Source organism: Leucoraja erinacea, chromosome 14 (genome assembly GCF_028641065.1).
Source record: "Leucoraja erinacea ecotype New England chromosome 14, Leri_hhj_1, whole genome shotgun sequence".
Lineage (NCBI taxonomy): Eukaryota > Metazoa > Chordata > Chondrichthyes > Rajiformes > Rajidae > Leucoraja > Leucoraja erinaceus.
The window spans coordinates 13,406,968-13,467,915 of NC_073390.1; the positions used below are offsets into that span (position 1 = coordinate 13,406,968).

At 43.1% G+C, this 60,948-nt stretch overlaps 2 protein-coding genes across 5 annotated transcripts in view; both read left to right on the forward strand.

The window, feature by feature from the left end:
• LOC129703282 (collagen alpha-3(IV) chain-like) overlaps nt 1-18,468 on the forward strand; it is a 20,631-nt gene extending 2,163 nt beyond the window's left edge. Inside the window, exons 2-11 of the mRNA XM_055645627.1 lie at nt 1,832-1,965; nt 3,385-3,454; nt 4,709-4,780; nt 9,526-9,639; nt 10,646-10,744; nt 11,017-11,223; nt 12,289-12,466; nt 13,246-13,360; nt 15,943-16,115; nt 17,249-18,468. Of these exons, the coding sequence (XP_055501602.1) occupies nt 1,832-1,965; nt 3,385-3,454; nt 4,709-4,780; nt 9,526-9,639; nt 10,646-10,744; nt 11,017-11,223; nt 12,289-12,466; nt 13,246-13,360; nt 15,943-16,115; nt 17,249-17,324 (1,238 nt within the window). The 3' untranslated portion in view covers nt 17,325-18,468. The remainder of the gene's footprint in view (nt 1-1,831; nt 1,966-3,384; nt 3,455-4,708; nt 4,781-9,525; nt 9,640-10,645; nt 10,745-11,016; nt 11,224-12,288; nt 12,467-13,245; nt 13,361-15,942; nt 16,116-17,248) is intronic.
• Nucleotides 18,469-32,953: 14,485 nt separating this feature from the next.
• mffa (mitochondrial fission factor a) lies at nt 32,954-59,384 on the forward strand. Of its 4 annotated transcripts, XM_055645630.1 has the most exons (8): nt 32,954-33,207; nt 35,403-35,620; nt 40,462-40,625; nt 41,807-41,895; nt 45,818-45,985; nt 51,211-51,273; nt 56,258-56,342; nt 58,170-59,384. In XM_055645630.1, exons 2-8 carry the CDS (start codon nt 35,407-35,409, stop codon nt 58,299-58,301), a joined length of 915 nt encoding a protein of 304 aa, XP_055501605.1. In that variant the 5' UTR covers nt 32,954-33,207; nt 35,403-35,406; the 3' UTR covers nt 58,302-59,384. The 4 variants fall into 4 exon arrangements, with proteins under 4 accessions (XP_055501605.1, XP_055501606.1, XP_055501607.1 ...); XM_055645631.1 differs by lacking the exon at nt 51,211-51,273; XM_055645632.1 differs by lacking the exon at nt 45,818-45,985 and having other exon boundaries at nt 32,956-33,207.
• Nucleotides 59,385-60,948: the final 1,564 nt, after the last annotated feature.

Below are 60,948 nucleotides of genomic sequence, written 5' to 3' on the forward strand. Positions count from 1 at the left end.
TCTGCTGTTCCTCCCTATATTAACCAAATTAACCATTGCAGCCCGGCCACCATGTTAAATAAATATTATATCAGATGACTCCTCAGCTAAGTGAATAAAACCATGGGCACTTCAGCACAAAGGTAAGCTATCCACATAGGGCCAGCTTTTGTATTCATATATTTGTGGATTCTTCTTCTATTGCCTTATTTGTGGCTAGCGATGACTGGTCCATGTTCACCGCTGACCTATAGAAAGTCTGCACTTGTATTGCATCCTCCTCCTCCTTATTACTTGTGCTCCCAAGCTAGTCTTAACCTCCATGGCAAGTCTACAGACATTGTGCACATCTGAAGAAGGATCCAAACCCAAAACGTCACCTAACCATGTTCTCCACGGATACTGCCTGACCTGCTAGGTTACCCCAACACTGTGTGCCTTTTTTTCAGCACATCAATGCTGCTTTGAGTGTCGGGGAGGGGAGGGGGGGGGGGTTAAGGAGGTAGTGGTGGCTAGAATAAGTCCCGCCAACAAGTTGTTAAAAACTTTGAATGCTTCTGAATGTGAAACAATCAGAAAATATTCTACAACTACCAAATTTAATATGTAGAAAGATTAAAAAATTAAAACCTTAATGTAAACCAAATGTAAATGAACTATAACTTACCTTTGGAATTTCCACAATATCTTTTCCACTATGTATTATCTAATGTTGGCGTGCTTTCTTGAAAGATTTTAAGACAACTAAACTGACAGCTGTTTCAGGTCTTTGTATTGAAATCCCAAGTTGATGTTCTTCTTGCGTATGGCGTGCACAACCTAAAGTTGTAGGACAACTTGTTCTATTTGGTCTTATTTGATTGTGCATGCCAGGTTGATTGCATTCGTCGAAACAGGGCGGGCCACGTGAAGGTTGCAATCTCCCACCCCAAGTTGCTGTCCCAAGTTACACAAATATTTGCGAGTTCCAATACTAGTTTCCTGCAAAGCTCAGGCTAATACTGCCTTCGTAGGATTTTAAAGGGCTTCAACAACTTTCTCGACTATCTTTACCTCAGTTTTACACTTGCATGCACACTTTGAAAATGGTGCCAAAACATGGCGCCTCTTGCATGCGGGCTCAGTGGACTATTTCTGTACACTTGCTAAGCGATTATCTGGGATATGGCAATATTCTACTGGACTTTATATGAGAAAGAATGTCACCATATTAGCACTTCGCAAATGTGACAATTGGTTTACAAAAAAGAACCACAAAGTAAAGGGCCTGTCCCACTTGGCCGCCATTAGCGCGTCACGCAGATGGTGCGCGAAGATTTTGTACATCACAAAATCTTGCGACGTCACTGCCTATGTCATCACGCACCATGCGCGCGTCGTGCGTCGTGACACGTAAATGATGTCGCGCAAATGACGGCCACATGGGACAGGCCCTTAACTCAGAAGGTCAGGCAGCATCTCTGGAGAACATGTGGTGGCATTTAGGGCCAGGACACTTCTTCAGACGGGGTTATCTAAAATTAGTCTGAAGAAGGGTCCCAACCCAAAACATCACCTTTCCATGTTCTTCAGATATGCTACCAGACCCACTGAGTTACTCCAGCATCCTGTGTCATTTTATTCAAGATATTATATTTCAACCCGATTGCTTTTAGAATGTAATAAAATAAAATTGCAGATGCTGGTTTATACCAAAGGTAGACACAAAGTGCTGGTGTAACATAGCGGGTCAGGCAGCATCCCTGGAGAAAATGGATAGGTGACCTTTTGAGTTGGAACCCTTCTAGAAATTGGTTTTAGAACCTGATTTCTAATGAGTGAATATGACCATGGTTCTTCCTTCTATCTTCAGGTAACCGTGGGCCGAAAGGATTGCGCGGTGAATCAGGACGGGGCAATCTAAAAGGAGATAGGGGCACATGTGGTGTCCCAGGAATTCCTGGCAATCCAGGTGACAGAGGTGACACGGGTCCTCCAGGACAACCGGTGAGAAGTTTGCAATATCATCTGTGTTCTTGACACTCTCTTTTTGTCATGAAAGAAAGATAGAGAGTGAGAAGGGAAAGTTTTAAGCTGAGAGGGGAAACGTTTAATGTGAGAGGGGAAAGATTTAATAGGGACCCGAGGGGTAACGTTGGTGGGTATATGGAACAAGCTACAAAAAGGAGGTAGTTGTGGCAGGTACGGTGACAACATTTAAAAGACAGTTGTAGAAACAAGGAACTGCAAATGCTGATTTACAAAAAAAGACCGAAAGCCTCTCAGCGGGAGTAATTCAGCGGGTCAGGCAGCATCCCTGGAGAACATGGTTAGGTGACGTTTTGGGTCGGGACCCTTCTTCTGCCAGGTCACAGTTGAAAGGCATTTGAACAGGTCCAAGGATAGGAACGATTTAGAGGGATATGGGTAAAACGCAGGCAGGTGGCTAAAGGGCCTAAGACTATATGACTTCATAAGCAGTTAGGCCAAAGGGCCTGTCTCCATGCTGTATGACTTTGGTATGACATGCTGTAAGGCAGAGATAATTATTTCAGCCTGTTGTAAGTAAGGATGCAGGGGAGGGAATGGCTTTGACTTTTGGAATACATCCACCTCTCAAAGCAATGTTGACATTACGATGAGGCACGATTGTAATCATGCCTAGGGTAGTCGGACATTGAATCTAATTGTGGAAGGTAACACGTGTGATATGCCTACTTGTCTGATATGTGCTGGAGGTGTTTGAGACTCATAGAACATAGAAGGGAACAGCACAGGAACATGCGGGTTTAATTTAGTTTAGTTTAGAGATGCAGCACGGAAACAAGCCTTTCATAAACCTTTAAACTTTGACCTTCTCACCTTTAAGCAGCATCCCAGCATTTACACTCTCAGCTGTTTTTACCACATTCTATTGAGGTTGAATGTTTAAGGCTAGTATGTGTGATGAATGTGGAATAATCTAAAGAAGGTGTAGTCTATAGCCCACGTACATTTGAAAGTGCAGATTAACAAAGTCCTGTTGTAGACACAAGAAACTGCAGATGCTGGAATCTGGAGCACCAAGGAGTCTGCTGGATGAACTCAGCGGGTCAAGCAGTATCTGTGGGGAGGGGGTAAGGAAATGTCAAAGATTCAGGTTGAAATCCTACATCAGGAGAGAAGATAGCCAGAGAAAAGTGAAGGGGGTAATGGTGAGACGGGGGATTAGATCAACTCCCCCCCTCTCCACTCACCACAGTGAGTCCCGTTGCAGGGTCGCGGCCCGAAACGTCAACCATTCCCTTCCCCCACAGATGCTGCCGACCTGCTGAGCTCCTCCTGAGAATTTCCTCGTGTACACCATGGGCGTGCAACTGATCTGCCCACCACCGGTAGCAACAGTTTATTCACTATTTTGATTAATCTCTCCTGTCAATTCTACAGGGAACCCCTGGTGCCTCAGTTCCAGGTCCGAAAGGTCACCGTGGTGACACTGGTACTCCCGGGTTCCCAGGTAATGTGACAAGAATATTTATCTTTCCTGATCTAAGAAATATTATTGTAATGTTTTATGAATGTGGCAAACGCAGACAAAATTTGCGAAATCAGATTTTGAAACATTGGCAAAGAATGCAAGAATGTGAATAAATCTGACCACTCCATGGGAAATTTATTTTCACCTTAGGATGACAAGAGCAGAATGTTTGCCACTTGTAGAGACTATTGATGTTAACTTGCTGGGATTGCTTTTATTCATTCACGAGACGCTGGCAGCACTGGCAAGGCCAGCTTGTATTATCCATCCTAGTCCCATTGCCATTTGAACTGGGTGGCATGCCAGGCCATTTCACATGCTACATTCTTGGCTAAGATCAACTTGGTGAACAAGCTGAGCATTTCCTGAGTCCATTTGCTAAAATTTAATATTATTTCCAGTGTATTATTTAATTGATGCCAGTTCATTATTTAACACCCCACCCTCTATCTCTCCTTTTCACTCTCTTTCTCTTTTTCTCACTCTCTCTCTCTCTCTCTCTCTCTCTCTCTCCTCCCCACTCTCTGTCTCTCCCTCTCCCCCTTCTCTCTCTCTCCCTCCCCCCCCCTCCCCCTCCCTCTCTCTCTCTCTCTCTCTCTCTCTCTCTCTCTCTTCTCTCTCTCTCTCGTTCTCTTTCTCTCGTTCTCTTTCTCTCGTTCTCTTTCTCTCGTTCTCTCGTTCTCTTTCTCTCGTTCTCTCGTTCTCTTTCTCTCGTTCTCTCGTTCTCTCGTTCTCTTTCTCTCGTTCTCTCGTTCTCTCTCTCTCTTTCTCTCTCTCTCTTTCTCTCTCTTTCTCTCTCTCTCCAGAAGCTTGTGCTGGACATCATTGTCACAGTGCAGGAGGTCACAGACTGATAGTTCAGAGTGGGATAGGGATAACCATCCTCTCACCAACTGCAGAGTGGTCCTGACCCATCTACCTCAATGGAGACCTTCAAACTATCTTTAATTGGATGTTACTGGACTGTATCTTGCACTAAACGTTATACCCTTTATCCTGTATCTGTACACCGTGGATGGATTGATTGTAATCATGTATAGTCTTTTCACTGACAGGATAGCACGGGATTGAATAGATGTTCACGGTACCTAAACACAGGACAATAATAATAAACTACACTAAACTAAATGGCTAGCAACAGGTGTCTCTTCTGGTGGAATAGTTGGACCAAACAGCCTATTTCTTTGTTGTATTTTCTTTGTAATTCTAAGTTCAATAATCTTTCTGCTGCAGGTACACAAGGTGACAAAGGATCCCAGGGGCAGGTGGGAAATGCTGGTCCACCAGGACAGGTTGGAGAGCCAGGTAACTTTATAGATCAATGAATTTGAAGAGTTGGGGGAGATAATTAAAGTGACTGAGTCTTCAACTGAAATAGCTTGCAAGATAGTTTTGGGGCTGAATTGTATGGTGCTGGAATTAGGCAGGGGAGCTACGATGCAGCCTAACCCATGGCAGTCCTTCAATACGGGCACTGGGTCAGCTTTGTTCATTGCCTGCTCATTTATGTGCATGCTGTTGATTGACTTACTGTCTCAGCATGGAGTGGTCAGGTCAGGGCAGGTGCAGGTGCAGCAAGCTCCAGTTGAAGCTAGTCCATGCTTCTCAAAGGAAGGGGCCTTGGGGCTGGGCGGGTGTTGGCTGGAATTCTGCACATTATTCTCACCCGGGACAAACAGGCTAATACTGCAACCTCAGACAGAGCAAGCTCCAAGATTTTCCATACTGTCCCAGAGACCCTGGTGAAGAAATTCTTCTTCTTCTTCTTGCGTATGGCATGCACAGCTTAAAGTTGTAGGACAACTTATTCCATTTGATCTTATTTGATTGTGCACGCCAGGTTGATTGCATTAGTTGCAACAGGGCGGACCACATGCAGGTTGCAATCTCCCACCCCGTGAAGAAATTCTGAATAGGAGACATGTCCTCTATCTGGAGGGATTTGCGATTCCATATTCTTTATTACTTTACAACATGGAAAGTGGCCATTTGGCCCATCAAGTCTATGATGGCACACAAAGCAATCCTATCCCCACTAATTCCCCCTTATTTCCCTGACTCTCAATCTGAAGAAGGGTTTCGACCCATAACATCGCCTTTTCCTTTGCTCCAGAGATGCTGCCTGACCCCCTGAGTTACTCCAGCATTTTCTGTCTATCGCTGATCCCACATGTCTTCTGATTTACAAGCTGCTGGTGATGTAAACTGGCTCCTCTCTTTTTCCTCTGCACAACTCTGTCCTGGTGCGTTTTGTCCTTTCAGATAGCTTTGATGTGCATTCTGAATAGGCACAAGAAAAGACCATAAAGGTGAAGGCATAATGTTACAACTTAACTCTCCTGGCTACCAACTCCAATACTGCCCTGGCATTCTGGTCAAACCTTTTAGATGACTTTCCAGAGATTACTGGCTGATGAGAGAATAACACAGGGCGTTTTCCTGAAGGAAACATTCTGCTGGAAAAGAAGGCTGATGGGTCTGGTGGCTTATGAGACCTGGTGCTTTGATGGGCACTACATGGACGAGACAAGTACCAACTTTGCATAAGACTTTGTGCCGAACTTTTCAGTGTGGAAACTGAGGGAAACTTTATGTAAACTTGTGGTCTCAAAGACAGACACTCAGTATTGCAGTACTAGCAGAAAATTGTGCAGGTTTTATTTGGTGCCTCGGTTGAGAATGCAGTCAGTTCTTTTTGAATAAAGAGACCCAGGGACCGCTCGTAGCAAACAGTAAGCGCCTCTAGTTCCAGCCTGAACGATCGCAGTGCATGAAAGTCTATGACCGAGCCTGAAGAAGGGTCTCGACCCAAAATGTCATCCATTTTCCATCATGCATTCGGGTGGGCGGCGCGACTCTTGTCAGCAGCGGCCTCTGCAGCCCGTCCGCGTTTTATTATTTTCTGTCTATGTTTTTATGTAGTTTTTGTTATTTTTTGTTGGGGTGTGTGTGTGGGGGGGGGTGGGGGTGGGGTGGGAGGGAGGGGGAAACTTTTAAATCTCTCCCTGCACGGGAGACCCGACCTTTTCTCGTCGGGTCTCCGTTATCGTTGGGGCTGCAAGGAGGAGCGGCCTCCAACAGGAAGAGACCGGGGACTCTGGTGCCGACGACTCACCGTCGCCGTCGCGGGGCTGGCCAAGTCCGGAGCGGGTGGAGCGGTGGAGGAGCGCTGCTGCTGCTGCTGCTGCGGCCCGACCGGAGAGTCGGAGGCTTCAACTGCAGGTCTGCGGACGGCGGCACCGGGAGCCCGCGGGTCCCTGGAGGGAGACCGCTTTTCAGGGCTCTCGCAACGGCGACTTCTCCCGCCCGAGTTGCGGGGTCGAAGAGCTCCTGGAGCGGGGCCTAACATCACCGCCCCGCGTGGCTTGGAATGGCCGCGGGACTCTGCGAGCGCACGCCGGGGGCTCTAACACCAAGACCCGGTGTGCGACCTCGCACCACCCGGCGTGGCTTTAATGGCCGCGGGACAATTGCCATCGCCAGCCGGGGGCTTTGACTTTGACTCTGACATCGGGGGGGTGGGAGAGTGCAGTGGAGAGATAAGTTTATTTGGCCTTCCATCACAGCGATGTGATGGATGTTTATGTAAATTATGTTGTGTCTTGGGTCTATTTGTTTGTAATGTATGGCTGCAGAAACGTCATTTCGTTTGGACCTCAAGGGGTCCAAATGACAATTAAATGTATCTTGTATCTTGAAAAAAAAAAAAAAAATTCCTTCTCTCCGGAGATGCTGCCTGTCCTGCTGAGTCACTCCAGCATTTTGTATCTACCCCATATTCAACTTCATATGTTCATAAGCGTTAGGAGCAGAATGAGACCATTCGGCCCATCAAGTCTACACCACCATTCAATCGTGACTATCTGTCTCTCTCTCTCTCAACCCCATTCTAATGCCTTCTCATAACCCCGGACAGCCATACTAATCAAGAATCTATCAATCTCCACCTTAAAAATATCCATTGACTTGGCCTCCACAGCTGTCCCCATAATCCCTGACACCCATACTAGAGTCATGGTCATAGAGTGATACATTGTGGAAACAGGCCCCTCGGCCCAACATGCCCGCACCGGCCAACAATGTCCCAGCTACACTAGCCCCACTTGCCTGTGCTTGGTCCATATCCCTCCAACTCAGTCCTATCCATGTACCTGTCTACCTCTTGCAACTTGTTCCCTGCACCCTTTGTGTGAAAAAGCTACCCCTCGGATTCCTATTAAATCTTTTTCAATTTACTCCTTAGTTCCCGAAACACCTCCAGGGATCCACATGATCCCAGATGCCCACACCTGTCTCATGCATTCTTCTTGTTTTTGACCAACGCCTCAATTTCCCACATCAGTCAAGCTTCCTTACATTTGCCTGCTTTGCCTTCCACTCTAACGGTGACGTACATATCCTTTCCCCTCAAATAACCTGCTCCAGTCAACTTGAGCGAGGCCTTCTCTCATGCACTCAAAGTTGGCCTTACCCCAGTTGAGCATTTGAACGCGTGGACCCTCTCGTCCCAATTCCTTTTGAGGAATTGCACCCCATGTAAACCCTTCACACTATGAATTTCCTAGTCTATATTGGGAAAGTTAAAATCCTCTACTACAACAACCTTCTTTGACCAGCAGCTGTCTGCAATCTCCTGGCATATTTGTTCTTCAAATTCCCATTGACTATTCGGGGGTCTGTAGTACACCCCCAACAAGGTGACCATCCCTTTCTTGTTCCTCAGCTCCACCCATATAGTCTCACCAGACGAACCGTCCGTAATGTCACCTCGGATCACTGCCGTGACATCCTCCTTGACCATCAATGCAACCCTCCTCTTTTTCCCTCACCCCCGTCTCTCGTGAAGCTCCTGTACCCGGAACATTAAGCTGCCAGTCCTGCCCCTCCCATAACCAGGTTTCAGTCATGGCTACAAAGTCCCAGTCGCTCGTACCTATGCATGCCCTAAGCCGATCTGCCTTAGCCGTCATGCCCCTTGCATTAAAATACGTGCAGTTGAAATCAACCCTCCTTCCTTGCTCTCCGCCTTTCACCTGCCTGTTCTGCCCACTAACCTTTCCCACACCACCCTCCATACCCAATTCTAGCCTCTCACGTGCCTCAGTCTTGTAGGAGATCCCACCCCCCCGGCCATTCTAGTTTAAACCCTGCCCGCTAGGATGTTTGTCCCCCTCCAGTTAAGGTGCAACCCGTCAATTTTGTACTGGTCGCCCCAGCCCCAGAAGAGATCCCAGTGATCCAGAAATCAAAACCCCTGCCCCCTGCACCAACTCCTCAGCCACGCATTCATTTCCCCTATCTTCCTGTTCTTACCCTCACTAGCACGAGGTACTGGAAGCTATCCTGAGATCACTACCCTGGAGGTCTGGCTTTTCAGTCTTTTACCCAATTCCGTAAACTCGTGATGCAGAACCTCCTTCCTCTTCCTACCTATGTGGTTTGTGCCAACTTGCACAACAACCTCCGACTGCTCCCCTCCCTCGCGAGGATGCCGCCTCACTCATCCAAAATGACAGCACCAAATGTAACAAGCACAGACAGCTATCTCCACGGGAGCGAGGTGATCTACCTTGCCCTGCTCACCGTTCTTGTGCCCACCTCAGGTAACTGCACACATTAACATCCACCTGGCTCCTGATCACAACTGACCCAGTGCCCACACAACAGGGGCATTTACAGGCTTCTGTCAGTGACCAGCAATAAGGCAATGACCGTAGACTCTTTTGAGCTTTTCAATTGTTGAAATTCTTTCTAACATGTTAAGTAAAAGTATATATTTGTTTCAGTAAACTGCATTTTTTCAGTGATCAACGTCTACTCCATCTCAATTGATTAAGGCTACATTCTGGTTCATTGGCAATGAAAACAATATTTAGAATTTATGCTTGAGTGTCTTCCAAGGAGATTCAGGTCTATGTATTCCTCCAAATGGTGTCTGAGTACAGTAATATATGGGCATCTCCTTGAACAAAGCTATAATTATAACAATGTACTTGTGTCTCTTTCAAATTGTTTCTGCTTTTCCTTTAAACGCCTTTGTTATCTCTTAGGTCCACCAGGGCCACCTACCGTCACCATAAAGGGTGACCAAGGATTGCCAGGTTTGCCAGGGCCTGACGGAGGATGTGGGAGTCCAGGATCTCCTGGCTCACCTGGACACATTGGTACGTTCGAAACGCAAAGAAATGTCGTTAAATTCCACTGCAGTGTCTTTCATGTTTAATTTTTTCACCACAAGCGACATAGTAGTAACATGGTTTGCAAATGTACAATGTGGTGGAAATCACATATTCTACCATTTAGAACATAGAACATAAGGCCCTTCAGCCCACCATGTGCCAAACGTGTGCTGTCCAATGCCCCAGCATCTCTCCTGTGATTGGGCAACCGGAACTGCAGGGAATACTCCAAATGCAGCTTAACCAAAGTTCTATAATGTTGCAACATGACTCCCTCACTCGTAAACTCAATCCCCAACCATTGACAGCAAGCATACTATTTACCACTTTATCTACTTGTGTTGCCACTATCACGGACCTCTATGTCGATGCTCTTAAGGGTCCTGCTAATAACAGTCCACTTTAGCCTTATATTGGACTTCACAAAGTTCAATCTCACATTTGCCTGGATTAAACTCCATCTGTCCATATCTGTATCCAGGATCTATATCCCGCTGTATCCTATGACAGCTGCACTGTCCGCAACTCCAACAATTTTGGTGTCGCCTGCAAACTTACTAACCAACCCATCTGCATTTTCATCTAAGTCACTTATATATAATCACAAACAGAACACCACTGTGGAACATCACTGGCCACTGACATCCAGACAGCATGACAGCTGGGGAGGGGGTGGTTTGGGTGGGCCAAGGAATTGCTGAGGATGCAGTCTCTGCAAATGACAGAAAGGGGAGGGGATGGGTAGATGTTGGGATTACATCTGCCCACAATATTTAATATGTAAAGAATATGTGATTCTGTTTGGTTGTTTGTCTTTTTGCCGTGAGCATTGCCACTTTTCATTTCACGGCACACCTCGTATGTGTATGTGAGGAATAAACTTGACTTGACTTGACATTGGACGTGGCTCCATAATTTTGTGCCTATCTTTGTAAAACAACGCCTGCAGTTCCTTGTTTCTAAACCTTTTCCTGTGTTGGTTCATGTATAGGAAAACCAGGCCCATCTGGACCATTTGGTCTCAATGGGCTTCCTGGAGCTATAGGTCACCCAGGACCACGTGGATCCCCTGGATTTGATGGACCGACAGGTAAATAAGGCAACCACTTCAAATAGTTCTTGATAAACCCTCACAGATTGTTTCTATTACTGTGGAAGGGGTTGGTAAATGCAGTGACATGTCCTTTCATCTTATCTTTATTACATTGCATTCATTTTATGTGATGATATCTTTTAAAGCATATGCCATAACATGTTTGTTAACACTCATAAGTAGATCAATAGGCTGAAATCAAAGCTACAAATGCAGTTTTGGTTGAGACAACATCAAATGGAAAAAATTGTATTTTTGCTTAACATTAGGATCAAAGGGGTCTCCAGGTGCAAAAGGAAAGCAAGGAGTTAAAGGATCTTCAGGACCATCGACATCAGTTATCCAAGGTTTCGTCTATACAAGACACAGTCAATCGAGAGACATACCTCTGTGCCCAGGTGGCACCAAACAGCTACATATTGGCTACTCTCTCCTCTTTGTGCAAGGCAACAGACGTGCATATGGGCAAGATTTAGGTATGCAAACCCATTCTAGAAGCCGTTTCTGAAAAATGTAATTGATTTAAACATGATTGTTGCAGATGAGTTTCATAGTATTTGAGGTTCAGTATAGGGCGGCACGGTGGCGCAGCCAGAGCACCAGAGATCCGGGTTTGATCCTTACTACAGGTGCTGTCTGCATGGAGTTTGTACGTTCTCCCTGTGACCACGTTGGTTTTCTCCAGGTGCTCCGGTTTCTTCCCACACTCCAAAGACTTACAGGTTTGTAGGTCAAATTGTCTCTAGTGTGTAGGATAGTGCTAGTATACGGGGTGATCACGAGTCGGCACAAACTCAGTGGGCTGAAGGGCCTGTTCCATGCTGTATCACTAAAGTCTAAATTTAGAGGAAGCAAAAGTATTGTACTGCATCCGTATTATCATACCATTAGTATGGGACAAAAGGTATCATTTGCTCATTTGAGTCTGTGCTGATTCTTTCAATGTAATAGTCCAATTCCTGGCCTCTCTGTAATGTGTGTGTGTTTGACCTTTGGGGTGGAACTTGAACCCATAACCATTTATCGCAGCATTAAAAGTGAAAATGATTGAGCCACACAACAGGACACTGGTGCTGCTGTGTGATAAATGAAGTTCCCAGTTTATGTGCATTCATGAATAATGCTCATGTTTTAATATCCGTCAGCATTCCATGTGACATGTTAGTTCAGGTTTATCATTGCCGCATGTACCAAATGCAGTGAAAAGCGTTTTTTGCATGCTATCCAATCAATCCAGATACTATACAGAAATACAATCCGGCCAAACGTAAGTACCTTAGGTAGAGTGAAGGGAAAGATGCAGAGTGGAGAATATATTTCTCAGCATTCTAGCCGATCAGTTGCAGGGACAACAACAACACATGCATTTCATTCACTCCCAGCAAGAATTTCATAACCTCATTTGATCTCAAAGAAAACCACAATTCTCCATGGCATTTGGGAGGAGTACTTAAATATAATACACGGTGCACATATGCTAGAAATCCAGTCTAATTGATGCGCACTTCATCTTTGTGCTTCTTTATTTCTGTGGTTTGCAGGAACCGCTGGGAGTTGCTTGCCCAGGTTCAGCGTGATGCCTTTTTTGTTCTGTGATATAAATGATGTCTGCAATTATGCGTCACGAAATGATTATTCCTATTGGTTGTCAACTTCAAAACGAATGCCAATGGATATGGCTCCGATCAAAGGGCAAGAGCTGCAACCATTTATAAGCAGGTATTGCCTTCGAAAATGCATCTGTAATCCTCTGAAGGAATTTATGGATACCATCTGGAATTGCATGATTTAAAAATATGGCCCAGGGCCAGTGAGTTAACCGGTGAATTGGTTGAGCCCTTTAATCTGGGGAGTTCCAGATTCAATCCCGACAGGTGTAGAAAGCGAGCTGATTAGGGTAGCATTGTGGGGGTGGTTCTACAATTGGGCATCATGGATTTGATTAAGGGAGGGAAAACTTAGGGTGGCACGGTGACGTTGCGTAGAGTTGCTGCCTAACAGCGCCAGAGACCAGGCTTGATCCTGAAACCGGAGCACCTGGAGAAAATCAACGTGGTCACAGGGAGAAGGTACAAACTCCATGCAGACAGCACCTGTATAGAGTTTGCACACTCTCCCTGTAATCGCATGGGTTTTCTTCAGATGCTCCGGTTTCCTCCCACATCACAAAGACATGCAGGTTTGTAGGTTAATTCTGTAAGTTGTCCCTAGGGTGTGGGATAGAACTAGTGTACGAGTAATCGCTGGTCGACATGGACTTGGTGGGACAAAGGGTTTGTTTCACACTCTCAAAACTAAATTAGAATTCAGCTAATTTTCACAAACAAAATTTGAATTTGTTATTGATGTAAACCAAAGTAAAGAAATTGTACTAAATAATTGAACTAATACTACAATTTAAGTTGGGTGTTTCTGCTTTAAGGATAGCAGCATAAGGCCTTTTGGTGTTAAAGAGTGTCTAAAGATTTTTCTAACTCTTGTTGTGTCTCATTGTACAGATGTGTTGTTTGCGAAAGTCCAGCAATGGTCATAGCTGTGCACAGTCAAACTATTCAGATCCCACCCTGTCCAAGAGGCTGGAAATCAATGTGGATTGGCTACTCATTTGTAATGGTATGTACATAAATGAATACCGTGGCAACCATGGAGTCCATGCTTGGGAAGAGACTAAGACAAACGTTGGTTTCAACTCGTGCTTGTGATTTACAATTAGGGTTTGAGTGCGGCACAGTGGTGCAGCTGGTAGAGCTGCTGCCTCACAGAGCCAGAGACCAGGGTTCAATCTTGACCTTGACTGCTGTCTGTGTGGAGTTTGCACTTTCCCTTTGCGATCGCGTGGGTTTCTCCCGAGTGCTCCCCACATCCCAAAGTCGTGCAGGTTTGTAAGTTAATTGGTATCTGTAAATTTTCCCCAGTGTGTGGGGAGTGGATGTGAAAGTGGAATAACATTGAACTAGTATGAATGGCTGATCGATGGTTGGCGCTGATTCGGTGGGCTGAACGGGTTGTTTCCAGGTTGCATCTCGAAACTAAAAATCTAATTTATACTTTGCTAAGCTCAAATCAAGTCAAATTATTGTCTTATGCACCAGTACAGGGAAGTGCAGATACAATGAAAATTATACTTGCAGCATCATCACAAAGACTCAGACAAACAGACAAAAACAACTTATATATAATTAATATATACAATTTCTATAAGAAAGAAGACTGTAGGGAAAAAATAACAACTCATTGGTTCAATACACAAGAACAAGTCCATGGTCGTGCAAGGGGTGAACTGTTGTGTTCCAATGGCAAGGTAGGATTAGGGTTATATAGAGTCATACAATGTGGAAACAGGCCCTTCGGCCCAACTTTCCCACACCAGCCAACATTTCCCATCTACACTCGTCCCACCTGCCTGCATTTAGCGCATATCCCTCCAAACCAATCCGATCCATGTACCTGTCCTAATGTTTCTTAAATGTTGCAATAGTACCTGGTTCAACTACCTCCTCCAGCAGCTCGTTCCATACACCTACAATTATTTTTGTGAAAAAGTTACCCCTCAGGTACTTATTAAATCTTCCCTGAAACATCGCCCATTCCTTCTCTCCAGCGATGCTGCCTGTCCCGCTGCAGCTTTTTGTGTATATCTTCGGTTTAAACTAGCATCTGCAGTTCCTTCTTACACACTTCTCTGCACCCTTTCCAGCTTGACAACATCTTTCCTATAACATGGTGCCCAAAACTGAACACAATACTCTAAATACAGCCTTACCAACGTCTTATACAACTGCAACATGCCCTTCCATGTAGTTGTAGGAAAGTAGCTGTTCATGACCCTGTTGGTGTGGGACCTCAGGCCTCCATATCTCCAGCCCGATAGCAGTGAGATGGTACACCCTGCCTGATGGTACCATCCTAGTGGACTCATGGTAGATGATGGAAATCCTTAATAATAGATGCGGCCTTCTTCCGGTAGCACTTAGAAACATAGAAAATTAGAAATTAGGTGCAGCAGTAGGCCATTCAGCCCTTCGAGCCTGCACCGCCATTCAATATGATCATGGCTGATCATCCACTTCATGTAGATGCTTTTGATGGTGGGGAGAGCTGACACACTGGCTGAATCCACCACTCTACAGCCGATTGCATTGTTCAACATGATGTAGACAAATGCAGTAAAGGGCCTGTCCCACTTGGCGATTTGTTCGGTGACTGCCAGCATCATTGACGTATCAGGTCACCAAAAACATTTGCGGCTTGAAGACGTATATTTTCAAGTGTCGCAACATTTTTTTGTCACCGCTGGATTTTGAAATGTTCAAAATCTTTTGGCGACACTGATATGATGCTGGTATTCGCCGAAAAAATTGCCAAGTGGAACAGGCCCTTATATCTGCTGCAATTTTAAGCTGGGCACCAATTTTCTCGTTGACCCGTATGGATCAGGCTCTCAAGTTTCTCCTTGGTTCTCTCTTTGTGCAATCCAAGCACCTTCAGTAGATCTTTCACCCTGCTGATAGCCTTGGCCTTATAGCATAGTGGTGGGTGCCCACTATGTCACCGAACCCTACACAACAATATGAAAGTTGCTAAGTTTGACAACTTTCCTTATCGCTTAACTTTTTTCTGAAGTATGAAAGGTTTCAATTTTTCATCGGAGCTTTATCTCCCCCATGGTTAACAGTCTGCAAAATAAAGTAGAAAGTTATGCCCCTGTCCCACGTAGGAAACCTCAACTCAAAAGACTTTGCACCTCACCCAAGGTTTCCGGCGATTATTAAAAAAAAATTCAAAACCGGCCGCGACTAAAAATAGGTTGCCGTTTTAAAAATCGGTTATTTTTTAGTGAAAGCCGGTTGCGATGTTAGTTGAAGGTGGTTGCCGGAGGTTGCAGGTAGTGGCAGGTAAGACCTTCCACTACCTGCAACCTCCGGCAACCACCTTCAACTAGGCAACCACCTTCAACTAGCATGTTGAAGGTGGTTGCCTAGTCGCCTGTAATCGCCAAAAAAAATTCCTATGGGGGCCAGGCCCTTTAACCTTCTTCCCTGCTGAAGAAATGCAAGGCAACAAATACACAATGTCTCCCTCATCTATGTTCCTGTTTCCTGATTAGCTGCACCTCAATTCTGAAACTAATTCCCTAAACTGCTAATCTGTTGAATGTTTTAATGGAAATATGTTTCTCTCACTTCCTCCTCCAGCACAGAGGCTCAGGTGCTGAGGGGTCGGGTCAAGCTTTGGCTTCACCTGGATCGTGTTTGGAAGAATTTCGTGTGGCACCTTTTATTGAATGTCACGGGAGGGGGACGTGCAACTATTATGCAAACGCCTACAGTTTTTGGCTGGCAACGCTGGATCCCACACAAATGTTCAGGTATAAACACTGACCTTCGGAAAGATGCAGCGTGATTGCTAGATTTGAATGGAGTTTATTACCTGCTCTTTCCATGCCTATAATTGCATTCTGACCATCTGTTAATATATCTAGTTCATAAATTTTTGAGAATCTGATATTAATTCGGGCAGCACAGTGGTACAACGGGAGAGTTGCAGCCTTACAGCACCAGGGACCCGGGTTCAATTCTGACTGCAGGTGCTGTCTGTACGGAGTTTGAACATTGTCCCTGTGACCGTGTGGGTGTTCTCCGGGAGCACTGGTTTCCGCCCACACTCCAAAGACGTACAGCTTTGTAGGTTAATTAGCCTCGGATAGTTGTAAAATTGTTCCTAGTGTGTGTTAGGTTACTGATGTCCATTTGTTTGATGCCACAGTTTGCCTGTTCTGCAATTTGCCAGCCGACTACCTCTGCATAGGCACCAACTGCTTCACTGGTATGCAAGGGTATTCACCAATGTTGCCTATCTGAAGAGAGTGGGGAACAATGGACAAGTGTTCTGGAGTGTTGATCTGGGGAGACTTGTGCCTGGTCAATACAAAGAACATAGAACAGTACAGCACAGGAATGGGCCCTTCGGCCCACAATGTTTGTGCCGAGCATGATGCCAAGTTAAACTGATCTCAGTACTAGGAAGCCCACGGGTGTATTCCAACTGCTTGTGAAAATACGTAATCTGGAACTGAATTCAACAAAACATATTAATCATATTGCAGATGCTTAAAAAATAAGAGACTCTGTCTTTGTCAGTGCACAATTGACTCATGGATGTCGATTCAACCTTGCATAGACAGTCAAATGAAGCCAATTCAGTCAATCCATCGAATGTGTGCGCACACCATTCTGAAGTTCCACATGTACTCATAGCAGCAAAGGAACTTATATTCATTTAAATTATTGCAACCTCTTTACTGACAGAGAACAAAAGAGTAAAATAGAGAATGAAATGGGCTGGGAGAGAATTAATGTAAAAATGGGTACTTGCTGATTGGCGCAAACTTGATTATCTATATGGTCTCTTTCTCTGCGGTTTCTCTTTATGACACTATCAATAATAATTATAGGACCAACTTAGCTAAGCATATAGAAAATCTTTATGTTTATGTTACAGGAAACCCAGGCCACAAACATTAAAAGCAGGAGAATTACGATCAATAATAAGCCGGTGTCAAGTCTGTACAAAGTGAACGTGGACGTTAACGGATATAATGGTGCTCTTCCTGATATGTTTTGAATTGTGTATAAACAACTATGAAGATAATTGAATATGATTAATCCATGGTGCTGACTGGACTGTAACAAATATAACCAATAACTTGATGTTGGTAACACTTACAAAAAACATTCGCATCAGCCATGCGACCACCCAAAGGAAGGACACAGTTACTAAATTCTACAAAACCGCTGCCAGATTTTTGATTGTAGTAATAAATATTTTAACCGTATAATGGTGCTGGTGAAGACATCATAGATTTCTATGTCATAGATTAAAAATGTTGTGTTGGATATAGGTGGAACTATATCATGTGCTAATCCTTGTTGGTCAACTGAGAAATACAACAAATCATTGATTCTGTAAGCGTTTATTTAAAATTGTGTACCATATATATACATCTGACTCAAACCATAAAGAATGAAATGGGAGCAGTGAAACTATTGAACAGAGAGCATTTTATATTAGTGTTACACCTTGACAAGATATCATCTTCTATCTTTTAGTGCTGTGCATATTGAAGATGCATCCTGAAAAATGTTTACTATGAATCTGATGATTTTAGGGGTAGTTTTAACTTTGTTTTGCTAGATAGTTATAGTCATAGTCATACAGCCTGGAAACAGGCCCTTTGGCTCAACTTGCTCCCATGGGCCAACATGTCCCATCGACGCTAGTCCCACCTGCCTTGGTTTGGCCCATATCCCTCTGAACCTGTCCTACCCATGTACCTGTCGAAACATTTCTTAAACGTTGCGATAGTACCTGCCTCAACTGCCTCCTCCGGCAGCTCGTTCCATACACCCACTGTGTGAGAAAGTTACCCCTCAGGTTCCTGTGAAATCTTTCCCCCTTAACCTTAAACCTATGTCCCCAGGTTCATGATTCCCCTACTCTGGGCAAAAGACTCTGTGCATCTACCCAATCTATTCCTCTCATGATTTTTTACACCTCTGTGACAAGTAAGCGATTGTGAAGTGGCTGAAGTGTTTAAATTGTATGAGTTGCAACAATTCAATATACCAATCTTGTTTTGGTCTGGCAAAAAATTAATGGTTTAAATCATGCATGTACTTATGTTATCTACAATGAAAAAAATTGCTTTTAAAATTTAAAGATGTTCCTTATCATACTGCCAACATTCTAATTGTACGTGATTGAAGGGCACAAACAATCATGAGCCCATCAAGTCCTGGTAGTTCAATGCAATTCAAGTTTAATGAGGATTTTTACCCGATAAATGAATGATGAATGAAGGAGGAGGAAGAGAGGGGGGGGGAGAGGGAGTTGGAGAGGGAGGGAGAGGGGGGGTTGGAGAGAGGGGGGGGGGGGGGGAGAGAGGAGAGATGCCAGGGGAGGGGAGAGGAGGGCAGGGGAGGGGCAGAGAGTAGGGGGGGGAGAGGAAGAGAGGGGGGGAAGAGGAGGGTGGGGAGAGGGACCCGACCAGAGACAAACCCAAGAGCTCTAGCACAGGGCCCGACTTACTCGTTCTACACTCACAGCGTGTGGAACACAGGCCGCCGCAGTCTACAACTATGATCTTTGGTCTTCAGTCGATGGCCCGACTTTTGAATAACGGGGGGGGGGGGGGGGGGGGGGGGGGGGGGTGACATCACTCGCAGTGCGAGCAAGAAAGATCAGTCCAAAGATCTTATAGCTCTAAGATCTTTGGATCAGTCAGTCCTCCTCCTATGTTCATCTGTGGTCGGAGTCATAAACCCTCCTTGGTCACCGCTATGGATGGCCAGATGTACAGCCCCTCTCGTCGTGATGATCAAACCTCCGACGTCGGAACGGTCAAACACACTGACGAATCGGCACTTTCCTACCAGAGACCGTGGCTTCAGGATGCTAGCCCTTGAGGATTATTCTAAAAATATGCACCCTCTGCTAACTTTTGCATGATTCCTCCCAAATTTGAAGACCTATGTTGTAAGGTGTAGGCAATCTCAAAGATCTCCAATCTAATTCAGCACATTTTACTGTTTGGATTTTGGATTCAGTGCAGATAATATCCAATCAAGCTTATGTAAGGTTAGTATTTATTGCCTTCAATTACAACTGTGTTAGTGATGTGGATGCACGTTTTTGAATCACAACCATTCAATTGGCAAGAGTAAGCCCACAGTGTTGTTAGACAGCAAGTTCAGGGACATACACACCTAAATTCCAGAGACGAGATTACTATTTTTTATTCAAGAGTATTGCTTATTAATTGCATTGGAAAAGCAGACAATGGCAGCCATCCTGCCTGCAGTTGGATTTTTTAAATAGAGGAATTACCAAATACCATACACCAATTCTTTGAAATGCTTGAAATTCTGTGATAACCTCAAAACTAAGTACAGGTATACACATTTAGTGGTCTTGGGTCAAGACCCTTCTTCAGAAGAAGGGTCTCGACCCAAAACGTCCCCTATTCCTTTTCTCCAGAGATGCTATCTGACCTGTGTTACTGCAGCTTTTTGTGCCTATCTTCGGTTAAAGCCAACATTATTTCTACACATGTAGTTATGCACTTGATAGTGAGAGAATTTGAGCAGACACATTTTAGTGGTATGGTACCGCAAACAGGATTTTTCATGGTGAATTAGATTGTACACCAGATGTACTAACTGCTGCAAACATCTGAGCTGTCATCTGAATGACTCAAAGTGCAGATAATTTAATGGTTACTTGACCAAGTAGGACTTGTTGGGTCCCTGTCACACGGGAGGCCTGGTTCCCCAATGCAACCTGTTCCCCAACGCAATAGTCCACCACTCACCCATTTCCCCAACGCAACCCGTTCCCCCAACGCAATATTCCACCACTCACCCATAGTCCCCAACTGCACAGGGGCGGCTCATTTTCCCTTATCCCCCAGCAACTCGATCCCCCTCCTCTTCAGCCTCCCAATTGCATGCTGCCGGGACTTTAAAAAATAATCCAATTGCACTTCCCCTACCTCCCCCAGCACTCCCCGCTCCTCCTATTCAACCTCCCTGTTTTTAAACTTAAAAAACCTGCTGGCAGGACTCAGTGTTCTGTAATTGCAACATTGTTGCGGGCAGGGCCAGCATGGATTTGGATCCCATTGCGACATCATAGCTGTAACTGCCAGTGCAGATGGATGACATTTTTCTCAAAGTGGGATTTTGTCAAGTCAAAAATGTGAATAACTTGTAAAATATAACATCAATCTGAACAAAACATGATACACCTCACCACAGGGCAATTGTGAGTAAGGTGGTCCAAAACTTTGTAGCACTATCTTGCACTGTTTTGGCATAGATTCTCCATATTTGATATTTCTATCCTTACCATGCAATAAAAGTATGCAATTGTGTGTTTGTTTTAATGGGAGCCACACCATGATACTTTGTCGAAAGAATTTAACTGTCTGCAAGTGCAACTTTGTTATAATTGGACACAAGCCAACGTTCATTTTCTGGTAATTGTTGGTACCTTATGTACAAGTTCTTCCAATTTCGCAACGTAACCTCTGCAGACAATTAGTGGAAAGTTCAAAGAAAGTCTTTTACACATATTCCATTGCACTGATGGTTTTGAATTAAAGCTATATAAGTAGTGCAATGGGTCACAAATGTTATTTTTGGCTTCTAGCAGATGAAACTAAAATAGGTGGCATCATAGGAAGTGAAGATGGTTATCAAGAATTACAGCTGGATCTTGATCAACTGGACGTGGGACAAGGATGGCTAACAGAGTAACATTCAGATATGTGCGATCTGTTGCATTTTGGAAAGTCAAAACAGGGTGGAACGTTCACAATGAGCCGTCGGGGAGTGCTGTAGAGCAGAAGTTTCAAGGAGTACCAGTGCTTATTTTCCTGAAATTGGTGACACAGGTAGATGATGAAAAAGAAGGCTTTTGGTACATTGTCCTACATAAGCCAGGAATACCAGAAACTATTGGGGAACGAGAAATTGAGTTAAAGAAGCTATTCCTTGTCTTGTGTAGTTTTGTTTTACTCACATCACATGAAACCAATGCAACAAATTTTCTCAGAAGTTCTACCAATTGTCAGTTATAACTTTGATTGAAGATCTTTGCATTGACATTTCATTGTGTGGATTACTATGAAAATCTCCGTAGAGGTAGAAGCACCATGGACCCCCATGGGTTACAGGACGTTGGACTGCGAGTTGGACGTCATGACCTGGATTTTCAAGCATCAGAAAGGCAGTGAGACACACAGTTTTAATGAGCTCTGAAGTGTGAACACTAATCTTCTTTGACAGTGATTGCTGCCAGGCATCAGTTCAGGAAAATCCCTGACATCCAGAACAATGACCTCAACAAACTGTGGAATTCTCTCCGACAGAAAACTAGTAAGAAACAAACATTAAGTGTAGGGAAGAACTGCAGATGCTGGTTAACACTGAAGATAGACATAAAATCCCGGATTAACTCGTCAGGACAGGCAGCATCTCTAGAGAGAAGGAATGCGTGACGTTTATAACGTCGAGACTTCTTCAGAAATGCTGCCCATCCCACATTTTTAAGTAATGCTTTAAGCCCCTGTCCCACTTGGGCAATTTTTTCGGTGACTACAGGCGGTTAGGCTGTCACCATATGGTCGCCGGGGTGTCACCTGTATGGTCATGAGTGGTCCCCTTAAGTCGCCTAAAGAGTCGTAACGTTTTTCTGATCACCACTGGATTTTGAAATGTTCAAAACTTTTCAGCGACTGTGGGCTTGACGCAGCTTGTCTTCTCCTGTTGTAGGTGCTGGCTCCAGTTGTCGCCAGGATGAGGCAGGTTGTCGCCAGGTGTTGTTGGTTGTCGCCAGGTGCTGGCTTTGGTGAATTCCATTGGCGACTACCTACGTCAACCAGCGACAGGTACCGGCGACTGAATTGTCTTCAATTGTCGCCGACAGGGTCGTTGCTTGTCGTAGCTTGTCGCGGGTGGACATGGATTGACTTTGGTTGTCACCTGGGTGGTTGTAGGTTGTCATAGATGTGGTCGTAGGTGGACGTCCTAACGGGTCGCCGGTTGTCGGCAGCTTAAAGTTGCTATAGAAGATAGAGAAGGTGGACCAGTGAGCAAATGGTCAAAGGAAATAACAATTTGAAAGTACTGACCCTACAAGTCCTCACTGACAATCAACCTCTATGGCGCAGCGGTCAAGCTGCTGCCTCACAGCGCCAGAGACCCAGGCATGATCCTGACTATAGGTGCTGTCATTATGGAGTTTGTACATTCTCCCTGTGACCATGTGGGTTTTCTCTGGGTGTTCTGGTTTCCTCCCACACACTAAAGACACACAGGTTTATAGGTTTGTACTAACTTCATGTATCTACAACCCAGTGGTGTGAATATTGATTTCACTAACTTCTACAGCATCTCATATTTTGCTTGGGCAGCTTACAAACCTGTGATATGAATATTGATTTTTCTAACTTCAAGTAACCCTTGCATTCTCTCTCCATCCCTCCCCCACACAAGTCGTACTAGCTTTTGTTCTCATCTAGCAAACAGCTAACATTGGCCTGTTCTTTTATCATCATTACTTTTTGCATTTCTTTCATTCATTTGTTCTATATCTCTCTACATCACTGTCTATACCTCTCATTTCCTTTTCCCCCCGATTCTCAGTCTAAAGAAGGGTCTCAACCAGAAACGTCACCCATTCCTTCTCTCCAGAGATGCTGCCTGCCTCGCTGAGTTACTCCAGCATTTTGTGTCTATCTTAGGTTTGTAGGTTATTAATTGGCTTTGATAAAAATTGTAAATTTTCCCCACTGAGTAGGATGGTGTTAGTGCACAAGGTGATCTCTGGTCGATGAGGACTCGGTGGGCCGAAGGGCCTGTTTCCGCACTGAATCTAAATTCTAATATAAATAATTAAAGCAAGGCTTCCCTCTCCTTCCCAGGCAGACATGAAGCTTCCATGGAGAAGAAGAGAGTTATCCCTGCTGTTCAGACTAACATTGGTCCCTCAAATGGGCACAATTCAGATTGATTGTCTGATCATTTTTGTGTGTGGACCTTGCTATGTCCACATTGCTTGTTGTCTTTGCCACTTTATAGGAATGACACATTTCAAAAGTAGTTAATTGGCCGTGAAGCATTTTGTAGCACACCGAGGTTGCTTAAGTGCTTGTATCTACTACACAAGAACTTTATTCTTTACAGGATTAGGCGTTGGAAGCTGTTGAAAACAACCCCAGTGTAGTCAGTGGTCAGGGAACATGTACTTGCTAAGGACAAATTGTGCCTGGGGTTATTTCATTGTTGTTTATGTTATAATTCAGGGTTAGTTCAGATATCAAATAGCAATGTGGTATGCTGTGTTTCATGACTCAAGCTCAAGGAACTGTTAAATCCAGCCCTAATGCAAATGTCTGGAAGGGGATAGATTTGGATTAAACAGAAGAGACATAAGGCAAATAGATGTTCTAAAGGTTTGCTCAATTTCATGTGGGAATTATTGTATATGTATTCAGTGCCTAATTCTATACTGTCTACAACAGTGTGGGTATGTGAACTAGTGGGAGGCCACACACAAACTAGACAAACACCACCTTATAACTTACTACCCAATGGTATGAACATTAAATTCTACAATATTAAGTAACCTCTATCAACCTATTCCCTGCCCCCTTTCCCCCACATCCCCTTTCTTCCCCTCTACATCCCTGTGCCTCACTTGGACACACACATATTTCTCCCATCCATCCACATTCCATCCTCTGGCTTCACAATTCACAACTCTTCAACCCTTTTGTCTCACTCCTTTTTTAATTCATTGCTGGCCTTTGCCCAACCATGTGCCTTTCAAAAAGCTCCCTTGCCTGCACTCACCAATTACCTGCCATGCTTTGTCCTGCCTTTCATCTCTTCTAGCTTTCTCACCCCACCCCACCCCCACCCCCACAATCAGCCTGAAGAAGGGTCCTGACCCAAAACACCACATATCCATGTTCTCCAGGGATGCTTCCTGGCCCGCTGAGTTACTCCAACACTTTATGTCCTTTTTCATGAATTTACCTTGTCATTAACACTGATCTCTGTCAAGTTCTATTTCCTACCTTTTTCCATCCGTAGTATATATACCCTTAATCCATGATCTCCATTTCATAACCAGCTTGCTCTCCATACTAAAACCTGTCTCATTATATCCCATATCATTTGTTCACCACAGTGCCTCATCAAAGGTCCATTGAAAATCCAAATATGCCTATTGCTTTGTCTACTTATTGAAAAAGTTCAAAGGATTCAGTAATGCTGGCAATGCATGATTCTCTTTCTAAAATTTGTACTGACTACCCTTTAGTCTATTCTTGCTTAAAGGCTGTTTTTGCATGTTATTTTTATTATGTTAAATCACCATTGTCTTTTTTTAAATTTAACAGGCAACATGCTGCTTGTTTCATACGGCTGATTAAGAAGGAGGAGCAGGAGAATATAAGGGTACATTTATACAAATCACTAATAATCAAAGTCACAAATAAATCAATTTATTTCTAACAAAATAGACCTGATAAGTGGAAACTTTATGTATCAAGCCTAGGTTATACCACAAGTAGAAGAATTGTGTGTATCCTGAAGTCTGTTATATAGGTATCCTGAAGCCTGTATACCAGGTTGGTACTGGAACCCAAGAAAGGGAGTTTGTAGAGTGCCTTTGTGATGGATTCTTAGAGCAGCTTGTACTGGGGCCTACCAGGGAGAAGGCAATTCTGGATGTTGTGTTGTGTAATGAACCTGATTTTATAAGGGAACTTGAGGTATAGGAGCCATTAGGAGGTAGTGATCATAATATGATGTTTTAATCTACAATTTGAGAGGGAGAAGGTAAAATCGGAAGTGTCAGTATTGCAGTTGAACAAAGGGGACTATGGAAGCATGAGGAAATGTTGACTGGAAAGGGACCCTAGCAGGGATGTCAGTGGAACAGCAACAGAGGTATTTCTGGGAATAATACAGAAGGTAGTATCAGTTCATTCCAAAGAGGAAGAAAGATTCCAAGGGGAGTAAGGGGCGACCGCTGCTGACAAGGGAAGTCAGGGACAGTATAAAAATAAAAGAGAAGAAGTATAACATAGCAAAGATGAGTGGGAAGCCAGGGGATTGGGAAACTTTTAAAGAGCAACAGAAGATAACTAAAAAGGCAATACGGGGAGAAAAGATGAAGTACGAAGGGAAGCTAGCCAAAAATATAAAGAATAGTAAAAGTTAGGTATGTGAAGAGGAAAAAATAGTTGTCAAATGTGAATCCCTTGAAGGCAGAAACAGGTGAATTTATTATGGGGAACAAGGAAATGGCAGACGAGTTGAACAGGTACTTTGGTTGTGTCTTCCTTTGTGAAGACAGAACCAATCTCCCAGATGTACTTGGGGACAGAGGATCTGGGGTGATGGAGAAACAGAAGGAAATCCACATTAGGCAGGAGATGGTGTTGGGTAGACTGATGGGACTGAAGGCTGATATATCCCCAGGGCCTGATGGTCTGCATCCCAGGGTACTCAAGGAGGTGGCTATAGAAATCGTGGACGTATTGATGATAATTTTCCAATGTTATAGATTCTAGATTAGTTCCTGTGGATTGGAGGGTAGCCAATGTTATCCAACTTTTTAAGAAAGGAGGGAGAGGGAAAGCAGGGAATTATAGACCAGTTAGCCTGACATTAGTGGTGGGAAAGATGCTGGAGTCGATTATTAAAGATGTAATAGTGGCGCATTTGGATAGCAGTAACAGGATTGGTCCGAGTCAGAATAGATCGGGACATCATGCTTGACAAATCTTCTGGAATGTTTTGAGGATATAACAAGTAAAATGGACGAGGGAGAGCCAGTGGATGTAGTGTACCTGGACTTTCAGAAAGCATTTGATAAGGTCTCGCACAGGAGATTAGTGGGCAAAATTAGAGCACATGGTATTGGGGGTAGGGTTTTGACATGGATGGAAAATTTGTTGGCAGCCAGGAAACAAAGAGTAGGGATTAACGGGTCCCTACAGAATGGCAGGCAGTGACTAGTGGGGTACCGCAAGGCTCGGTGCTGGGTCCACAGCTATTTGCAATATACATTCATGATTTAGATAAAGGAATTAAAAGTAACATTAGCAAATTTGCAGATGACACAAAGCTGGATGGCAGTGTCAGGGCTGCCAACTCTCACGCTTTGAGCGTGACACTCACGCTTTTCAGCCAATTCTCACACCCTCACACTGTAGACAGAATTCTCACGCTGAATTCAGTCCCTGCACAGCAAAGATCCTGTAGCGGAGCTGTAGGATCTTTGCTGCACAGTTTGTCTCTTTGCGCCACATGACAGCGATCTGCACGGATTGGGGAAGCGCGTCGGTCCCGGGCAGCGGGTGTCAGCGCTTTTGTGCGCCTTCTGCGAGTGCTGCGCTTCCGGCTACCGCGGCAACCTCGCTCCCTCCCTCCCTCCCTCCTGCCCTTCAACTCACACGTCAGCGCCACCAATCCACGCTGCACCGTGCCCGCCGGACTCCCCATTGGGTGGCCGGGATAAGAGAGGGAGGGGAGAGAAAGAGAGAGAGAAAGAAAAAAAGGGAGGGATGGAGGCAAAGAGACGCGGGAGGGAATGTAGAAAGGGGATGAAGGAAGGGAAGGAGAAAGAGAAAGCGTGAGGAAAAAGAGGGAGGGTGAGGAAAGAGAGGGATGGGGGAGGAAGGGGAGGAATGAGGGAGGGAGGGGAGGATGGAGGGGGGAAGGAAAGGTGTGTGTGTGTCTGTTTCCCTGTGTGTGTCTCCCTGTGTGTGTGTGCATGTCTCTGTGTGTCTCCCTGTGTGTGTGTCTGTGTCTCCCTGTGTGTGCGCATGTGTGTGTGTCTCCGTGTGTGTGTGTATCCCTGTGTGTCTCCCTGTGTGTGTGTGTGTCTCCCTGTGTGTGTGTGTGTCTGTCTCCCTGTGTGTGTGTATATGTCTGTCTCCCTGTCTCCGTGTGTGTGTGTGTGTGTGTGTGTGTGTGTGTGTGTGTGTGTGTGTGTGTGTGTGTGTGTGTGTGTGTCTGTCTCCCTGTGTGTGTGTGTGTGTGTGTCTTCCCTTGTGTATGTGTCTGCCTGTGCGTCTGTTGTCACATCCTGGCCTTAGACAGGGCTGCCAACTCTCACGCTTTGAGCGTGAGAGTCACGCATTTCAGCCAATTCTCTCGCTGATGACAGAATTCTCACGCTGTCTTCAGTCCCTGCCCAATTTGTCTCTTTGCGCCACATCACAACGATCTGTGCAGTCTGGGGAAACGCGTTAGTTGGCGACTGTGAGTGATGTTGCTTCTCTTCTTTCTTGGTTGGATGTGCAGCCGCCGACAACATGAAGCAGCCGGAGATAGAACTAACCAGGTGAATCAGTTTTAAAACATGGGGGGACCACAATGAGGCCAAACATCTAGGACAGGGTTCGGCAACCTACGGCACACGGGCTGAATCCGGCCCATAACCCGAAAAAAACACGTTTTTTTTTTCAATTTGTTTTCGCAGGGTCGGGGAAGGCGAGCCGACCTGAGAACTGCAGTCAGTCCCTGGGACGCGAGCTGATCTGGGAATGGCAGCCAGTCCCTGGTCACGCTGGATGCCAACTTGATCATTATGGACAAATTGGGCCAGCCATGTACATGTTGTATAACTCTGACACTATGCAGATCTGAATGGGCTTAGAATGACCATTTAAGCAAAATTGCCCTCACTTTCCCCATTTTGATACTTGAGATTAATATCCCTTTGCTCTGTTAACAGCGTTAAAGTACTTATGAGGTCGAGTCAGGAAAGGGAACATGTTATTTCTTTTTAGTTTGCTTTAACTTGTTAGTTGATTGTTTGTCATTTCTGAAATGGTCTTAAAGTAACAACTGTTATAAAGCAGTAATAAGTGATTTTTGACCAAACAATTGGAACTTGTTTGTATTATTAAAATGTTTGCATTATTAGCAGGACTGCCAACTCTCACGCATTGAGCGTGAGACTCACGCATTTCACAAAATTCTCATGCTCTCACGCTGATCACAAAATTTCTCACGCTCAAATATCTGCCGGTGCTGAAAGTTCAAAATAAAGCAAAAATTGTTTTAGAGGAGAGTAAAAACCATGAGGGGAATATCAGGTGAATGCATAGTCCTTTTCCCAGGATATGTGATTCAAGCACTAGAGGAGATTGGTTTAAAGCAGGGCTATCAAACTACCGGCCTGCGGGATGACTTTGGGGGGAAAAAAAGTAGTTTTGTTTCTCCCATGCAGATGGTGTGATAGGTGAGACACGACGGCGGTGGTCCCAGCACCAACCCCCGTCCCCCTTCCCCCCTGAGACATGGCACACACCTCCCACCCTCACCTCCGGTGGCTCTATGTCCATCGACCGCTCTGTCCACACCCCATGGAGTTTTAACCCTGGCCCGGAGCCAGGAGCGTTGGTGCCACCTCCGGAGCCTACTATGGGAGGGGGAACACCCCCTCCCACAACCTCACCCCCCTCGGTCGCAACGCTCCCTAGCAATTTCTCACTCTCAACTCTCACCCAATGTTGGCAGCCCTGCAGTGTGAACTGTGAAGAGGATGCTATGAGGATGCAGGGTGACTTGGACAGGTTGGGTGAGTGGGCAGATGCAGTATAATATGGATAAATGTGAGGTTATCCACTTTGGTGGCAAGAACAGGAAGGCAGATTATTATCTGAATGGTGTCAGGTTAGGAAAAGGAGACTGTCTGAAGAAGGGTTTCGGCCCGAAACGTTGCCTATTTCCTTCGCTCCATAGATGCTGCTGCACCCGCTGAGTTTCTCCAGCTTTTCTGTGTAACCTAGGAAAAGGAGAACCTGGGTGTCCTAGTACATCAGTCACTGAAAGTAAGCATGCAGGTACAGCAGACAGTGAAGAAAGGCATGCAGGTACAGCAGAGCTGAAGTAAAGGTTCAATGGTACTTTATTGTCACCTGTGCACTGCTCAGGGAAATTATTTGTGCATAGATCACACATGCAAGAGTCACAATATTTTGGCGTCATTTACAAAAACTCCAGCATCCGGTCCACATACCTGATGGACTGAAGTGGCCCCAGTCCAGGTCAGGGGAAGTTGATGATAACATAGAAGAATGACAAAAATGGGGATTTTATGTAGGATTAACATAAATGGGTGGTTGGTGGTCAGTGCAGACTTTGCGGGATGAAGGCCTGTTTTTGTTTTGCATCTTTCTCTCTCTACGACTTTACAACTCAAAAACTCATTCATTTTATTTACGAAACGATACAATAGAGCTTTATTTATCCTAGTGGGGAAATTGATCTGCCAACACGCAGATAAAACGCAAGATACATGAACATGAAATTAAAGTGACGAGTGGAATGGATTGGGGATGTGTAAAGATTGGGGAGGGAGGGAGGGTGGGGGTGTGGGAGGGGAGCCAGTCTACCCCACGACAGGGGAGGAGCTGCACAGTTTGATAGTCACAGGGAAAAAGGATCTCCTGTGGCGTTCTGTACTGCATCTTGGTGGAACAAATCTGTTGCTGAAGGTGCTCATCAGGTTAACCAGTGTGTCATGGGGAGGGTGAGCTGTAGTGTCCGCAGTTTGAAGAGTATCCTTTCCTCCAATACCATCTCACATGAATCCAACTCCGCCCCCAGGACGGCCTTCCTGAAGAGTTTGTTAATCCTGTTGGCATCCGCGACGACCACCCTGCTGCCCCAGCACATGACGGCGAAGAAGATGGCACTGGTTACCATCAATTGGTAGAACATCTGCAGCATCTTACTGCAGACGTTGAAGGAGCGGAGCCTTCTCAAAACGTACAGCCGGCCATGTCCATTCTTGTACAGGGCCTCAGCATTCCTGGTCCAGTCCAGTTTACTGTCCAGGTACACTCCAATATATTTGTACTCCTTGGTAAACTGCACATCCAGACCATTGATGGAGACAGGGAACAGGGGTGTTCCTCTCTTCCTAACATCCACCACTATCTCCTTAATCTTGCCGGTGTTGAGCTGCAGATGATTTAGCCCACACCACTGAACAAAGTCGTGAACTACACCTCTGTACTGAGCTTCCGTCCCCTCACCGATGCAGCCCACAATTGCAGAATCATCCGAGAACTTCTGCAAGTTATATCTGAAGTCCGACATGTAGATGGTGACCAGGGAGAGGGGACCGTCCTCTGTGGGGCCCATGTGTTGCTCACTACCATGTCTGAGACACAATTCTGTAGCTTGACATACTATGGTCAAGCAGTCAGGTAGTTGGTGATGCAGGCCACCAATGGAGCATCCACCTGCATCTTCGTCAGTTTGCTCCCCAGCAGTGCAGGCTGGATGATGCTCCCGGCTTATCCAAGTGAGCATAGGAGCAGGTAGTTTATGGCATCCACAACACCCATCTTTGCTTGGTAATTTTGTTTGCTGTTAACCTCCATTAGATACAATTTAATCTTCACTTGATATCCAATGAACAATTACTAGAATTATTTACTGTTGAGCATTAGCGTTCATTATGCAAAATACTTAGAGTCATGAGTCCTGAATCTTTAGGGGATAATGGTATTATAAGGGGAATTTTTGGATCAGGGCAAACATGAAAAAATGTATTGATGGTGAACAAAAATGCTGGAGAAACTCAGCGGCTGAGGCACCATCTATGGAGCGAAGGAATGGGTGACATTTCGGGTCGAGACTCTTCAGACTGTTGAGGGAATGGGTGGGATGGGGGGGGGGGGTGAGAAGAAGAAAAGAAGCGGCAGAGACAGTGGGCTGTGGGAGAGCTGGGAAGGGGAGGGGAAAGAGGGAGAAAGCAAGGACTACCTGAAATTGGAGACGTCAATGTTCATACCGCTGGGGTGTAAACTACCCAAGCAAAATATGAGGTGCTGCTCTTACAATTTACGGTGGGACTCACTCTGGCCATAGGGGAAGCCCAGGACAGAAAGGTCTGATTCGGAATGGGAGGGGGTGTTGAAGTGCTGAGCCACTGGGAGATCAGGCTGGTTATTGCAAACTGAGCAGAGGTGTTGGGCGAAGCGATCGCCAAGCCTACGCTTGGTCTCCCCGATGTAGAGCAGCTGACACCTAGAGCAGCGGATGCAATAGATGAGGTTGGAGGAGGTGCAGGTGAACCTCTGCCACACCTGGAAAGACTGCTTGGGTGCTTGGATGGAGACAAGGGGGAGGTAAAGCGACAAGTGTAGCATTTCCTGTGGTTGCAAGGGTAAGTACCAGGGGAGGGGTGGTTGGGTGGGAAGGGAAGGATTGACCAGGGAGTTACGGAAGGAGCGGTCTCTGCGGAAAGCCGACAGGGAAGGAGATGGGAAGATGTGGCCAGTGGTGGGATCCTGTTGGAGGTGGCGAAAATGTCGGAGGATTATCTGTTGTATGTGATGGCTGGTAGGTGGAAGGTGAGGACAAAGGGGATTGTTACGGGGTGGAAGATTGCAACTTTCACGCGGTCCACCCTGTTTCGACTAATGCAATCAACTCGACTCATGCGCAGCTTCCAGTACGGAAGCCTGTCCGCGCCAGACCAGCGCGACCGGTGGCTTCGCCTCTCCGGTCATTTTGCCGTCAATGGAAGATCAAATAGAACAAGTGTCCTACAACTTTAGGATGTGCACACCACACGAAAGAAGAAGAGGGTTGTTGCGAGTGGGGAGTGAGAGCAGAGTTAAGGGGTATAGAAGAGACCCTAGTGAGACCCTCATCTATAGTCGAAGAGGGGAACGCGAAGAATGAGGACATCTCGACTCCGATGCCCTGGTTTGGAACACCTCATCCTGGGTGCAGATGCGGCGTAGACAGAAGAATTGGGAGTAGGGGATAGAGTCCTTACAGGAGGAAGAGTGGGAAGAAGTGTAGTGCAGATAGCCATGGGAGTCAGTGAGTTTATAGTAGATGTCGGTCAGAAGTGTGTTGCCTGTGATGGAGATAGTGAGGTCTAGAAACGGCAGGGAGATGTCGGAAATGGTCCAGGTGAATCGAGTGCTGGATGGAAGTCCGTGGTGAAAAGGATGAAGTTAGTGAGTTCTGCATGGGTGCGGGAGGTAGCACCAATGCAGTCGTCGATGTAGCGGAGGTAGAGTTCGGGGATAGGGCCACTGTACGCCTCGAACAAGGATTGTTCGATGTACCCTACAAAGAGGCAGGCAGAGCTGGGGCACATGCACGTGCCCATAGCTACGCCTTGGATTTGGAAAATATATTGAATATATGTTCAGCTTAAAATAGAATTGACAGATTGGGGGGGTTAAAAAAAACCCAATGGAGGAACTCAGCAGGTCAGGCAGCATGTGTAGAGAAATAGACAGTAGATGGTTACACAAAAAAGCTGGAGAAACTCAGCGGGTGCAGCAGCATCTATGGAGCGAAGGAAATAGGCAACGTTTCGGGCCGAAACCAAGGGTTTCGGGCCGAAACGTTGCCTATTTCCTTCGCTCCATAGATGCTGCTGCACCTGCTGAGTTTCTCCAGCTTTTTTGTGTAACCTTCGATTCTCCAGCATCTCCAGTTCCCTCTTAAACAATAGACAGTAGATGTTTCTTCCACCAACTCTGGTCATTGACAACTGAACAGCACGCATGCGCACAGGAGGGGGGGGGGCGGTTATTCGGCGCATGCGCGGTTGTCAACAGAGCAGCGATCGAGGGGCGGTTGGTGAGCATGCGCAGCTTCCAGTACGGAAGCCCGTCCGCGCCAGACCAGCGCGACCGGTAGCTTCGCCTCCGGTCATTTTGCCGTCAACCGGACTCTGGAAATGGTTTCTGTTGCGTGAGAGGGAACTGCGACGGGCGCTCGTAATTCCCGAGCAAGGAGTGGCCGGAGCTCCCCCCACCCCCCACCCCCGTCCCCTCAACCTCTCCGGGTGGGAAGCCGCGGCCTGCGAACCGCCGCAGTCGGTGTGTAGCGGAGGTAAGTGTAAGGCCCGGGGGTGGGGGTTGGGGCTGTAACCCCGGGGAGCGGCACCGGGCCCTGTGCGGGCACAGCCTCCCCACACCGGGGGCGTCTGTGACTGGAGAGCGGGCCACGACCACCAGGGCACGGGGTCAAGGTCGGAGCCCAACGCAGCCGAGGGTCAGCAGTGTTTAATTGTCATTTGTACCGACAGACGGAGCAATTACATTCTTCCATTCAGCAACTTAACTAACTTGCTTGCAAACCCATAGATAGAAAACAAACACACATAGAAAAGAAACAACAATTTAGTATATTCATAACCCCAACACGATTGTAAAAATACCCGATACACATATATAATAGAACATAAACAACAGTAAATTCAATAAACCCAACACTATTGCATAAATACACAATACACGTAGATGATAAAATATAAACAAACAATTAAATAAATTAATAATCCCAATACTACTGCAAGAATACCGGAAGGTCTTTAGTTGCAACAAAACACAGTTCATAATTGAGGTTAGACACAAAATGCTGGAGTAACTCTGCGGGTCAGGCAGCATCTCTGGAGAGAAGGAATGGTTGACGTTTCGGGTCGAGACCCTTCTTCAGACTTCATAGTTGAGGTTAATGTTGTGTAGTGTTCCACACATCGCCGGCTGTTCACATTGACATCAAACGGTGAAACAGATCCAAAAGGGGACGACATTGGATGTTGGAGGTGAGGAGAGATGTAAAGCAGTGAAGTGTCATGGTGGAGATGTCAGGTACAGCGAGGGCAAGATCTGTCACCATTAGTAAAAAGGGAACTGGAATCTATTGAGGTCCCAATCGTAATTTGTGCGCGACTCCCCGGAGAGCAGGTAACAAGAAGGATGTTGAATTAAAAAATTGAAGCAAAAAGGGCTGCTGCTGGCTCTAGTGTTTGTATTTCTAGCCAATTCTTTGTTTTTTTTTCAGAAGTCTCTGCAATAGTAAAGGTTTAGTGGACTGCTCCAACATGAAGGCAAATGGCATAAAATGGAATAAAAAAGGAACTGTTTATATCAAATGTACACACAAATTGCTGGAGTAACACAGTGGCTCAGACAACATATCTGGAGAAAATAGACTGATAATATTTTGGATCGGGACTGTTCTTCAAACTGTTTATAGGAGTGGAGGGAGGGGTGAACTGGAAGCCAGTAAAAACCGGGACAAATCTTGCCCAGAGTAGGTGAATCGAGGACCAGAAGACATAGGCTTAAGGTAAAGGGGAAAAGATTTAATAAGAATCTGGGTACCCTCGAGGCCGATGATCAGTGCTCAGGCACCCCCCCTTTCAAAAATGACCTCAGACAAGGAGGTTCCCTGATAAGCAGACTGGAGATAGGTGTGAGCCCAAGAGGCATACATTGTTTTGAATTGTGGAGCTGGCTAATGGATGTTTAGTGAAGGAAGGGGGGGAGAGGGGGTATTTGTTACCTAAAATCAGGGAATTCTGCTGGGAGTGTCCCGGTGAACGGCGAGACGGGCATGTCCCAGCAAGCAGGACCAGGCCCTCCAGCAGGCCGAGTGCACCATCCAATACGCACGGCTCACACACCGGGGTTTCATTGTATTCATAGCATAGATGACTCTCTAACTCCAGATTATGAAAGTATGAGTGCATGAATTGGAAGACCAGTTTATCACTCGGATTATCATAGTTGACGAATATCACTATTTCATCCAGCCTGCTGCCTTAAATCTTTCTCCCTGTTTACTTCTGAAAACCCAAACCCTTCTTCCAGCAGGTTTTCACGCACATTTCATGATTTATTCTTGACATTGTTGGAAGTTGCTTGACTAACATTTTTCTAAATTAGAGATACTAACTTATGGTGGTGATATGTATTGTTGCCTGAAACGACGCGTACTTCCAGTAGCAAAGTCTGATTCTATCATAGCATACTTTGTGAGTGTAGAGATGTAGCATGGAAACAGGCCCTTCAGCACACCAAGTCCACGCCGACCTTTGCTATTTGATAAGTTCACCCCTCTGGTAAAGTATGATGGTCAATGACATGGTGGTATGTGCAGGATAAAAATGGGTGGAATACAATTTGCATTATATTATTCTGTTAGATAAACTTCAGATTTTTCAATTTCTTTTTTAATCTAACTTCAACATTTTTGTTTGGTTGAAGTGCTTTATTCTAACAGTCGTTATTCCTTTCCAGTATTATGAACGTGGCGTCATTTCCTTCTCCCACCAGTGACATGGCTGAAATTAACCGCATCCAGTATGAGATGGAATATACTGAGGGTATCAGCCAGCGGATGAGAGTCCCTGAGAAGCTTCAGGTTGCGCCAGGGTCTGCAGAAGATAGGTGGGGAAAAGGAGACTTTCCGAGCACCACAACTGTAATGGAGGTACCAGAGAGGATTTTTATTGCAGGTACTGTATTCCTGGTTCAAACTGAAAGTTTCTAAATGTTAAGTCACTTATGACATTTAATTTAAATTAAACATAACTTAAAAGCTCCCTTAATGACCTTGTGACCCAGTCCCAAATGCATTCCAGGCAATTAAGTTCCTTTAAGGCATATTCACTGTTGTCCCTTATCCAAGATTTTGGGAGCCTGCACTTCTCCAAACCAGAGGAATTTGTTCAATGCTGCCAATATATCTTGATGTGATTTACTTTTTACTCCTTATTTGACCTGAGAGAGCAAGACTGTCCTGATCAGGAAGCATTTTTATTGCAATGAGTGTTAGTCACAAACAGCTTTGGACATGAGTAGTAGCAAGAAGTAACTGATTTTCAATTTTGGGTAAGGAGAGGAGGGAAAATTCCTCATTTAAAAATAAACAAATGGCTTAATATCTTCAAGATTATGCCATTTTAATGGTTGATGTGGCAGCTTAAAAGCACTGGCTATCTCTATTGCAAGGCATAGAGTCATACGGTAGACACAAAATGCTGGAGTAACTCAGCGGGACAGGCAGCATCTATGGAGAGAAGGAATGGGTGACGTTTCGGTTCAAGACCCTTCTTCAGACTGATGTAAGGAGAGTGGGCGGGACAGATAGAATCTTTGGGTAGAATGTAGTCAGAGACAGTAAGACTGGTGGGAGAACTGGGAAAGGGGAGAGGATGGAGAGAGAGGGAAAGCAAGGGCTATTTGATGTTAGACGTCAATGTTCATACCGCACATATCTAAGCTATCCAAGTGAAATATGAGGTGCTATTCCTCCTATTTGCGCTGGGCCTCACTCTGACAATGGAGGAGGCCCAGGTCAGATTGGGAATGGGAGGGGGAGGTAAAGTGCTGAGCAACCGGGAGATCTGGTTGGTTAGTACAGACTGAGCGGAGGTGTTCAGCGAAACGATTGCCGAGCCTGCGCTTTGTCTCACCGATGTACAGGAGTTGACACCTGGAACAGTGAACACAGTAGAGGAGGTTGCCTGTGAACCTCTGCCTCGCCTGAAAAGACTGTCGGGTCAATAGACAATAGGTGCAGGAGTAGGCCATTCAGCCGTTCGAGCCAGCGCCACCATTCAGATTCAGATTCAGATTCAATTTTAATTGTCATTGTCAGTGTACAGTACAGAGACAACGAAATGCATTTAGCATCTCCCTTGAAGAGCGACATAGCAAACGATTTGAATAAAAAATAAATAATAAGTGTCCGGGGGGGGTGATTGGCAGTCACCGAGGTACGTTGTTTAGTAGAGTGACAGCCGCCGGAAAGAAGCTGTTCCTCGACCTGCTGGTTCGGCAACGGAGAGACCTGTAGCGCCTCCCGGATGGTAGGAGGGTAAACAGTCCATGGTTGGGGTCAAGGCTGATCATGGAATGTGATCATGGCTGATCATCCCCAATCAGTACCCCGTTTCTGCCTTCTCCCCATATCCCCTGACTCTGCAATTTTTAAGAGCTCTATCTAGCTCTCTCTAGAAAGCATCCAGAGAACCCGCCTCCACTGCCCTCCGAGGGAGAGAATTCCACAGACTCGTCACTCTCTGTGAGAAAAAGTGTTTTCTTGTCTCCGTTCTAAATGGCTTACTCCTTATTCTTAAACTGTGGCCACTGGTTCATTACTCCCCCAACATCGGGAACATGTTTCCTGCCTCTAACGTGTCCAAACCCTTAACAATCTTATATGTTTCAATGAGATTCCCTCTCATCCTTCTAAACTCCAGAGTGTACAAGCCCAGCTGCTCCATTCTCTCAGCACATGATAGTCCCGCCATCCCGGGATAGAGTCGAGGGGGGAGGTAAAGGGATGGGTGTTGCATCTCCTGCGGTTGCAGGGGAAAGTACCTGGGCAGGTGGTGGTTTGGATCAGAAGGGACGAGTTGACTAGGGAGTTGCGGGGCAGTGGTCTCTGCGGAAAGCAGAAAGGTGTGGAGATGGGAAGATGTGGCCAACAGTGCAAACTCGTTGGAGGTGGCGAAAATGTCAGAGGATTATATGCTGAATGCGACGGCTGATGGGGTGGTAGGTGAGGACAAGGGGGACTCTGTCCTTGTTACGAATGGAGGGAGGGGGGGCAAGAACGGAGCTGTGGGATATCGAGGAGACCTGAATGAGAGCCTCATCTATAATGGAAGAGGGGAAACCCCGGAGATCTCCTTATTCTTTAGGAAATGGGGGGGGGGGGGGGTTTCCCTCTTGGACATCGGCGAGACCAAGCGTAGGCTTGAGGATCGTTTCGCTCGACACCTCCACTCAGTCTGTCTTAACCTACCTGATCTCCTTGTTGCTCAGCACTAACTCTCCCTCCCATTCCCAAACTTCAAATAGCCCTTGCTTTCCCTCCCTCTCCATCCCCTCCCCCTTCCCAGTTGTCCCACTAATGCCCCATCTACACGTGCCAACTGCCTGCGTTTAGCCCATAATCCCTCTAAACCTTTCCTATCCAAGTACCTGCAAAATGTCTTTTAAGTGTTGTTATAGTTTCTGCCCCAACTATCTCCTTTGGCAGCTCATAACATATACCGAAAAGCTCCTGTGTGAATTTTGGATCTCAAGCGCAAGTTTTTCACACAGAAAAAGTTGCCCCTCAGATTCCTATTAAATTGTGCCCCTTTCACCTTAAACCTATGCCCTCTTGTTCTTCATTTGGGTAAAAGACTCTGTGCATCTAACATATCTATTCCTAGTTTGGTGCCTCTATTCCATGCATGAATGCAACTGTTAGATAACTACATACTTCCAAGCAGATGCAATCATAATATAGAATGACTAGTTCTATTGTGATTTTGAATATTGCCAAGAAATATACTAGTTTCTTTGTTAATGTGGCTGTTAAAAAGCTGTCCTCAGGCACCTGGGTTGTATTTGGGTTGCACTGTGATAAGAAGTTATGTTTTCAAGAAAAAGAAAGAACTTGTTTCTGAAATAGGTCACTCGATCATCTGCTTTCAATTGTGATTTGCAATCATGACATTTATTTTTAGTTAATTGATTTAGTTAAGGTATTAAGTTAAAGTATTTTATTTTGAATGGTAGCCTGTTGTTTCTTAGTTATTTTCCCTTTGAGTGGAAGGGGCGGAATTATTCATTCTAGGCTACTGCAACTTGGAGAAAACATTACAAAGTTATCATTGGCATTCTCCACCTTGAGAGTGGATAATCCGGAAATATTTTCTATTTAAATGAGGTTCATAGACAATCCTGGCTTTTATTGTTTACTTGTCTTTAAGAAGTTACAATAATGAGCAGAGATTTCAGTGGATAAGGTAAGATTTTAAAATATTTAGGATTTAAAAAAATATATAATAGAGCTTTTTTCCCTCCTATATCCCACTGACGATGAAGTCTGGTCTGTTGTGATATCTGTAGAGTTTACACTGTCTCTCTGTGACTGCGTGAGTTTCCTCCAGGTTCAACAGTTTCCTCACGCATTCCAAAGACACATGATTGGCCACTGTAAATTACTGCCCATGGCAGAGACTGATGGGAATGTGGGAGAATAAATGGGATAAGTATATTAACATGAATGGCTGCATAATAGTGTGGACTTGTGGGCCAAAAGGGCTTTTCCATGTTTTATCACTTTTCATCATTATCATTCTCCCCATTTCTGCTGTTACTTGTAATTTAGAGTCATAGAGTGATACAGTGTGGAATCAGGCCATTCGGCCCAACTCGCCCACACCGGCCAACAATGTTCCATAACCTTCCAAACCTGTCCTATCCATGTACCTGTCCAACTGTTTCTTAAATGATGGGATAGTCCCAGCCTCAACTACCTCCTCTGGCAGCTTGTTCCATACACCCACCACCCTCTTTGAAAAGGTTACCCCTCTGATTCCTAATAAATCTTTTCCCCTTCACCTTGAACCTATGTCTGCTGGCCCTCGATTCCCCTACTCCGGGTAAAAGACTACCTACCCGATCTATTCCTCTCATGATTTTGTACAACTCTATAAGATCTCCCCTCATCCTCCTACGCTCCATGGAATAGAGACCCAGCCTACTCAACCTCTCCCTATAGCTCACACCCTCTAGTCCTGGCAACATCCTCGTAAACTTTTCTGAACCCTTTCAAGCTTGACAATACCTTTCCTATAACATAGTTCCCAGAACTGAACAAAATATTCTAAATGTAGTGAGCTGATCTACATCGGTGATACCGAACGTAGGCTTGGCGATCGTTTCGCCGAACACCTCCGCTCGGTCCGCAATAACCTATCTAATCTCCCGGTGGCTCGGCACTTCAACTTCCCCTCCCATTCCGAATCCGACCTTTCTGCCCTGGACCTCTTCCATGGCCAAAGTGAGCACTACCGGAAATTGGAGGAGCAGCACCTCATATTTCGCTTGGGCAGTTTATACCCCAGCAGCATGAACATTGACTCCTCTGTAATTTCCGGTAGCCCTAATTGTCTCCTCCCCTTCTCAGCTCTCCCTCAGCCCTCAGAGGCTCCTCCTCGTCCTTTCTTCTTCATGCCCCCCCTCACACTACATCAGTCTGAAGAAGGGTTTCGGCCCGAAACGTTGCCTATTTCCTTCGCTCCATAGATGCTGCCGCACCCGTTGAGTTTCTCCAGCACTTTTGTCTACCTACAATATTCAAAATGCGGTCTCACCAACGTCTTATACAACTGCAACATGACCTCTCAACTTCTATACTCAAAATTATACAATGAAGTATAATTCTTACTAATTCTTGATACGTGGTGGCATTTGTTTTATTTGTAGTTGTTTTCAAATTATTGGATCACTCTGCATGTGTTCTTTCCAATGTAATTGCACACTTATAAAGCATGGCTGTTCATTGCACTAGGTGACCAAAACAATTCCAGGCCAAGAGATTTGGACCTTATGACATCAAATCTTACAGAACCTTTGGCATTGAAAACGCCCCCGCGTGTCCTCACTCTAACTGAGCAACCTTTAGACTTCTTGGACCTTGAGCGGCCTGTTACTGCAACTCCACAGACCGAAGAGGTGAGTGGTTAGTGATACAAGCTCTTGTCCATTATAATTGTTGCATTATTGCAAAATTAATTTACATGATTCATGTACCAACTACATATACAATATTCTGCTACTTTCATTTTTACCTGTGAACATATCCATCCTCTGAAGTAGCCAGGGGATCATTTCCCTTCTGAAAGCAAAGTTACCAGAATGTTCATGTGGTGGTAGTGATTACTTGCTTTGACATGTTTTTTGTATTTAATAGGAAACTGATGAGCTGACATTTGCAATTTGACAATGCTTTAACAGGAATCTAAATATCTTTAGTGAGTTATCATTTGGAGTTAGTTTGTTTAGTTCCGTTAGAATTCTGGTCAAGGTTGAACCCCTCTCTTCTAATCGCACCCCTCAACCAGGAAGTCACTGTCTAATCTGTTCTAGATACGTTTTTATATGTTTAAGTGTGTCAAGACAACCAAGAGCGTCGAGAATACTTATCTGCCCCAGTTGTCATCCAAGGATGGTATGTGACATGCTGTGTTCTTTAGTGTATTTAATTAATTTGGACTGTGCATTTCCCTTGACCTCAAAACCCCAAATTTCCTGTTATAAGGGGATTTATTTGTTTAACGTGCTTCCATCCACTATTACTGTAACACCATTGGCAAAAGATCTTAATAATAATAGTTTGTTTTAATCGTTAATTTGGTGAAGAATGTTCCATTGATATAAGTATTTGTTATTGGCTGTATTGGGCTGAAATAAGTATTGGCTCTTGAAGCAATTCATAGGAGCAGAATTAAGCCATTCGGCCCATCGAGTCTACTCTGCCATTCAATCATGGCTGATCTATCCTTCCCTCTCAACCCCATTCTCCAACCTTCGTCCCACAGCCTTTTGACATACTTACTAATCAAGAAGTAAGGGTTACTGAATTTTAAAGAGAATAAAATCTGAAGGAAAGTTTAAAAAAACTGTCTTGTAAATGGCAGGGAATGGACAGAAAAATAATTACAGCTAGTGAGGACATTGATGTTATTCATAAGCATGGTTTGTTTTTCAACTTTTTTAGTAAGGAAATATCTTGGGTGTTGAAATCTTCCTGTGGAAGAAAGAAATGTTAGGAAAGTATTTGCTTTTGTTCTTATGTAGGAAGTCATTAAACAAATCTAATCGGACATTCTGCTAACTGAATCTTTTTTCTTCAGGGTCGCTCACATACTCGTTTACGGAGGGAGCGTTCAATGAGTGAAAATGCCGCCCGACCAAATGGGCAGCTTGTCCGAACAGAGTCCATGTGAGTAGATCTCCAGTGATATTTTGTTTCAATTTAAACGTTACTTTGGGTGTTCTTTTGTTATTTGGCGGGTAGTTCTCAGCCTAGCTGATAGTTTGAGTCTTAGACAGCAGATGGAGTGGTTGAAGCTTCATGTATCATCATTTATAGGTAAAAGTTTAGAACTTGAATATGTACTTTTTTACATGCTTAAAAAATGTGTTTGAGCAACACGTGTTTCAAAATGGCAGCAAGCATTTTCTGACACTTGTTCTAAATTGTATTTGGTTAGTTGTTGAAATAGACATTTCATTGATTCTGACCAAAGTTTGTTGTTCATAAATTCTAGTAGCAGAATTAGGCTATTCGGCCCATCAAGTCTACCCCGCTATTCAATCATAGCTGATCTATCTTTCCTTCTCAACCCCAATTCTCCTGCCTTTGCCCCACAACCCCTGATGTCCTTACTAATCAAGAATCTGTCAATCTCCGCCTTCAAAATATCCGTTGATGGTTTCCACAGGCGTCTGTAGCAATGATTTCCGCAGATTCACCACTCTCTGACTAAAGAAATTCCTTCTCATCTTCTTTCTAAAGGTACGTCTTTTATTCTGAGGCTATAGCCTCTGGTTCTGGACTCTCCCACTAGTGGAAACATCCTCTCCACATTCACGTTATCCAGGCCTTTCACTATTCGTCAAGTTTCAACGAGTCTCCCCTCATCCTTCTAAACTCCAACAAGTACGGGCCCAGTGCCTTCAAATGCTTATCATATGTTAACCTATTCATTCCTGGGATCATTCTTGTAAACCTGCTCTAGAACATCTCCAATGCCAGCACATCCTTCCTTGGTTATGGAGCCCAAAAACAGCTCACAATTCTCCAAATGTGGTCTGACCAGTGCCTTAGAAAGCCTAAGTATTACATCCCTGTTTTTTTTGTATTGTAGCCCTCTCGAAATAAATGCTGGTATTGCATTTACCTTCCTTACTACCGATTCAACATGCAAATTAACTTTATGCGAATCCTGCACCCAGCGTTCCTAAGTCCCTTTGCACCTCCAATTTCTCAATTCTCTCCCCACTTAGAAAATAGTCTACGACTTTAGTCTTGCATTATTATACATGCCTTATCCCCTATATTGAAGCTGCACAACATTTTCCTTAATTCCACATCTAGAAGATGAAATGTGGTTAAATTGTTTAAAATTACTAATTTTATTGTTTGCTTTATGATATAGTATAGGCCATTGAGCCTGATGCGATTCAGGTGATTTTACAATTCTTAATTATTTTTGTTTCTTGCACCCCATTGTCATATGTCACTGTTTGAGTTTATTTTGTTAAATAAAAGAATAAGCAATAGCAGAAAAAAATGTCTCGTGAAAATCACACTAATGCTGTGGTTTAAATTTAAAGATGACAAATTATGGAAAGATTGTAGTTAGTGATATTGTATCTGAAAGGACTATCCGTGTTCTTTGGATTGGGTTGAACGAATAAGATTTTCTTTGATCAGATGAAATTGTGAAATTTGGGAATATGATCCTTCATTGGTATCTATGTCGAAATATATTTTTGAAACTAGTTTAATGAAGTAGTTGGTCTCTATCCAACACATGGCTAGTTTAAAAATCTATATTGTTAAACTTATTAGTATTGACAAGTAAGCTTAATGATTTTGTTAACTGTGCAAACACTAAGTTTATTTCATTTGCTAATAAAGCGTGTAGGGTGGGGCGAAAATGTAGAAACAAGGAACTGCAGATGCTGGTCCACCAAGGAAAGACACAAAATACTGGAGTAACTCAGCGGTTCAGGTATAACCTGGAGAACGTAGACAAGTGACGTTTTGGGTTGACATTTTGTGCCTTTCTGTGGAGAGAATATATTGCTTAATTTTAGCAAAATCCTGAATGCATTTAAGATTTTGCTATAAATATTGTATCTGCCGTACCAACATCTTCACCCACCCTACACCCTAGCAGTTCATTTTTTGGTGATTTATCATGTTTGAAAATGAGGGTGGGATAATTTTTATCCAAATCGGGTCATTCTGATGTATTGAATAATTCATTTAATTTTGTATATGTATCAAGTGACAGATATTACAAGATGCTCCTCGTTTTCTTTTTGTTATTGGCACCGTCAACAATGCCAATGTACTAATATTTAAATTAATATTAAATTAAACAATTGTAGACTGGTAGATCAACTGAAACCAAATAATTTCATTGATGGGAGAAGCCAGCTATTTATTTTAATTAGTTCTGAAACAAATTTGTATTGACCTTGCCCTTGTATTCATAGAATTAAACTGCAAAATAGGCAGCTTGATATTCCAAACTGATCTTTCATCATCATTCACCTTACATTAACATTCATTCCCAAGAAATTTTAATTTTGTTAAATTCAATAGACCAGGAATGGGACAAGTCAAGTTATCAATTTAAAATGATTGTGGTTCTTTAATCTCATTTTCACCAACATTTTGTTTTTGTTTTTAAAACTTTCCACTGCGCTTGTTTTTAAAACTTTCCCTATGCTGGAACTTGTTAGGGGAATGTTTATTTAACATACTTCATGCTTTTAACATTTAAAAGAAAAACAATGAAAAAATGGCTCTTATGGCATGATTCTTAAAGACCTTGGACACTTTTCTTTAATATACCCTCTGCAGAAACACAAAGTTTCATTATTTACTTGGTTGAACCTTATAACATTTGGCTAGATATGTTATAAATTTCACCTGTTTTTAAAAAAAAGGTGAAAATCAGTGGGATTCTCACTTGGTGATCACTGAGATAGAAAGAATGAGTAGCAGCTACATAACTGCCTCGTCAATCATTGTTTTGCCACTTTGCTTTTCTTCCATTTAGTTTTGAATTAATGCTATCCTGTCTAGCAATAAATAGTTTCCAGGATTTGTATCTAGAATGTGAACACTTTTGTTTAATTTTGGTTATACCTTCTATTCTGGTATTTGTTAGTACTCATGTTTTTACATCCATACATACCAACTTTAAATTCTTCACTCATCCGGTGAAAAATTGGCAGTTGGCAAGCACAAAAGTTTAAATCCATTGATCTCTCTTCAGTACCAGCTTACTATGACAGTAAATGGTTGTGATTTACTAGGCTGCTCTTAAACTATTGTATTTCCACAAAACTAATTTTTCTAATGTGGAAACCCAATTGAATATTTACTAATCTAAAATCCAGAGGATAATTTATTTCTAAAGTAACCCTTTATTTGTCACGTGTTTATTTTGGACTTTGTTCATGCATTTTACTTCAATCAGTTCGCTGACTTTAAATGTTAATTGAGGGAAAATAATGAACTTGGGTATCACATATATATATTTGTCCTTTAAATTTGCAATATTGCTATTTATGGGCTGTTATGCACGACATATTCCTAATTACTTGTAATCCAAGTGATGGCAGGAATGCAAGCCAAGAGGATCTCTGAGAATGCTTATGATTCAAAGTAGACATTGATTTGATTTAATGGATTGAAATAAATCCATTAACTTTGAAACATTTCTTTAAAAAATGCACATTACAAAAGGCTGATGGAAGGGTGTGGGAGGACAAAACTGGGAGATAAATCTTGTGTTAGTGTTGCTATTATGGATAAAATATACTCTGGGAATTCTCTTGGCATTGCCCACTTTGCCTGCTTTCAGTTTTAGTTGAAAGAAGAAAAATTAATCCATACTTTGCTGATATTTTGAAAAACACAATTTTAAAATATGGGCATATCAAAAATAAATCAAATAGATTAAACTTAGCATTAACATGCACTATATTAAGAACTTGGAAATAATAAGGATACTCGTATTCTTCAATGTCACTCATGAAGCTCGTTGTCTGAAATTCATAGATCTGTCTGAATCTGATTTCCGTGTTTTTCTCTTGCTCTGTTGTGTACATATGAACAGTGTGACACCAGCCCCCCAAACTCAACCTCAGCCTCGTCTTTATCCTCCACTCATCTCTGAAGATGGACCAAACGCATACTCTCCTCATGGCATTTTGTCAGTAATCCACTCCACCACCCGTAGGGCCTACCAGCAAGTCATGGACATGCTAGATGAAAATCGCAGAAGGTGATTGGCTGTTGGACTTGTGTTGTGCTGTGATACAGTTGAGGTTACTACTTTCTTTCCAAAGGCTTTCCTTTCCATAATGTGTGCATTTAGAAACGGTTTATGCCTAAAACAATGTTGATATTTAAAAGGTGGGTCCAAAATTCACTTTTAATTTATTGATTGTAAAGTACATTTTTTTCTATAACTTTCCTCCATTGAGTTCATGGTGCAATTAACTGGAGGACATAAAATTTGGGAACAGATTACATGCTGACTTCAATGGAAAAAGCAGATTCCAAAAAAAGAAGTAAAATGGATATCCTTTAATTAAGTAAAAGTTCTCTAGTATTGAGTGCCTATTGTCCTAGTTTTAGCTTCTAGTGTAATGGTGACTTGGCCAAAACAAATAATGACACCTATGTTTAAAAAGACCCATTAACGCATTACATACACGTTCTGCATTCTACCTGGTGCAATTTGCATTCACTGTTAAACCCACTGCCCACATGCCACACAACTGAAGATGCAAGAAAACAAAGAGAAAGCCTTAACACAAATTTAGGAAAGAGCTTTGTGAATATCCTCACTTTTCCAGACAATTAAGGACACTGTGGTGATTGATACGTCTTTTAGTTAACCGGTAGGCTTATTATTGCAACTACTATCTTTCACACATGGCTTTTCCACGATCGATAACTTTCCGATCATAATTTGTCTAGAGGTGAAGTTTGTGTCGGCCAGGATTATCGCTTTTCACCATGTATTAAAGCTCTGTGTGTGTGTGATGTCAGGTGAGAGCAAGATTGTATTTCTACTATGAGCCCTTCCTTCTTTCAACTCCTGCTTATTAACAATTTAGAATTGTGCCTTATACATAAATAACACCCCGTTAGATAAATATGGCATCATAGAATTATCTCTTCAAAGGAGGATGAAATTGCATGGCATCCCAATTTTAAGCCCGAGTCAACACTGACTCTATAGATTTTGTTGAATCCAACATTGCTGCGTGTGGTCTGTACTTCAGTGCAATTCTATGTAGCTAATGATGTGGCTCTTTGAAATCAAGTGTTGTGCTCTTTATATTGCCTACAGTGAAAAGTTTTGTTTGCGTGCTAACCAGTCAGAAAAAGACTAAACATGAATACAATCAAGCCGTCCACAGTGCACAAATACAGTGCCCTCCATTATGTTTGGGACAAAGGCCCATCATTTATTTATTTGCCTCTGTACTCCACCATTTGAGATTTGTAATAGAATAAATCACATGTGGTAAAGGGTTTAAGAAGGCTGCAGATGCTGGAAAACTGAAGATAGACAAAAAATGCTGGAGAAACTCAGCAGGTGAGGCAGCATCTATGGAGCGAAGGAAATAGGCAACGTTTCGGGCCATAACTCATCTTCAGACTGATGTGAGGGGGGGGTGGGGATGGGGGTGGAGGGCAGGAAGAAGAAAGGAAGAGGTGGAGCCAGTGGGCTGAGGGGGAGCTGGGAAGGGGAGGAGAAAGTAGGGACTACTTGAAATTAGAGAGGTCAAAGTTCATACCACTGGGGTGCAAACTGCCCAAGCGAAATATGAGGTGCTGCTCCTCCAATTTATGGTGGTCCTCACACTGACCATGGAGGCCCAGGGTAGAAAGGTCGGATTAGGAATGGGAGGGGCAGTTGAAGTGCTGAGCCACCGGGAGATCAGGTTGGTTATTGCGAACCGAGCGGAGGTGTTCGGCGAAGCGATCGCCAAGCCTATGCTTAGTCGCACCGAAGTAGAACAGCTGACATCTAGAGCAGCGGATGCAATAGATGAGGTTGGGGGACTCCCCCTCTCCCCCCATCCCACCTTTCCCCCCTTCCCCCCCCCCCCCCCCCCCCCCCCCCCCCCCCCATCCCCCCAGAATGAGCACTGATAGTTGGAATCATCCCTTGCATGAGGAAGAATAACTGACTGTTGAAGACCAATCATCCCAACTCAAGACATGATGGTAGGAATTCAGCAAGGTAGACTTCTAGGCCTCTTCAGTGACTTTCCCTCCATCTTATGGTCAGACGTGGGAATGTTCACTCATTGTTCAATTTAATTCTATTCACAACTCCGCAACAAGTGATCTGTTCCATGTCTGCAAGTAGCAATACCAAGATAAAATTTAGGCCTGGACTGACAGTGCCAGGTAGCATTAACTGACAACCAGATTCAAAAAGATTGCATCGCTGTGAATACTCAGCAGGTTAGGTAGCAACATGGATAACCCTCATTTCTGTTTCTGTTTCTATAGATGCAACTAGATCTGCTAATTATTTTCAGCACTTTCTGTTGTCACCTAACAATGTTGACAAATACTTTTGTGTCTTAACGTCCATTTAGAACACGAGGTGGTCAAACCACCTGCCCTTAATATTCAAGTTCTCCCACCATTGAGGACCTGGGTATGGCCAGAATCTCAACTAGACCATCCTGCAATTCAGGTATGGGTGGCCTGGCACCTCGTGAGTCTCAAGCCTTTTGATAATGGTACAAATCAAGAATACACAATTCCAACAACTCTCAAGTAGCGTGATACAATTCGGACAAAGCAGCCTGCTTGACCAGTGCCCTATCCACTCCCCTCAACAACCCTTCTAACACCAGCATGCTGCAGGGTGTGCCAATTGGACCACTCTTATAGCAGCTCCCTAATATCCAATTTCTGTCATAAAATAGGACGGGAAATTGAGATGTGAGGGGATTACCACCATCATCAGGCTCTTCTCCAAGTCACACAGTATCATGACATAGAATTGTTTTTCCCAATCTTATTATTGCTGGATCTAAGTCTAGAAACCCACTGCCAAACAATTTAGGATGCACTTCAAAAGAATGGCGTAGTATTTATCAAGAATTTCAAAAAGGTGGCTCACCAGCACCTTCTGCAGGTGAATTAAAGCATGAACCATATATATCAGTCTTGCTGTTGCTGCCCAGATTCTGAAAAATGAATTGTATTTTTAAAAATCACCTATTTTCTTCACGACAAGGTCTGGAAGGATGACTGAGGCTGATATCCTCGAGCCTGGGAAGCTATGGAGTATGAGAGAAAGCTGGGAAGAGGATACATGTAGATCATGATAGGCTGATGATTGAAATGCCATAAATTTCTTTATCAGCCTGTAAAGAGTTTAATTGACTTTAGGGTGAATTGAATTCGACTTTTGACTTCTAATAAGATATTAGACAATTCTAAAGTACAAGAAGTAAACTTTTAAATGTACTGTTTTTTACTTGTTATACTCACTGGCAGGAAAATTCTAGTATTGTAGTTATCTAAAGTTACTGGGTGCTGCTTAGCAATACATTTTAGCCTTCAACAGTTTTGGAATAAATAATGTTTGGGTACCCCTTTCTATTTGTGTAAAAAAAAAAAAGGCAGGAACTGGCCATACTGTCTAACTTCCTCCAGCATTCAGTAAGGTCACAAACTGATCATGCACCCCATCCTCTTTCACATTGACTCCCAACGATTTGTCATGCTAATACAAAGCCTGTTTTAAAAAATCATGTAGCTCATATCTGACACTTATATACTACAGATCCAACACTTCCTCTAGCATTCGGTAAGATCACAACTGATCATGCACCCCATTTTCTTTCACAAGATTTGTCATGTTGATCCTTAAAGTCAGTTTAAAGTAATTTTATGATAAACACAGTCAGCAACATGTTATTGTACTGTTCATAGTAGCCCAGCAAAGTAGAAAGGGGAGCTCAGTTGTGTAGATGGAATGGAATAATTCTGTTTTCGCAGGGCCACTACATATCAATTTATCAAGTATTCAATTCTGCTTTGGAAACCAAATGGTCTTGTTTCTCATAGGACTTGTGTTTCAAGCATCTCATTGGGGATAATCTTGTATGTTGAGGAGCTAAATGGTCACCACATGTTCCATACAGGTTTGAAATTCTACAATTTATTTTTTGGAGGGAATTCATGAAAATATAAAGGTGAATTTTGGACCTGCCTGTCATGCCTATGATATAGTGTAATTTCATTTTACCTGTATTCGTTTATTTTTATACCTTTGCTTTCTATACATGCAATGTTTTCCATTTGTAGCAGGGACTATTCTGACAGTGTCAATGTTTGTCGGCAAAGTTATAACTTTTATTTAAGCATTAAAGGTACTGCAGATGATTTATATGCTTTTGTTGTGTGCTGTACTAAGATGGTTTGACCAACAAACAGCTTATATTGGGTGGTCCACAGAAAAATGCTAGGGTGTGAATGCAGATTTTCACCGTGGTTATTACAATGCCCCATTGAGCTGAGTATCGTATTCCAAACAAGCAGCAACGAAACAGTCCAACTACACTTTATCTGTCCACCTATGCTAGTGAGCCAAATCATGATAAAACAGCAAAGCAGTTCATTGTATTTCATAAATCCAGTTATGTACAGGAGCTGAAGAAATGTGAAAGCAAACAATAATGCAAATGGATTTAACATGAGAGAGAGAGGTGTACTTGCTATCAAGATAGTAAAATATATGATTGACATTAACAGACAGAAATTAAATTGCTTTCTGGTGCATTTCAACAGTTTCATATACATCATTTCACTATTTTTGAAGAATATTGAATACGTACAATCTTATAACATGTACTCTCAATTCCTCAAACAACCCCTACCCCACCAACCTAGTGTGTTTTTTGAAGATTAGCCTTGTGCATTATGCATTTGTAGAGCATTTGATAAAGCATTAATATGACTGTATTTATGAAGACACAGTGTAGAAACTCCAACCATGTCTTGAAGTCTTGCTGAATACAGGCGAGTGTCCTTGTCAGATGGAGGTAAGCAATCATCATAGCCTACTGATTAATTTAGCCCAGAATCGTTGGACAAACACTTGGAAGATATAACAGGTAATCTCATTCAGTTATTCCAATTGTAGTGATAGCACAAAGAATTATATTCTTTCAAGGCTGTATTGTAGAGGCTTCATGGAACTACCATTAAGGCTGTACGGTTTTTAGTAAAAACATAATCACATAGTAAAGACTTTCTTTTTCTATTTTTTTCTGCAATATTAAATGCTCTATATAAATGCTACTTGTATGTCTTATGGCAGGCATCATTATCTTTTAATAATCCGAGACCTGTCTGTCAATGTCTATTTTATTCTTTTAAGTGTACTTAGTCCTGGTCTTTTAGCCATTCTACATCCTGAATACTCTCATCTGTCCTAATTGTCTCTTTTTCCCTGGAAACTAGAACAATACTTCGTGGAGGGTCAACTTGTGCTATTTCATCTAACCCTCTGCTTGACACTTCCAGGTAAATATGACCATTTACAGCCTTGATTGCAGCCTTCACTATTAGCCTATATTCTTTTCCCTTCTCAATTTTGGAATCTGTTTCTCATTAGAAACTTGTTGGAGCTGGTTATACAACCAGTAGAAGGATAAATTATTAAATCTACAATGAAAAGGGGAAAAGTTGGAAATACTGAATAGTTAGAGACAAGTTGGAGGGCGACAGGCAGCATAAAGCTCGGGACCATCCTTGCAGAATGAAGTGATTACACAAAGAGTATCTCAAATCTAAGTTTGCCGCCTTTGTTGCATAGTAGACCATGTAATGAGCAGTGCACACAGAACATTACATTGGAAGGAATACAAGTGAATCACAGCTTCTTGTGGAATGTTTGAATGCCCGGATGGTGGAATGGGAAAGGTAAATGTGTGAGGAGTAGGTGTAGGTCAAAATGAAAGAGTGAACCAGAGAGGAGTGGAGAAAGCAGTTTGTTTGAAATGTTCTGTTTATTATTGTCACGTGTACCAAGGTATAGTGAAAAGCTTTTTGTAGCATGTTATCCAATCAATGAAAAGATTATACATGGTTACCATTTTATATTGTTTACAGGGGAGAAGAATGGGCCCAAGACAAGTATTTTAGGCTTGATAACAGGAACATTTAGTGCAAGATAAGGTCTGATTAAAGATAATTCAAAAGTCTCCAATGTATTAATAGCAGATTACTTGGTCATCATCTTGTTAATATATGTGGGCCCTTGCCATGTATGGACTGACTGTAGCTCATTCGCTGATACAATATTGACCACACGACAAAGAAGTACATTTGGAACCCTAAATCTGTGAAAGATGCAATGTAAATGCACATCTTATATTGCCACAAAATATAAGCGAGGGAATCTGAAGTGTTACTCACATTTACCACAATATATCATATCAAGAGACATTGAGAACAGCAGTTGTCATTTGATCTGTGCTTTTCATCCCACAAACCTCATTACATTTAGATAGATGGGGCTTAGATTAGTTTATTGTCGCGTGTACTGAGGGACAGTGAAAAGCTTTTTGTTGTATGCTAACCAATCAACGGAAAGACTATACATGATTACAACTGAGTCGTCCGCAGTGTACAGATGCGTAATAAAGGGAATAACATTTGTCGCGGGGTAAAGTCCATTTAAAGATAGTCTAAGGGTATTCAATAAGATAGATTGTAGCTCAGGACTGCTCTCTAATTAATGGTAGGATCAGTTTTGTTTATTTTCACGTGTACCGATGTACAGTAAAAAGTTTTTGCATGCTATCCAGTCAGCCGAATGGTTACAATTGAGCTATTTACGATACATAGATACATGATAAGGGAATAACGTTTAGTGCAAGGTAAACCAGCAAAGTCCAATTAAGGAAAGTCCAAGGATCACCAACGAGGTAGATAATAGTTCAGCACTGCTCTCTGGTTGTGGTAGGACGATTCAGTTGCCTGATAACAGCTGGGAAGAAAGCCTCTGAATCTGGTGGAAGGGTTTGACAAGGAGAATCATCCTTGTTTTGGGCAGAAGGAGAGGGAAACAGAAAGAAATGGATCGGATGCATTTCAGAGCCCAGACAACTGTGGTGGAAGAGAAGTTTTGATTAAGGCAGGAAGAAAACATATCAGAAGCACCAATGTGGAAAGTGTCAGAACAGATCTAATAGAACCAGTGAGACTGAATAAATGGGATGGATTCTTTACATGAAAAAGAGTGAGAGGAAATGTATTTGAGGCAGGTGTGGGAGTCTCTGAGCTTGTAATGGAAATTGGTCACTATCCTATGCTCAAAAATAAAGACGGTGAACTCTGGAAATGATAGAGAAAAGTGAGCAATGGAACATAGAAATTTGCGACCAGAGTGAAAATTAGCCGCTTTTGTTTTTTGTACGCTACGTCTATGTTGATTCATTTTGTATTCTGTTTTCTTTAGTGATCACAATGAAGGCAGTTCTTACTTGTCAAATTCATACCACTAATAATTTATTGAGTAAAAATAATTAATTTGTCATCAACTTGCAATGTTAAGCCATATGAATAGTAGGAAATGGAAGCAACTTCAATAATAGACTGTAACATGCCTTACTTATTGTGTTGACTAGAACCAAAACCTGGCCTGATTGCAATGTATGCAAGTACATTGCATGAGGCTGCCTGCTTTTATTTTTTGTAAAATGAAAGATACAAATTATTTTACAATGTTCTCATTTATTTGGTTGAGTGTCTAGATTATGATGTGTGTAAAGTGATGTTCAAATCTATTGGTGTTGCAGGGAGAAGCAATTAAGTATTAATATTCTTTCTGAAATATCTGTAGGAAGAATTGATGCAAATATGGGTTGGTCAAGGTTTATGTAAGATTCTTTTCAACAGATTTTCACAAATAAATTATTGTGGAGATGGAAATGCCAATTAATCAGGCATGCCGAATTTATTAAGATCAAGTTGATTGTTGCATTTGGAGTCCAGTAGCTAAGGGAGGGTAAACACCAGGTAGTTTCTAGCCTATTTCTATTGAATAGAATTCTTGCATATCATAGAGTGATACAGTGTGGAAACAAGTCCTTTAGCCCAACTTGCCCACACTGGCCAAAAATATCCCACCTGCCAGTGTTTGGTTCATATCCCTCCAAACCTATCCTATCCATGTACCTGTCTATCTGTTTCTTAAATGTTGGGATAGTCCCTGCCTCAACTACCTGTATAAGCAGCTTGTTCCATACACCCACCTTTATGTGAAAAATATACCTCTCAGATTCCTATTAAGTCTTTTCATCTTCACCTTAAACCTATGTCCTTAGGTCCTTGATTCACCTATTCTGGGCAAGAGACTCTGTGCAGCTATCATCTTCCTGAGGTTCAGAATATAAACAACATTAATTTGGCAACTGTCTGATTGTTTGTTTGCTAAATAATAGATTTAATTCCCATACTCAAGAGCACACTAATCCATCTGCAAATTTAATCCTATATGGGGCAACACACTCTTCTACTAGATCAGGCTGGTTTATTCTCATTCAAGAGACAATGAAATTCACAATTCGTGTGAAGTCACAGTAAACAGAATATTTAGAGTAATGATAAATACATCAATAAATACAGTCATGAGTGCCAAACGACCAAATAGTGCAAGAGATTATAGTGCAAAATCTGAATAGCGCTAAGCAATATTAAAATACAATAATGGAATAACCAAGCTCACTTGAGTAAAAGTATGTTGCAGCACCTCTGGGATTGGGGTGTGAAAGAGATGTGTGGTTCTGGAGTTGGTTAACAGCAGAGGCATTCATGCTTTCAACCTCCTGAATCTTCCCGTAGAGGCTAGAAGAGAAAAACGAATATGACCAGGGTAGCAGGCATCCTTGAAGATCCTTCCAGTCTTACTGATGCAATATTCCATGAAGAGAGATTGGATAGAAGCAAGTGTTCCCTGTGAAGGACTGGACAGTATTAGCCACTCTCTGCGTGTTCAGGCAAAGGAGCAGAGCACTTGTCTTACCAGGATGAGATGCTTCCTATCAGAATGCTTTTCATACTGCATCTGTATACATTTGAGAATGCTCGTGAACATGCAAGGGACAAAGCACATAACCCCGAGCAGCACCAATATCGAGGGTCAGGGTGGAGGGAATATTATGACCAATTCTAACCTATTGAGGTCTGTTGCTTAAGGTCCAGAAGCCAATTGCCAATTGAGGCCACAAGGCCAAAGTCTAGTGGTTTTGGGATGAGCTTATTTGGTATTATGGTTTTTAAGCCTGAGCTGCAGTCAATGAATAGGATCCTGACATAAGTGTTCTAATAGTCAAAGTGATCCAGACCTGAATGTAGTGCAAGAGAAATGGCATCCACCATATTTTTCCCATGCACAATTTGCAGAGGATCTAGATTGTCTGAGAGACTGGCACAGATGTGGACTAGTACCAAACTTGCAAAGCACTTGGTTATGGTTGAAGTTACAGCCACCGGCGGTAATCTTTGAGACCAGTCACTTCACTTTTCTTGGGGACTGGAATGGTAGGGGTTTCCTTGAAGCAGATGGGGACACTGGACTGCTAAAGTGAAAGATTGACGATGTCAGCAAAGACGATGGCCATTTGATTGATGCATGTTTTCAGAACGCGTCCAGAGGCTCCATGCAGGCCGGCCGCTTTCCAATAATTTATCCTTGTGAAAGTAGATCAGACTTCAACATGGGACAGAGCGAGTGAGGGATGTGCCTAGATAGCACATGTTCCAAACAGGCTTAGAAGGCACTGAGCTTGCGGTTAAAAATGTACTGTTGCCAGAGAGCACCCCCACCCCCCCCAAATTGTATTCAGCTCCTGCCGCGGTCACCTGTTATCTGCTTGATTGAATTGAGCCTGTAGCATATTTTGGAATTTCTCTGGTAGCTTTGTGGAGATCACACTTGGCCTTCTACGGGAGCACCGTTTTTAAATCCTTGGAACTGGACCTCAGCAGAGTGTAAATCGGGGTTTTTGGTCAGAATAGACCCTAATTGTCCGTCAGAACACGGTCACCAATGCTTTTCTTGATGAAATCGGTAACAACTGCGGTGTACTCATTTAGCTGGATGAACTGTAATCCAGTCCCCTGACTCAAGGGTGTCCAGGGAACTCTGCTTCCAATGCTGTATTACTATTTTCATTGGTGTCTCGCACTTCAGTCTCTATAAGCTAACAGGAGCAGAACAGACTGATGATCGGACTGGCCAAGATGAAGGCGAGGGATAGAACGATCAGTATACTTGACGGTGCTGCAGCAGTGGTCAAGAACGTTAACACCCCTTGTGAGGCTGGAGACATGCTGATGGTGTTTAGGGAACTAGAAATGAATCCAAAATGGATGACGAATAATAAGTGATAGCTGTCATGATATGAAACAATTTCACCATTTGCAGATATTTCTCTTTTGATAAAGCTGAATAAAGTTAATTGTTAATATGAATGTAAAGATGATCTCATTTTGTCTGTAGGTATAGCCTTTCCAGTTGTGAACCTACATTGGAAGGAACACAAGATGATGTGGCACTTGTGGATTCTATTTCCTTACGAAGACAGGTACTGAACTAAATTAATTTCTAAACCCTGGTGTCATGGCTGTATTGAGTAGATGTATATGGAGGTTGTCTGGGAGACTGGCAGGTTATTTGAGGAGCATTATTGACAACTGCTTGGTGCTGTGAATATCTTTGGTCCCAGAAACTCAATTCCCATTCATCATCACTCATCCGCAAATAAAGCAGACTCTTCAAAACTTGCACCATATTTGACTTCAAGTTGAGCGTTTGTCATGATGTCTACACTCCAATAATATGACTGCCTATTTCCACCCACAAATGCATCCCTGGCTCTCATTTTCTCATTCATATCCAGATTTGATTATTCCATCATGTTTCCACCATCTTTTCCTCATTCTATCCTCCATAAGCTTCAGGCCGCCACATACTAACTGTGCCAAGACCTATTCACCATATCGGCTGACTAAATTAATTTCTACACTGGTGTCATCTAGATGTAAACAGACTGGCCGTTATTTTAGGATTGTGACAAACTGTTGGATTCTACACTCCTTGTTTTCCACCCACAAATGCCTCCATGGCTCATTTACTCTGTCTATCCAGAATATCTGTAATCATCCTCAAGCCATCAAAATCTGCCAAGACATTCATACGTGCTACATTTAAACCCGTTTTTGTAAAATTTATCCATGTTTCAACTTCTCCTGCTTCCAAGTAATCATCCCAAGCCATCAAAATCTGACAATACGTGCAATTTCCAGTTTGTATTACATGATCACCTGCTACCAAGACTGGAATTGCCTTTGCAAATTCTTTACTCATTGAAGGCTACCATTTTGATTAAGCTTTTGGTCAATTGACTTAACAACCATTGAGGTTCAATATAAGTTATTATTTAATAGCATGCCTGGACGTCCTTGTACACCAGTCACTGAAAGTTGGCTTACAGGTACAGCAGGCAGTGAAGAAAGCTAATGGAATGTTAGCCTTCATAACAAGAGGATTTCAGTATAGGAGTAAAGAGGTTCTTCTGCAGTTGCATAGGGCTCTGGTGAGAGCACATCTGGAGTATTGTGTCCAGTTTTAGTCTCCTTATTTGAGGAAGGATATCCTTGTGATTGAGGCAGTGCAGCGTAGGTTCACAAGATTGATCCCTGTAATGGCGGGACTCATATAAGGAAAGATTGAAATGACTAGGCTTGTATTCACTGGAGTTTAGAAAGATGAGGGGGAATCTTATAGAAACGTATAAAATTTATAAAAGGACTGGACAAGCTAGAAGCAGGAAAAATGTTCCCAATGTTGGACGAGTCCAGAACCAGGGGCCACAGTCTTAGAATAAAGGGGAGGTCATTTTAAACTGAGGTGAGAAAAAACGTTTTCACCCAGAGAGTTGTGAATTTATGGAATTCCCTGCCACAGAGGACAGTGGAGGCCAAGTCCCTGGATGGATTTCAGAGAAAGTTGGATAGAGCTCTAGGGGCTAATGGAGTCAAGGGATATGGGAAGGCAGGCACGGGTTATTGTTAGGGGATGATCAGCCATGATCACAATGAATGGCAGTGCTGGCTCGAAGGGCCGAATGACCTCCTCCTGCACCTATTTTCTATGTTTCTATTTAGTCTTTTGAGATATTTTGCTCTTTTAAAGAAGTTTGTATGAATCCAAGTTTCTTTTTGAGCCAAAGGAAGAAAAATGAAAGAATGCATTTGCTATTACTACACCTATCGCTCCCAATGTATTAAAAATATCTTCTTGCGGTAAAAATACATTTCAAACACTTCTTTTAACATGCATCACACAGGAATGTTTGGAATATTTCTCCCTGGTGTTAAATCTTTTTTTTTTTTTACTATCTTTTTGTCAGATAATTAAACTGAATCGTCGGCTCCAACTTCTTGAGGAAGAAAACAGAGAACGTACTCGCCGGGAAATCATTGTGTACTCAATAACTGTCGGGTTCTGGCTGATCAATAGCTGGCTCTGGCTCCGACGTTGAGTGAGCATTGTATATATCAAATCTTTTGCTAAATGAACAACAGTTTTCTCAAAAACAGTTGCTGCCACAAAGGTTTTTGCCTCTTCTGTACCAAGATAGACTTTCTCCAGGTGGTTGCACTGATTGCTCACTCCATATAACACGGAGAAAGGAATCATGTGGGTGAAAGAATATATTGTTGCCTCAAATTTAAATATTTATTATTATCTTACTTTATTAAAACCCATTTTGCATGTCAGTAATTAGGGAATGTGTAGCTTCCAGGAGTTTTTTTAAACATGTAATTGAACCTGATGTGTGAGTGACAGTAGGTCCAGGGGAACATTACAGAACAGCACAGGAATAAAGCTCAAGGTCCATAAAAAAAAATCTGACAGAGAGATTAAATTTAAAGATTTTGAGAGCTGTACATGTCAATGTCGAGAATTGTATTTTTCTTCTATTTCATTGTGAAATGAAGTAGACTTCCTGGTTATGGGTCCTTCATATATTTTTTTGCATTTATTTTGCTTGAAATTAAGTGGGCCAAGACAAAACTCTTGCGTTCATCAAAAATATGTACCACAATAATGATTTTTTTAATTTGAATGTTAACATGTGTGGCAATCGTCATTTAAAAATATGACTTGCTTTTGATCAATTACCATAACACTGCAGTAATATTGCCAAAAACGTTCTTCTGACTTGGGTGGGAAGCAGAATGTATTTACTATGAATGCTGAAAGAAAACAGTCATTGTGTAGCCTTGACCTAAAATATTCGATTAATGTTTGGATTAAACAAATGTTTAGTTTATCTTTATGATTTTGACCTGCTGATGTACAAATTTATTGTTTTGACCTAGTGTTGAAGGCATTTATTGAAGGAGCATTGAATGCAAATATAATATTGAAAAGAATGTTCTTCTAGATTTACATTGTGTTAATCTTTTATGTGGCAATTTTTTTTCCTACTTTGACTTTTTATGTGAACACGCTTGCACAAGATTATCAGAAGTACAACTATGTGTGTGTATATATATATTTGATTACATACAATGTGGCTGTAAAGAAAATTAAATTTGAATATTGTGGTTTTCCCCCACGTTGATTGAGTGACAATTACAATTTTTTGTATAGTTTTGTGTTATATTTGTTGCCCGAACCAAGGCATATTTACAGGCTTAGAAAGCCCGAGGCCTGAATTTGTACTGCAGAAAGTATGAATTTGTATCTCCTGTGGCAATTTGAAACTTTAAAATGAAAGGAATGGTATCACTGAGTGGTAAAACTGCACATTATTACCAGCATTGTAAGAAAGAAACCTATCCTACATGCTTGAGACTTGTTAAATAATGCCTGAGAACATATTAAAGGTGTGGTGGAAATGGTAATGTTAGGTGTGACTATTCAGATCCATATGAATGTGATGAATACAATCTAATATAGCCAGCAAGTCCAGCAGTTGAAGGCTCATAATCTACATTTGAGGCTAATTAATAAATCCCATCACGTCTTTAGATTAGAGAAGATACAGCTGGAAGCAAGGTCCTTTGGCCTACTGGGTCTGTGCTGACCAACGATCACCTATATTATCTTACGCAATAGGGACAATTTACAGAAGCCAATTAACCTACAAACTTACAAACTTGCACTGCTTTGGAATGTGGGAGGAAACGGGAGCACCCAAAGAAAACCCTCGCTGTCACAGGAAGAACATACAAACTCTGTGCAGACAGCACCCTTAGAAGAAGGAAAAGAAGAAAAGCTTGTATGAATTTTAGAGTCAGCAACCTCTGCGCCATCCTGCTTCCCCTAGTTCTGGGGAAAGATCATCGATCTGACATTCATTCCACTGATACATGCTGCTTAACCTGCCTGGTACTTAGCATTTTCTGAAAATATAAATTGCTTTAACCGTGATCTATGGCCGTTTCACCATCTTTTTCCCTTCATCAACAGATATACCATCCGCTGATCTGCCTTTTAACCCTAAAATCGTTTAAAATCAATTTCTAATCACAACTCCAACCACCATGTTAGTGGTTCTAATATTGTCTTTTCTGGCTGTCTAATTTTGGTGCATCTTGCGATTGCTTTTCCTACATTATGATGCCATTTAAAAGTAAGTTTGTGTGAAAACTTTTTTTTGGCATGTTAGTTTGTACAAATCTGTTGATTTAAAGGATGGACCATACTGTTATTCTGATGAGCGGTAATAAGCGAGTTCGGTATTCCGACTGCGCATGCCCAGGTCAAAGGCCACTGCATACATATTGCTGGAAAGCAGTGGACCTTCATTTCTTCCGTTTTTTCCAGCTTTGATTCTTCTAGATAAGAAAATACTGCTTTCAAATTATGAAATAGTTGTATTTATTGTTCCTTTGTTAAAAGCTGAGATTATTTTGTTGTTTTTATTGCTTTATGCTTTGGTGAGTGTGCGAGATCGTGGTCGGTGTCGGGCCCGGGTCTGCTGAGTTGCTGCTGGGCCATCCCTGTCCCCTCCCGGGTGTCTCCCTGTCCGGAGGCGGCAGAAGGCGTCGGGCCGGGCTTGCAGCACGGGAAGGAAACTTAGTTGCTGCATCACTTTGTGTGTATGGCTCTCTTCGGAACTGTCGGGAGAGACGACGCTTCCAGTCCGAGTGGCTCCAATCCTAGAGATGGGACTC

Coding starts and splice junctions, on each gene's coding strand:
- mffa (XM_055645630.1), top strand. CDS start 35,407: ATGAACGTGGCGTCATTTCCTTCTCCCACCAGTGACATGGCTGAAATT. Junction 40,626..41,806: donor CAACTCCACAGACCGAAGAG/GTGAGTGGTTAG, acceptor TTTTTTCTTCAG/GGTCGCTCACATACTCGTTT. Junction 41,896..45,817: donor CTTGTCCGAACAGAGTCCAT/GTGAGTAGATCT, acceptor ACATATGAACAG/TGTGACACCAGCCCCCCAAA.